The sequence below is a fragment of the Schistocerca nitens genome, chromosome 8 (genome assembly GCF_023898315.1).
Source record: "Schistocerca nitens isolate TAMUIC-IGC-003100 chromosome 8, iqSchNite1.1, whole genome shotgun sequence".
In the NCBI taxonomy this organism is placed as follows: domain Eukaryota; kingdom Metazoa; phylum Arthropoda; class Insecta; order Orthoptera; family Acrididae; genus Schistocerca; species Schistocerca nitens.
Window position 1 is genome coordinate 406,815,242 of NC_064621.1, and position 72,089 is coordinate 406,887,330.

Sequence of the window (72,089 nt, forward strand, 5' to 3'; positions counted from 1 at the left end):
AAAAGCGAATCTCAGTATAGCTTTTCGGTTTTGTTTCGGCTTGATCTCGTCGCGCTACGGCGTTACTACAGGCGGAAACGCACAGGACGTCTGCGTTGCTCAGCCCCTAAAGCGGTGCTGACCACTAAGCCATCCGCACACAGTTGCCCTTGCAGCCCCAAGGACTACACTAGCACGCTTCCTGTCAGACCCAAATTCACAGCTAGTTAGTCACGGCATTGCATTTCGCCAGTTCCCTTAAGAATTCGAGCCTGATGTGCATGTGCACTGAAGAGATCACTGACCTCCTCGCCTTAATTACATACACTGTCAGCACAGCACAGCACACACACACACACACACACACACACACACACACACACACACACACACAACCACACAGGGTGACTCACGAAGATATGCAAATATTTTAATACGTTAGGCTACAGGTAAAACTGAAGACAAATTTATTATACACATAGGCCCGCAAATTTTTAGCATACGGAGTTACGGCTAATAAAAAATTTTGCCTGAGATTTAGCAACTTCGCTAATATGAAGTCACCGCAAAAATCTACCGGGTTAAAGTATAGCATTATTTCCATTTATTTTGTTGTTATTGATGTGATGGATCTAATAAAACGTGTCCCAGACGTGTATCTGCAGTAGTTTTCCAGAAAATTCAGAGAAGCAAAGACTATTATACAAGTAAATTTGTTTACTTTACGTTAAGAATGTAGAGACGTTTGTGTTAATTTTGGCAACCGCTAGTAAGTTGTTTTAGTCGTTTCCTGAACTTGAAACTAGTTAGTGTTCTGTATTGTTCAGTGAAAGAATAGAATAACAACAGTGTATTTAAGTGAAACCACATAGTAACTGTCGTAATTTGTAGATTATTTACGAAATAGTGATGCCTTTTTAAATTTACGAAAGAGAAACACAGTTTAAGTAACGTTATTACCATTATTTTACCGAAATTACATCATCTACAACATCTATTGAAAACTTCGTGCAATTGTCTGGAATTTAAAAAAGAAATTGGGTTAAGTAGTTAATAAATTAAAAATTTTACGAAATTACGTCTGTGCTTCTCTGGATGTTCTGGAAAGTTACACCTGTGGCACATGTTTCATTAGATTCACCGTATCAATAACAACAAAATAAATGGAAATCGTACTTTATTTTAAGCTCGTACAGTTTTGCGACGGCTTCATATTAGCGAAATTGCTAAATTTCAGGCAAAATCTTTTATTAGCCGTAACTCCATAATTAAACAATTAGGGACCTATGTTTATACGAACTTGTTTATTTGGTTTTACTTGTAGAATAACATATTAAAATATTTGCATATCTCCGTGAATCCGTGTATATACATGCACATCGTCAGAAAATATTTACAGTGTACTAAAATTTAGTTCTAGAAAATTATCAAGCGAATAGCCAACGACGGAATGACGGAATGACTGCTGTCGACATTTCAGTGTTGGAAGTGACAGGTCCAAACAATAATGTGACAGGCTTCAATGATATCGACCTTTTTAAATTCCCCTGAGAAGAAATTAAACAGATCCGTAGACGAACTCCTGTAAGGCATCTTTCTGTAAGCGTGAATTACTTGTATCAACAGACAATATTCCCAATATTTTTGTGTATTTTGGTAGGAGTTACTAGGATATACCATAGTTTTATTTCTATTTTGTAGAAATAAACTCTTCGAACCTCATATATGAATATACGTTGCTGCGGCGTCCGATTTAGCCTGGAGCGGGAATACCATTCGATATTTATGGTCTGCTGGCGATGAAATACTTTACGAGTATGACGCAGGTCGTCCGTCATTCCTCTCGGCGATAGGTTACCGCTGGGTGGGAGAGGTACACGGAATAACGCCAAGTATTTTACATGCTATTTCGCGCGGGAACAGAATTTTGCGAACATTATTCGCTCTTATGGCTCTGTTATACAATGCGGGCGTGCGACGAGCACTGTTCCACGAATATAAAAGCGCTATTTTACATGTACCACCGCTTCAAATTTTATGTCCCACGCTCGTGTTACTGTGTTCTAGTTCGTACGGCCAGAAGCACACGTTTCCATCCGACAACCGACTATGATGACACACTCGTTGTAGCCAGCATATAATTTCCGGACAAGTGGTCTCATCAAAGCAAACTCTTTACTACATGGAGCATTTCTCTACATGGCTCTTTAGATAGACTAAAATTTAATGATAAACTTTGATATCTTTCATCGTTTTAATATAATTTTTGGTTTGTTGTATAAATTTTAGATGTTGTAGGGGACTTGGAAAACACATATCAACAGGGGAACATTCCTCTTACAGGTGTTACGGTGCTCGCCTATCATATTCTTTGCCAATAATAATCCCTCAACACAATGCGAGGTGACATATAGTAGTTCCTCGTTTCTCATACGGAGAGAAACGAAACGGAAATATAAAAAAGCGTACTTGAAACTAAGAAATCGTTTAAATTTAAATTTGACATGAGTTCCTGGCAAACATGGAAATGCGATGTAGTGGGCGATGGTATTCGAAAGTAATCGATTTATAACGGTACCGTTTAGAAATTGGTGTATAGCTTCTTTTCTATTTTTGTGAGTTCACACGAGTGTGGAAGTGGTATGTGCTTGTACATTGTACATTTTTAGTCTTACTATCTGATTTATTTGCTGTCTTAATCTACTCTTGGTTGACACAGAGAGTGAATCGGGTTATAGAAAAGTAATGTTGTAAGTTTTTTGCTCATATACTGTGGAAAATATTGGCCTCTTTTATATCTACATTATCAGACAAAAAAATCACCCCAAAACGAAATTTTGCAAAAAACTAAAGAAAACCGTGAAAGCGTGAAAACTTTATCCTGTCACTGCGTACCAAATTATTATTCCAGTTTTAATTCCCTGAATATATTCCTGTTAACATGCAAATTGACTCATAAATGAAGAAAAACGCAGTTTGATTACTAGAGTGATCCAAGTTTCGTAGCGCAACAGATCAGTAAAGGGGCCTTTAACGTAAGTTACAGCCAAGTAAACTGCAACTACGATTTTTGACTGTTCTAATAGAGTCCATCGGCGTTACCTTCTAGGAAAGATACTTCCAATGTAAGTCCTAACTAATGGAAAATGATTTCAAACCACTTTCTCGAATCATTCTTCGGTGCGGCACATCCCGGAAGATCACTGTGATAGCACTTACCTTAGCTGAAAATTGAAGCTAAAACAAGAAAGCAGTTTGGCAGGGGAATCAGTTTCTAGAAATGTTACTTCTGCTCAAAGAAAGCTGAGAAACAATTAATTTAATTAAGCTGTGTGCAGTATTATTAAGGATCAATTTGCCTGATAAAGTACTTCACGGTGCAAGGCAACTGCAAGTGGGTGTATGTAGGAAAAGAGCTGCATGTGAACACGTTGTGAGTGATCACGAAACGCACTGTTTCAGGGCCAGAATCTTTGTAGAAAAGAAGCAGCTTAAAGCCACCTAAAATACGGATGTCGAACTTGTATAAAGACAATGAAATCGATTTTTTTAAGTCGTGAATGATGAGATAGTCACACAGTCACCGCGCGGAGTGGCTGCGCGGTTTGAGACGCCAAGTCACGGATTGCGCGGCCCCTCCCGTCGGAGGTTCGAGTCCTCCCTCGGGCATGGGTGTGTGTGTTGTTCTCAGCATAAGTAGTGTGTAAGACTAGGGACGCATGACCTCAGCATGTTGGTCCCTTAGGAATTCACACACTCGTCCGCAGCTCGTGGTCGTGCGGTTGCGTTCTCGCTTCCCGCGCCCGGGTTCCCGGGTTCGATTCCCGGCGGGGTCAGGGATTTTCTCTGCCTCGTGATGACTGGGTGTTGTGTGCTGTCCTTAGGTTAGTTAGGTTTAAGTAGTTCTAAGTTCTAGGAGACTGATGACCATAGATGTTAAGTCCCATAGTGCTCAGAGCCATTTGAACCATTTGAATTCACACACATTTGGACACACATTTTCACACAGTCGCATCATACGTCTATGGTGGTGTCATCTATAAGCTCTATAAATGCAACAGCACATCAAGCATTAATGGTAGTAGCCGGTTTACCTCGGAAGATGTCTCCCGCAATTGGAGACGAAATATCAGGAAGCAGTTTAATACCCTTGATTACGGCCTCTAAGACCGGAAGACGTTTCTTAGGGTTTAGCCGTTGGGGGAAAGTGATGCGTTAGATAAAGCATGGTGTTTTGCATACAGAATTATTGTAAGCTTCCGGGCGATAGAGAATAGGTAGTGCCAATCACAGCTGTTAAATTTAAGAATGAATAGGAGGATTTATCTAGGAGATAGCTGGTGGCCAATTTAGATGCTCTAGATGAAGATGATCTGGAAAGGATGAATTCAAATCGTAACCACACTCAAGCCACCAGTATATCTCCATTAGTTTAGAATGAGAAACATTTAAAAGGAAAGGAAAGAGTACCAATGGAAGAATTACCAGAGGAATTGGAAGACTTGGTTAATCCTATGGCTCTTTACCAGTGACCCCAGTCACGCCAAATTGCATTGCATGACTATTTACACTATTTACGACACTTACGGTGCCACGTGCATGCAGCGTCACTAGGCAGCGTATAATGTTGCGATGGTCGGCGTTCAGAAAGCTTTGGCTCATCATTGTAGCTTGAAAATTGGTAGAAAATTTGTCAAAAGAGGTGATAGCAGATTCCAGCCATAACAATCTGTCCTTTTTCTATGTCAGTGGACTTCTGCATATGCGTCTTTGTCGTCCCAACAATGCTTCGCCATTCGTCTGTGCTCAACTTATTTGGTTGTCTTTCCGCATCGCGTGCCCGCAGCACCAGCAGGCAGCACTTATTGTTACGGTGGTCAATTGTCAGAATGATCTGGCTCATCATTGTAGCTTGAAAATTAGTTGAAAATATGTCAAAAGCATAAAAGTCATTGCTGAGGATGAAATTTTCACTCTACAGCGGAGTGTGGGCTGATATGAAACTTCCTGGCAGATTAAAATTGTGTGCCGGACCGAGACTCGAACTCGGGACCTTTGCATTTCGCGGGCAAGTGCTCTACCGAATTTTTGTGTAATCTCATTGTGTTCGTTATTGTTCGTTTCAAATGTTCGTGGCCTGACGCCCATTGAAGTTCATTTTTGATCCATTCACTCATTGTTTTTATTACAGAGGGCAGCTAACCCTCTGACTGAACACGCTGAGCTACCGTGCCGGCTTCTGAGGTACCCAAGCACGACTCACGCGCCGTCCTCGCAGCTTTAATTCCGCCAGTACCTCGTCTCCTACCTTCCAAACTTCACTGAAGCTCTCCTGCGCAGGTTAAGTGAGATCAGTTCTATTTGTTTTGGTGAAACTGGTCCACTATTACGTCTGGAACAAAGATACACTCCTGGAAATTGAAATAAGAACACCGTGAATTCATTGTCCCAGGAAGGGGAAACTTTATTGACACATTCCTGGGGTCAGATACATCACATGATCACACTGACAGAACCACAGGCACATAGACACAGGCAACAGACCATGCACAATGTCGGCACTAGTACAGTGTATATCCACCTTTCGCAGCAATGCAGGCTGCTATTCTCCCATGGAGACGATCGTAGAGATGCTGGATGTAGTCCTGTGGAACGGCTTGCCATGCCATTTCCACCTGGCGCCTCAGTTGGACCAGCGTTGGTGCTGGACGTGCAGACCGCGTGAGACGACGCTTCATCCAGTCCCAAACATGCTCAATGGGGGACAGATCCGGAGATCTTGCTGGCCAGGGTAGTTGACTTACACCTTGTAGAGCACGTTGGGTGGCACGGGATACATGCGGACGTGCATTGTCCTGTTGGAACAGCAAGTTCCCTTGCCGGTCTAGGAATGGTAGAACGATGGGTTCGATGACGGTTTGGATGTACCGTGCACTATTCAGTGTCCCCTCGACGATCACCAGTGGTGTACGGCCAGTGTAGGAGATCGCTCCCCACACCATGATGCTGGGTGTTGGCCCTGTGTGCCTCGGTCGTATGCAGTCCTGATTGTGGCGCTCACCTGCACGGCGCCAAACACGCATACGACCATCATTGGCACCAAGGCAGAAGCGACTCTCATCGCTGAAGACGACACGTCTCCATTCGTCCCTCCATTCACGCCTGTCGCGACACCACTGGAGGTGGGCTGCACGATGTTGGGGCGTGAGCGGAAGACGGCCTAACGGTGTGCGGGACCGTAGCCCAGCTTCATGGAGACGGTTGCGAATGGTCCTCGCCGATACCCCAGGAGCAACAGTGTCCCTAATTTGCTGGGAAGTGGCGGTGCGGTCCCCTACGGCACTGCGTAGGATCCTACGGTCTTGGCGTGCATCCGTGCGTCGCTGCGGTCCGGTCCCAGGTCGACGGGCACGTGCACCTTCCGCCGACCACTGGCGACAACATCGATGTAGTGTGGAGACCTCACGCCCCACGTGTTGAGCAATTCGGCGGTACGTCCACCCGGTCTCCCGCATGCCCACTATACGCCCTCGCTCAAAGTCCGTCAACTGCACATACGGTTCACGTCCACGCTGTCGCGGCATGCTACCAGTGTTAAAGACTGCGATGGAGCTCCGTATGCCACGGCAAACTGGCTGACACTGACGGCGGCGGTGCACAAATGCTGCGCAGCTAGCGCCTTTCGACGGCCAACACCGCGGTTCCTGGTGTGTCCGCTGTGCCGTGCGTGTGATCATTGCTTGTACAGCCCTCTCACAGTGTCCGGAGCAAGTATGGTGGGTCTGACACACCGGTGTCAATGTGTTCTTTTTTCCATTTCCAGGAGTGTAGTTTTGCAGAACTCTTATTCAAAGAATGACATTCACGCGGCAGACATTATAACAGAACGCTGAGGGCGTTCATTCCATATTGACTATGTCAGTCCACAGTCTAGGGCCCATCTTCCATCCAGGTGGGCTTAACCAGTAATGCAAAGAGAGATGAGTTAGGTTTAGGCAGACAGTTACGTTACACGAAGAGATCTATCAACTCGTCGCCAAAGTCGTGTTATCACTACAACAGGTCCTATCAAGTACACAAATACCATCGATTTGTCTGCGTGTTCCTTCACACATTTTCACAAGTGTTCGTGGAGCATCTGAGTTAAAAGTTGTTGGGGCACTACAACTTTTAAGTCTAGACACTAAAATCTCAGAAAGATCGCGAATGTTACGAGGGTCGGTCAAAAAGTAATGCCTCCCATTTTTTTTCTACTTAAAGAAATTAAGTTAAGTGAAAAATTTGAATTTGGCGCCATTCCTCAATCCTTCTTCTGCAATCCACTGCAGTAGTAACTTTCTGTGTCAACAGGTGGCAGCACAGCAGAAGTTTGTAAGATGGCCGACATCGATGTTCGTTTGAGACAGCGTTGTGTGATTGAATTCTTGAATGCAGAAGGTGAAACGCCCATACGCATTCATGAAAGACTGAAGAAGGTGTATGGTGTTGTGACAGTGGATGTCAGCACTGTTAGACGATGGGTTCGTCGTTGTAAGGAAGCTGAAGGGCAAACACCGTTGACTGACGAAAAGCGGAGCGGCAGGCCGGTGAGTGCAGTGACTCCACACAACATTCAGCAAGTTGATGACATCATTCGTGGTGACCGTCGGGTGACTGCAGATGAAGTGTGTCGCATTATTTCTCTTAGTAAAGGCAGTGTGATCACGATTATTAAACAATTGGGGTACTCAAAAGTTTGTGCACAGTGGGTTCCAAGAATGTTAACCGATCAGAATAAAGAGGCAAGGAAAACAATAGCCTCCCAACACTTGCAGCGCTTCCGTTTGGAGGGAGATGAGTTTCTGAAAAAAATTGTGACCGGGGACGAAACATGGGTGCATTTTTTTGAACCCGAATCAAAGAGGCAGTCAATGGAGTGGCGTCACACAAGCTCGCCGAGGAAGAAAAAATTCAAAACTGTGCGATCGGCAGGGAAAGTTATGGCAACAGTTTTCTGGGATACAGAGGGTGTGATTCTGGTTGATTTTTTGGAGCAGGGATGCACAATAAATTCTGTTCAATACGTCACAACCCTCAAAAAACTTAAAGCACGTCTTCAGCGAGTTCGCCCAACAAAATCAATGGCAGATGTTCTTCTTTTGCATGACAATGCAAGACCACACACCAGTCGTCACACCTCTGACGAGATTGTCAAAATTGGATGGGAAGTTTTGCCTCATCCCCCATACAGCCCTGACCTGGCACCATCAGACTTCCATCTGTTCGGGCCACTAAAAGAAGCTCATCGTGGGATTCATTTTGAAGATGAGGAGGCCGTCAAAACATCCGTGCCTCAATGGCTTAGGAAGCAGAGCTGTGATTTTTACCGTGCTGGGATACATGCCCTTGTTCAAAGATGGACCAAAACTGTAGAGATGGGCGGAGATTACATTGAAAAATGACAAAATGATCCTCAATGTTGTGGTTTTCAACCTATGTAATTGCATTTAAATTTCCTGACAATTAAACGTAGAAAAAAAAATAGGAGGCATTACTTTTTGACTGACCCTCGTATTATTGTTCCGTTTGATATGTTCATGAAAGAAATTTAAAAAGGTTTTAACATTATAATTTTTTATGACTGGTATTCTAAAGTTTTAGGAAGTCATTCTTTACGTGTAACAGTCGTGACGGTTAACGTACACTTGTGAGTCCTCTGTACTACTTGTCTATTCGCTTTTTTTCGGCTTTTTTTTAAATCGGCTTTTTTTTAAATCGTATGGTTAGGGCCCGCCGTTAGCCGGGTACCGGTATTTCAATTTGGCGCCACTTCGGCGACCTGCAGTCGATGAGGACGATAGGATGATGATTAGAACAGCACAACACACAGTCCCTGGGCGGAGAAAATTCCCCGACCCAGCCGGGAATAGAACCCGGGCCCAGAGGACTGACAATCCGTCACGCTGACCTTTCAGCTACCGGGGGCGGACTATTATTAAAAAAAATGGTTCAAATGGCTCTGGGCATTATGGGACTTAACTTCTGAGGTCATCAGTCCCCTAGAACTTAGAACTACTTAAACCTAACTAACCTAAGGACATCACACACACACACACATGACCGAGGCAGGATTCGAACCTGCGACCGTACCTGTCGCGCTGTTCCAGGCTGTAGCGCCTAGAACCGCTCGGCCACCACGTCCGGCCTACTATTATCAAAAATGGTTCAAATGGCTCTGAGCACTATGGGACTCAACTGCTGTGGTCATAAGTCCCCTAGAACTTAGAACTACTTAAACCTAACTAACCTAAGGACATCACACACGTCCATGCCCGAGGCAGGATTCGAACCTGCGACCGTAGCGGTCGTGCGGTTCCAGACTGTAGCGCCTTTAATCGCTCGGCCACTCCGGCCGGCCTACTATTATCCATTATTCCCGATTTATGATAGGACATGCTGATTTAATCTAATAGTACACTGTACACAGTACACAAAGCAGTACAGTATGTTCATATCCTTCCGCATTTAGCATGTTATTAAGCGCAATAGAGAGAATCACATCCCTAACTACGAAAAACACCCCATAGCGTGACATTAGTTCCAAAATACCTCACTGCTGTCACTACACTTGATGGCAGGTAACATTCCCCAAACCCTTCCATCGGATTGCCAGAGGGTATCACTCCGTACCACTTTCTTTTTCTTTGTATTTCATGATATATTATACAACCCAAGTTCCACAGACCTCAAAGATGGACGATTACAGTCCATCAATACATAGGGTCTGCCTGGTATTGCCTAAGCATTTGTCGCTACTTAGCGTTTCCACATCACAATCACATCACCACGTCGATCTGGCCACCGTTAGCAGGGTTGGAATGTACGAGACGGATAAGTTATTCAGACGATATACAGACTCTACTCGCTGAGCTCTCTTGACCGGCATATACTGCTGTAGATGCTTCTCTCCAAACAACAAAATACTCCTCGGGTCCCTATACATCGTTGAGTCAGCCTCTCGCGACATCCAGTGATCAATTCCGCATTACATAGGGGTGTATGGATACTTTTAACCAGTGTGTATAAGTCCCTTCCGGAATATCCCCGTCCGTCGCCACATTTGAATGTTCTAAGCACTATTCTGAATTGTTTAATAATATGAAGAGCCCTGTAGAATAAATATCAGTAAAGGAATTCTAGAAACGAGTAACTAATTATGTCTCTCTGTATCAATGTTTATAATTAAACTAATGAAAAAGTACACCAGATGGCGCCTTTTTTGGTGACTGATGTCGCTGGATATCCAATTGGCGTTTACTTGCTTATTGGTTTTCTGAGCTCTTGCCGGGGGAGTTTTGCTACGATATTTGGTTGCCAACAGCATTTCACTTTTGTTATTGTCGAAATATTGTGAAGCCCAGAGTCTTGGAAAATAGGACATTAGCCGACCACGTCACTGTGTGCTGCTGGTAGCCACATCTCGGTGTACTCCCGGCCCAACCGCCACCCCGGCCGCAGAGGCTCTGCGCCACAGGGGTGCTCTTACGGCATCCACGGCGGCCCGCAGGAGCGGCCACGGACGCCTAATTTACGCGGTGGCGTTAATTAGGGCTGATTAACGCAGGGCCACGCGTCCCGTATTGAAGAGGAGACCCGAGTCAAGCGCGCCCGCTCTCAAGGCGCGCAGCAGTCTCGTCAGCGGGGCACGTCGCCTTTAAGACGGCTAGCCGGCGCCGCGCTGCCTCTCTGCAGTGTCTCCCTCCTTCCCCGCCTTCGTCTCCAGACGAGACTAGAGAACTTAACCTCAAGCTGGCTATTCACCCAGAATATGCATACGTTTTTCAAATGTTGGTGGGAAATTACCCGATTTGAATAATAGCATCTAATTCAGATTGTGTCAAAAGTCTTGCAAACACCGTCAAAGGCACAACGTGACTTACAACTGGAAGCATATCAGGAAGGGTTCGCAGATATCTGAAACTCAATAACAATAATAAAAAAAAAGTTTAGCGTCATTGACCAGGAGGCCCCTTACGGGGCAAGTACGGTCGCCTTGGTGCAGCCCAGGTCTTATTACATTCTACGACACATTGGGTGACCTGCGGGCCTGATGGCGATGAACTGGTAATTAATAAAACCTAACACCCAGTGCCTTAGCGGAGAAAACCCCCGACCCAGCCGGGAATCGAACCCGGGCCCGTAGGACGGAAATCCGTCACGCTGACCACTCGGCTATCTGGCCGGACACTGAGTAACAAGAACTTGAGGATAAAACTATTGTCTAGAACAAATCATTCCAAATTCTAAAGGAAATGGGTTTAAAGATCAAAAGAAGAGAGATTATCCATCGCTCATTGACTAACCATTATTAAAGGCAATGTCTCTTCATAAATGTTTCTGGTATTCTGTATCTCACATTGCTAATGAGATTGAAATAAATCTGCATGATGTACCCTAGAGGAAGGCCATTTTGCACCTATCAAAATGCGCTGAAGCAAAAGTCATAGATACATCAATAGTAGTTACTTTACAATAAATAGCAAAAATATATCATTCCCCTCTGTTAACCACAGTCACTCGTAAAAATTCTATTCCTCGTTTATAACGTGTTTTCTTCATAAAAGAGTAACGTGTAATCTACACACCTCGACTAACAGCCTACTGCTATTGCATAAAAACTGTTCAAGACGATTAATAAAAATACACTCCTGGAAATTGAAATAAGAACACCATGAATTCATTGTCCCAGGAAGGGGAAACTTTATTGACACATTCCTGGGGTCAGATACATCACATGATCACACTGACAGAACCACAGGCACATAGACACAGGCAACAGAGCATGCACAATGTCGGCACTAGTACAGTGTATATCCACCTTTCGCAGCAATGCAGGCTGCTATTCTCCCATGGACACGATCGTAGAGATGCTGGATGTAGTTCTGTGGAACGGCTTGCCATGCCATTTCCACCTGGCGCCTCAGCTGGACCAGCGTTCGTGCTGGACGTGCAGACCGCGTGAGACGACGCTTCATCCAGTCCCAAACATGCTCAATGGGGGACAGATCCGGAGATCTTGCTGGCCAGGGTAGTTGACTTACACCTTCTAGAGCACGTTGGGTGGCACGGGATGCATGCGGACGTGCATTGTCCTGTTGGAACAGCAAGTTCCCTTGCCGGTCTAGGAATGGTAGAACGATGGGTTCGATGACGGTTTGGATGTACCGTGCACTATTCAGTGTCCCCTCGACGATCACCAGTGGTGTACGGCCAGTGTAGGAGATCGCTCCCCACACCATGATGCCGGGTGTTGGCCCTGTGTGCCTCGGTCGTATGCAGTCCTGATTGTGGCGCTCACCTGCACGGCGCCAAACACGCATACGACCATCATTGGCACCAAGGCAGAAGCGACTCTCATCGCTGAAGACGACATGTCTCCATTCGTCCCTCCATTCACGCCTGTCGCGACACCACTGGAGGCGGGCTGCGCGATGTTGGGGCGTGAGCGGAAGACGGCCTAACGGTGTGCGGGACCGTAGCCCAGCTTCATGGAGACGGTTGCGAATGGTCCTCGCCGATACCCCAGGAGCAACAGTGTCCCTAATTTGCTGGGAAGTGGCGGTGCGGTCCCCTACGGCACTGCGTAGGATCCTACAGTCTTGGCGTGCATCCGTGCGTCGCTGCGGTCCGGTCCCAGGTCGACGGGCACGTGCACCTTCCGCCGACCACTGGCGACAACATCGATGTACTGTGGAGACCTTACGCCCCACGTGTTGAGCAATTCGGCGGTACGTCCACCCGGCCTCCCGCATGCCCACTATACGCCCTCGCTCAAAGTCCGTCAACTGCACATACGGTTCACCTCCACGCTGTCGCGGCATGATACCAGTGTTAAAGACTGCGATGGAGCTCCGTATGCCACGGCAGACTGGCTGACACTGACGGCGGCGGTGCACAAATGCTGCGCAGCTAGCGCCATTCGACGGCCAACACCGCGGTTCCTGGTGTGTCCGCTGTGCCGTGCGTGTGATCATTGCTTGTACAGCCCTCCCGCAGTGTCCGGAGCAAGTATGGTGGGTCTGACACACCGGTGTCAATGTGTTCTTTTTTCCATTTCCAGGAGTGTATTTGCAAGCTTGGCTATACTGGACGAAGTGTATGGAATGTCACACACATTCAGAGCTAACACCGGATTTTCAAATTATTTCTACCCTATTTGGATCTCTCTGGTAAGTAATTAATTTGTATGACTGAAGAATACGTATTTTGTTACATCTTCGTACCTTTCTAAATACACTCCTGGAAATGGAAAAAAGAACACATTGACACCGGTGTGTCAGACCCACCATACTTGCTCCGGACACTGCGAGAGGGCTGTACAAGCAATGATCACACGCACGGCACAGCGGACACACCAGGAACCGCGGTGTTGGCCGTCGAATGGCGCTAGCTGCGCAGCATTTGTGCACCGCCGCCGTCAGTGTCAGCCAGTTTGCCGTGGCATACGGAGCTCCATCGCAGTCTTTAACACTGGTAGCATGCCGCGACAGCGTGGACGTGAACCGTATGTGCAGTTGACGGACTTTGAGCGAGGGCGTATAGTGGGCATGCGGGAGGCCGGGTGGACGTACCGCCGAATTGCTCAACACGTGGGGCGTGAGGTCTCCACAGTACATCGATGTTGTCGCCAGTGGTCGGCGGAAGGTGCACGTGCCCGTCGACCTGGGACAGGACCGCAGCGACGCCAAGACCGTAGCATCCTACGCAGTGCCGTAGGGGACCGCACCGCCACTGCCCAGCAAATTAGGGACACTGTTGCTCCTGGGGTATCGGCGAGGACCATTCGCAACCGTCTCCATGAAGCTGGGCTACGGTCCCGCACACCGTTAGGCCGTCTTCCGCTCACGCCCCAACATCGTGCAGCCCGCCTCCAGTGGCGTCGCGACAGGCGTGAATGGAGGGACGAATGGAGACGTGTCGTCTTCAGCGATGAGAGTCGCTTCTGCCTTGGTGCCAATGATGGTCGTATGCGTGTTTGGCGCCGTGCAGGTGAGCGCCACAATCAGGACTGCATACGACCGAGGCACACAGGGCCAACACCCGGCATCATGGTGTGGGGAGCGATCTCCTACACTGGCCGTACACCACTGGTGATCGTCGAGGGGACACTGAATAGTGCACGGTACATCCAAACCGTCATCGAACCCATCGTTCTACCATTCCTAGACCGGCAAGGGAACTTGCTGTTCCAACAGGACAATGCACGTCTGCATGTATCCCGTGCCACCCAACGTGCTCTAGAAGGTGTAAGTCAACTACCCTGGCCAGCAAGATCTCCGGATCTGTCCCCCATTGAGCATGTTTGGGACTGGATGAAGCGTCGTCTCACGCGGTCTGCACGTCCAGCACGAACGCTGGTCCAACTGAGGCGCCAGGTGGAAATGGCATGGCAAGCCGTTCCACAGGACTACATCCAGCATCTCTACGATCGTCTCCATGGGAGAATAGCAGCCTGCATTGCTGCGAAAGGTGGATATACACTGTACTAGTGCCGACATTGTGCATGCTCTGTTGCCTGTGTCTATGTGCCTGTGGTTCTGTCAGTGTGATCATGTGATGTATCTGACCCCAGGAATGTGTCAATAAAGTTTCCCCTTCCTGGGACAATGAATTCACGGTGTTCTTATTTCAATTTCCAGGAGTGTATTATCATCAGCAATAGCGGCCGAAGACTTCCTAATTTTCAGGGCACTAGCTTGCTCTTGCGGTGGGAAACTTTCTTTAAAGCTGGAAGAATCAGCAATGATCAATGTTATGGGGTGCAGAACGCAATCTAAACCACTGCATTAAAGAGACAACATGTGTCGACAATACATGTGGTCTGTAATTTAAAAACATGTCACAATGATCATTGGGAAACGACTGTGGACTAGTCCCCCTTCGTATCTCTGGGAGGGGATTGTGAAGGGAGTCGTGACCATGACGGAGAGATTGAATAACCAACGAAGGGATAACGTTCTACGAGTCGGGGAGAGGAATGTCAGAAGTTTGAATGTGGTAGGAAAGCCAGAAAATCTGAAAAGGGGAATTATAAGTCAATGAAGTAGAAGGAGACGAATTTCTCGTCACACGAGTATAGGCTAATATCAGCTGCAGCATGAAATAGAATGACGGGACTGAAATTAGTTATGAACAGAAGGTAGGACAGAGGATGAGTTATAGTGCACAGTTCATTGGTAGGGTTATTCTCATCAGAATCGACAGAAAACCAACAGCGACAGCGACAGTTCAAGTATACATGCCGAGGTCGTAAGCAGAAGTTGAAGAGATAGAGCACGTATATGAAGATATTGAACGGGCAACGGGCAATGGGTAATGGGACGGGTAATTGCTACAACTTGTTACCATGTATGGAGGCAGTGAAGCCTTTTTCGGTCGCTCTGTCCCAGTAAGACGCTTGTCTTCATTTGCTATCATCCTCACGCCTTGCAATTACGGCATATAACTTCGAGACTTAGCCTAACATTGATGGTGAATCGTTGTAACCAATTTCCCATGTCAATTATCTGAGAACCGTGCCAAAAACTAGTTCCTATCATCGATAAGACCATCTATGCACTACTTGATTGAAACTGTTAGCAATGAATGTTTAATTCTTTCCAGAATTATTATGTCAAACGAAGAATAAATTACATATATGTCTCACTGAAAGATTTTCCTTTCATTATCCATGAGTCATATGTCCACTGGCAGGGCTAATAAAAGTTCAGTGACACCAACTCAGGACAAAGCTCTCAGGGCCACATAACGGACCGCTTTTAATTAAATTCCGTTGCGAAACTTAATTAATCAGCACTGGTTCGAGAGCAGTGATCTGTCTGCGTAATTGTATCATTTAGATCAATCAGGTGTAAAAGCTGATGACTCGCGGGATCTCACAGTGTCGGTGTTACAATGGAGCAGTGTCTGTGGTTATGTTTCTTGTATGGGTTTTGGCTTTCCCTATTGACATAAGCAGACCTAATATCATTTGGTTCTGTACAATATTAGCTAACGCAAGTGCGTTTCCTAGTAGTTACTACCGATAATTTGATGTTGTACTGTTTAGATAGTTGATGTTTATTTTTATTGGCTGTATGTAGGAGCCTGATGACGACCAGTCGCAATTAAAAGAAATACTTAATACTGACACACAGCTGAAGATGTCATTCACTGGTTCACGGAACTATTTTCTGTTTCAGGAATAATGTTCTCCATTGTTCCAGACAAAAAATATTATGTATGTGTTCCTAAGCGTCTGTGTGTTTCTGTGAGTGAGTGAGTGAGTTATTCAAATATTGAGCAGTCTGTGTGTCTGGTTTGGCTTGTTGAGTTCTCGCCTTCACTTTCAAGAGTGCGCTGGAATTTATAATTAGTACCAGGCTAGATGTATGTCAGGGAAAACAAGGTGGGCAGAAAAGTTCAAGTACCTAGTAGAGTTGATGGAAATATATATCACGGTAAAAGAAGCGTTCAGATTTAGCATCAACTTTAAGGCAGCATCATTCATGGTGAATGGAAATGGTCATTTAACGCTAGTCTCAACTCATACCGAGCGGTCATTCAACCAGAGGCACTCGACGCAGCATGAGACAAATAGGTCAACTCTTCCAAATGGAAGCCCAATTCAGTTTTATGCAATCTTGGGTACTTGTCCTTTTCTTAGCTTGTATTCATCACCTCTTGCCCGTCTGAGTCCCAAAGGTCTGGAAAAAAGGAAATGCAAGTGACCCCCATATATATAGGAAAGATAAATGAACGGTCTAGCAAAAATACAGACCCAATCTATAATGTCAATTTTCTGCAGCATTCTTGGACATATTCTAACTTGAAATATAACAAATACGACTTTAATAAATTTTCTTCAGAAAGCATCGCTCATGCAAAACCCAACTTTTCGCCGATATCTTGCCAACCATGGATGAAGGGAAACAGGCAGATTCCATATTCTTAGATTTCTGAAAGTGGCCCACTGTAGACTGTTGAGAAAGTCCGAGCACCCGGAAGAAGTTCTCGGATTTGGAAGTGACTCGAAGACTTTCCAAGTAATGGTTATGACCGCGACTATTAATCAGGTAATGTGTGGAGTACCCCATGCAAATACATATACAATGTATACGTGACCCGGAAGAAGTTCTCGGATTTGGAAGTGACTCGAAGACTTTCCAAGTAATGGTTATGACCGCGACTATTAATCAGGTAATGTCAGGAGTACCCCATGAAAATACATATACAATGTATACGTGAACAAAGTACCGGAGGGTGAGTAGCAATATGCAATTGTTTGCTGATGATGTACGGTAAAGTTTCGTCGCTGAGTGACAGTAAGAAGTTACGATATAAGCTGGACACAATTTCCGTTTTGTGTGATGAATGACAACTCGCACTAAATGTGGGAAAATGTAAGTTAATGCAGTCGAGCAGCAAAACAATCCTGTAACGTTCGAATACACTATTAGTGACGTGTCGTTTGGCACAGTCACTTCAATTGAATACCTAGACGTAACGATGCAAAGCAACATGAAATGTAACGAGCGTGTAATGTCAACTGTAGGAAAGATGAATCGTGGACTTCGGTTTATTGGGAGAATTCTAGAAAAGTGTAGCGCATCTATAAACGAAACCATATACAGAATAATTGTGCGTCTCTTCCTACAACACTGTTCCAGTGTTCTGAATCCCCACCAGATCGGATTAAAGGAAGAGATTGAAGAAATTCAAGAGCGAGCTGCTAGATTTGTTTGCGGGAGGTTCGTTCTATTCTCAACTTTTACGTGTTCCCTAATCTAAAATACGAATACCTGGAGGGAAGAAGACATTCGTTCTGCGAAACACTAGTGAAACTGTTTAGAGAACCGAAATTTTTAGCAGATTTATGAAGGATCCTACTGCCAGCAAAACACGTCTCACGCAAGTATGAAGAGGAGAAGATAAGGTCTCGTAGTGAACCGTGTAGATAGCTGTCCTTCGTTTAATTTTCTACCAGAACAAAGTGGGTGAAACTACCATTCATACAAGGTACCATCGGCCATGCAGCGTATTGTACATTGTGCAGTATGTATGTAGATGTAGATGTACACTCCTGGAAATTTAATTAAGAACACCGTGAATTCATTGTCCCAGGAAGGGGAAACTTTATTGACACATTCCTGGGGTCAGATACATCACATGATCACACTGACAGAACCACAGGCACATAGACACAGGCAACAGAGCATGCACAATGTCTGCACTAGTACACTGTATATCCACCTTTCGCAGCAATGCAGGCTGCTATTCTCCCATGGAGACGATCGTAGAGATGCTGGATGTGGTCCTGTGGAACGGCTTGCCATGCCATTTCCACCTGGCGTTCAGTTGGACCAGCGTTCGTGCTGGACGTGCAGACCGCGTGAGACGACGCTTCATCGAGTCCCAAACATGCTCAATGGGTGACAGATCCGGAGATCTTGCTGGCCAGGGTAGTTGACTTACACCTTCTAGAGCACGTTGGGTGGCGCGGGATACATGCGGACGTGCATTGTCCTGTTGGAACAGCAAGTTCCCTTGCCGGTCTAGGAATGGTAGAACGATGGGTTCGATGACGGTTTGGATGTACCGTGCACTATTCAGTGTCCCCTCGACGATCACCAGTGGTGTACGGCCAGTGTAGGAGATCGCTCCCCACACCATGATGCCGGGTGTTGGCCCTGTGTGCCTCGGCCGTATGCAGTCCTGATTGTGGCGCTCACCTGCACGGCGCCAAACACGCATACGACCATCATTGGCACCAAGGCAGAAGCGACTCTCATCGCTGAAGACGACACGTCTCCATTCGTCCCTCCATTCACGCCTGTCGCGACACCACAGGAGGCGGGCTTCACGATGTTGGGGCGTGAGCGGAAGACGGCCTAACGGTGTGCGGGACCGTAGCCCAGCTTCATGGAGACGGTTGCGAATGGTCCTCGCCGATACCCCAGGAGCAACAGTGTCCCTAATTTGCTGGGAAGTGGCGGTGCGGTCCCCTACGGCACTGCGTAGGATCCTACGGTCTTGGCGTGCATCCGTGCGTCGCTGCGGTCCGGTCCCAGGTCGACGGGCACGTGCACCTTCCGCCGACCACTGGCGACAACATCGATGTACTGTGGAGACCTCACGCCCCACGTGTTGAGCAATTCGGCGGTACGTCCACCCGGCCTCCCGCATGCCCACTATACGCCCTCGCTCAAAGTCCGTCAACTGCACATACGGTTCACGTCCACGCTGTCGCGGCATGCTACCAGTGTTAAAGACTGCGATGGAGCTCCGTATGCCACGGCAAACTGGCTGACACTGACGGCGGCGGTGCACAAATGCTGCGCAGCTAGCGCCATTCGACGGCCAACACCGCGGTTCCTGGTGTGTCCGCTGTGCCGTGCGTGTGATCATTGCTTGTACAGCCCTCTCGCAGTGTCCGGAGCAAGTATATATATATTGTCTGTGAAAGTAATATATATGTAGAAATTACTTAACAGACAAAATGTACACATAGATAACATTTGTCATTAGTTATACATTCTTACTTTCACTGTGACATTCTACCAGATTCAGTCAGGGTAGCTGCCTGTTCTTGGGATTTATGTTTTTCAAAAACAACAGTGAATGATTATAATTTTAGCAAAGATACCTTACATAAAAGAATGAATACCTCACTATATAGAGAATAAAAATAAAGAAAGAACCACGCACCACGAAGGAATTATCCGAATGTGACGGAAATAGGTCGGTGTGATGTATGACCTACACGTACAGACAAACAAATGATTGCAGTTGGGTGATTTAGTCACAGTAAAGAGCTTCACAAATTGAGCAAGGCAATAAGGCATTGAACCAGCTTTGGCGCTAATGCAATCCGTCTTTCTGCTTGGCATTTATTGATAGAGTTTTTGGACGTTCTCCTGAGGGATACCGTGCCAAATTCTGTAAAACTGGGTTTTAGATCGTCAAAATACCGATCTGGTTAAAGAGCCTTGCCCATAACGTTCCAAACAATGTCAATTCGGAGAGGATCCAGCGACCTTGCTAGCAAAAGTAGGGTTTGGCAAGGATGAAGAAAATCGATAGAAACTCTCGCCGTGTGCGAGCGAGCATTATCTTGCTGCAGTGTAAGCCAGAATGACATGCCATGAATGGCTACCAAAAGGGGAACAGAATTTCGTCTACGTACCGCTGTTGTGTACGGGTGCAGCGGATGATAATCAAAAGGGTCCTACTACGAAATGAAACTGCACTCCACACCATCACTCCGTCCATGGCCTGTGACAGTCAGGTTGTTAACGAACCATTGCGAAGGCGTCTCCAGACAGCAAATCACTGGTCGTCGAGACCTGGAATCTTACTGACTGGAGTAGACTTGTCTTCAGTGATGCGCCCCGCTATGAAGTGAGTCCCGAGTTTAGTACAATATCGAATGTGTTGTGTTTTTGTGGACTAGCGAGTCCATGCATTCCATCCAAGTTTTACACTACTGGCCATTAAAATTGCTACACCAAGAACAAATGCAGATGATAAACGGGTATTCATTGGACCAATATATTATACTAGAACTGACATGTGATTACATTTTCACGCAATTTGGGTGCATAGATCCTGAGAAATCAGTACCCACCTCTGGTCGTAATAACGGCCTTAATACGCCAGACATTGAGTCAAACGAAGCTTGGATGGCGTGTACAGGTACAGCTGCCCATGCAGCTTCAACACGATACCACAGTTCGTCAAGAGTAGTGACTGGCGTATTGTGACGAGCCAGTTGCTCGGCCACCATTGACCAGACGTTTTCAGTTGGTGAGAGATCTGGAAAATGCGCTGGCCAGGGCAGCAGTCGAACATTTTCTGTATCCAGAAAGGCCCGTACAGGAAATGCAACATGCGGTCGTGCATTATCCTGCTGAAATGTAGGATTTCGCAGGGACAGAATAAAGGATGAAGCCACTGGTCGTAACGCATCTGAAATGTAACATCCACTGTTCAAAGTGCCGTCAGTGCGAACAAGATGCGACAGAGACGTGTCATCAATGTCACCCAATACCATCACGCCGGGTATTACGCCAGTATGGCGATGAGGAATACACGCTTCCAATGTGGGTTCACGGCGATGTCGCCAAACACGGATGCGAACATCATGATGCTGTAAACAGAACCTGGATTCATCCGACAAAATGACGTTTTGCCATTCGTGCACCTAGTTTTGTCGTTGAGTACGCCATCGCAGGCGCTCCTGTCTGTGATGCAGTGTCAAGGGTAACAGCAGCCATGTTCTTCGTGCTGATAGTCCATGCTGCTGCAAACGTCGTGGAACTGTTCGTGCAGATGGTTGTTGTCTTGCAAACTTCCCTATCTGTTGACTCAGGGATCGAGACGTGGCTGCACGATCCGTTACAGCCATGCGGGTAAGATGCCTGTCATCTCGACTGCTAGTGATGCAAGGCTGTTGGGATCCAGCACGGCGTTCCGTATTACCCTCCTGAACCCACCGATTACATATTCTGCTAACACTCATTGAGTATCTACCACCGCGAGCAGCAATGTCGCGATACGATAAACCACAATCGCGATAGGCTACAAGCCGACCATTATCAAAGTCGGAAACGTGATGGTACGCATTTCTCCTCCTTACATGAGGCATCATAACAACGTTTCACCATGCAACGCCGGTCAACTGCTGTTTGTGTATGAGAAACTTGCCTCATGTTAGCGCGTTGTAGGTGTCGCCACCGGCGCCAATCTTGTGTGAATGCTCTGAAAAGCTAACCATTTGCATATCACAGCATCTTCTTCCTGTCGGTTAAATTTCGCGTCTGTAGCACTTCATCTTCATGCTGTAGCAATTTTCATTGCCAGTAGTGTATTGTACGAACAGCAAGCCACGATATCTCCCCTATGATCATGCAGTGTTTCGTTATTCCAAGAACATTTTGCACGTTGAGGGTAATATAAGTTCTCAAGTGAATCAGCTGGCTCTTTAAGCCGTACGTGTATCCTGAACAGCGGTCGACTACTACGTTTATTGCTATAAATTATTATAGACAGTTCTAATACCCCTATTACTGTGAACCTTTGTAAGGTTCCTTGAAAGTTGACAGCTGAGAACTACTTTAGTTTCATCTTTTTATGTTAAAAAACTTTTGGTACACAAAAATAAGTTACACACACACTATTTATTACTTTCCTCGCAAACTAATTTTCTAATATAATAGTATGTTTTAGGTGAAGAAAGTTCAGTAAATAGCTGATCATTAAGTAACGAGGTAAACAAAATTTTGGTCAGAGGACTTAACATATACGTAAAAGTTCCAATTCTGGTTTCCTATTACTTCATTTACTAGACAATATTACTTTCATCCCCTTTGTCTAAGTGAATGAGGGGATAAATATGTGATGTTTTGTGGAGTATGCCTCATTGAAACTTAATATATGACAGTGACTGATAATAGGAATCACATTGTACAGCCTTGATATCTGCTAAATACTAGGCGGAAAATATAGTTGTGAAGCAGTCCGATTTCGGCAGTATATGAGGAAAGCCTTACTTACATCAGTTCACCAGTAGATTAAAAATAGTGTTAATAAGTTTTTATTTGCATTTTGGGAATATCTTATTTTGTAGTTTCATGAAAATTGGTTTCGGAATGGGAACTAATCTAAAGAGGGAGAGTACTGGATTCTGTAAATCGATATTTGAAGCTGACTAGATGCTTTGTTAGTCAGACCATCAGAGAAGGGTTCTTTCGTGTGATTTCGTACTGGGATAGATTTTGCACTTGAGTTGAGAGGAGTACGTGCTCAGCCCCTATGACGAAAGGTCGGGTAGCCTGGAACTCTCGGTCTTTTCCTTGAGATTATTGTAGGGGTTTTCTTCTGAGTTTGAGTTACCGGTAACAGTTTATAATCATTCGTGGGTGACGTTATGAAAAATTAGAACTTTTTTTATGAGAAGTAAGACTTTCTTTCGGAATGTATAAATTCCACATGCCGTGTTGTACAGTCATAACCGCGAACTCTGATTGTCCGAAAGTGAGGACCTGCATAGTAATTGAGCCAACATTCTAAACTATTAAGGACCATGTGAATTTTGAAAATTGTTTATTTATTGATGAAACCATTAGAAGAAGAGAAGTGCGCTGTGAGTGTGAAAGTATTAGCAGACGATGTTTATTTCTGGGACTGTATGCTGGGATGGACTGGCTATCAAATGTGTGTACCAAAGCACACATATTTATAGAGGTGCTAATGGACGACAAAATTTTGTAAATTGTGAAACACATACCTATCATAAAAATAAGTTCGTGTACCAGGACTAAATTAAGGATACATTCATTGAAATATATGTAATACTTCCTTGGAGAAACATGGTAGTAATTTCAATAACACCATAAACTGGTGGTTTTCAGTCTTGTAGTGGCGGATTCCGATCCATTGTTACATCACAGTGAATGGATGGAGAATCATAACGAGTTGGTGACATCTCAGATATTTACCACATTTTTGCTAATAGTCTTCCGGCTGCTTGCATGCGATCCGTCACGAATTCGTGTCATGCACGAGTTTCATCGCCTTTAATACCTGAAGCTATATTTTAATTTATATTTGGTTTAGCAGTAAAGAAATGGAATGTTGCATTCTAGAGACTGTATCATGGTTGTATCGTGCAAGTGTTTATGTCTCCTCCGCCAGTTCGCTCACATCCTGGGATTCACCGCTGCTCAGAAGAATGAGATCGAACTGTGTACGCACAGAAGGACGGCAGCGTCTTTCAAGTGGTATCTGAAAGATTCAATATTAGCTTAGATTACAGTGATGTACTTTACGGAACTACGTTTACACACTAGCACATTGAAATTTGTCCCCTTGTACAGCAATGCAGCGCTTTCAAAGTTTGTGCCACTTCTGGAGTGTGTCCAGGAAATTTTTTCTTCGACACAAGCAAACCACCTGGATCTCCCCAATGGTGTGGAAACGGCAACCTTTGACCTGAAATTTCAGCTTCTGGGAAATGGCGTAGAATTCGAGATGCCCAATGCCGTGGACGTCCTAAAAGGCGATAAGCAGGAAATTGACCGCGCTACCGACGTACCTCGCCTTTTCGGTGCTGGAGATGACGGGCTTTCCTCTGTGAAGGCTGTTTGTCTCAGAGTAGCACCGATAAACCAACGTTTCGTCAACCTCAGTTATCCTCGACGAGAAAGACGGGTCATCAACGACACGCTGATGCTACTGGCAGACTTCGTGGAGGTGTTGCTTCCGCTTCTGTGTCACCTGCCTGTGGAGGAGCTTGGCAGCAATGGGCCATATGTTGAAGTCAGATACGACACTTGTTTGCACTATGCAGTACGACCTACCGTCAATGGCAGATATGATGTCGATTGTTCTACGATGTCATGCTTAATTGTATCTGTTCTCATTTTACATAGATAGCCCGACCCTTATTGATACCACCTTGTACACGTGGAAAAGCATCATCTGATTGGGCACCGGAGTCCCCGAGCGCTACTCCACTCAGGAACTCAGAGCACCTTATTAAAACTCTGGTAGCTGGTAGTCATAATGTTTACTGACGCTTCCATGTTTTTGAAACGCCTGAATAACACAATTTGTATTTATTATGAAGTAGTATCCTGCACAAGACCAGAGAAAGAGAGTAAAAAATTTTCAAGGTCTAAACTTACGTCCTGCAAGAATGAAATATTCTTTGGCTGATAGCTAGTCATATGTACAGTAACAGGCACACAGAGTCTGAAAAATGTTATGAAACAGCGCATAAAGAATTAACCATCTGTCAGCTCAAGAAACATATTCATCCAAAATTCTGCATTGCAGTAAATGTGCTATAACAGCTCCGTTTACTAGGACGTAGGCATTCCTCTCTGCCTGAGTGGCAGAAATCCTGAAGTTCGTGTACTTCGTGATCACCAAGCCTTATGTTAAGTTTTTCGCTGTTCTCATTTCTGCTGCTTCCCATTATTTCCTTCTTTCTTCAGTTTACTCCCAATCCATGACGTGTACTCATTAGACTGTTCTTCCATTCAACAGATCATGTAATTCTTCTTCAGTTCCACTAAGGACAGAAATGTCATCTTATCTTGTAATCTTATCATTTCTATCCTTTAACCATGAATTTTAATTCCAATCTAGAAACTTTCTTCTTTATCTGTAATTGTTTCTTCAATGTATATATCTAACATTATCGTTGAAAAACTACACCCCTTCTTAGAACCTTTGTAATTCGAGCACTTCTTTCTTGGTCCTCGACTCTTATTGTTCCGTCTTGGTTCTTGTACATGTTGTATATTACTCGTCTTTCTCTAGAAGTTATCCCTACTTTTCCCAGAATTTTTAGCATCTTGCACCACTTCATATTGTGGAATGCTTTTTACATGTCGACAAACCCTATGAAGGTGTCTTAATTTTTCTTTAATCTTGCATCCAATATCAACCGAAACATCAGAATTGCCTCTGTGATTCTTCAACATTTCATAAGGCCAAACTGAACGTCATAAAGATATTCTCAGTTTTCTTTTGCATTCTTCTGTACATTTTTCATTGTCAGCAACTTGGAGATGCATGAGTTGTTAACCTGAGTATGCGATGATACACCGACTTGTCGACTCTTGCTATCTTCGGATTTGTATCGATGGTATCTTTCCGAAACTCAGAAGGTATATCGACAGTCTCATAAATCTACACACGAGCGTCAGTAGCCGTTTTGTTACCACTACCCCCCAGTGATTTTAGAAAATATGATAGAGTGTTTCTCATTCCTTCTGCCTTATTCAATGTTAAGTCTTTCAGATCTTTTTTACATTCTGACTCTAGTACTGGATCTTGATCAACTCCTGTTTGCTCTTCTTTTACAAGCCTCCTCCCTCATAGAAACCTTCAGTGTACTCTTTCCATCTATCCGCTCTCTCCTCAGCACTTAACAGTAGAATTTACATTCCACTCCTAATGTCACCACCCTTGCTTTCAATTTCATCGAAGGTTGTTTTGACTTTTTCATGTGCTGAAAAATGGCGCTGAGCACTATGGGACTTCACATCTCAGGTCATCAGTCCCCTAGAACTTAGAACTACTTAAACCTCACTAACCTAAGGACATCACACACATCCATGCCCGAGGCAGGATTCGAAACTGCGACCGTAGCGGTCACGCGGTTCCAGACTGACGCGCCTAGAACCGCTCGGCCACACTGGTCGGCCTTTCCCTGGTGATCGCACCTGGATCAAACTTAACGGTTTTTCGTGTACAGCATCGGGAAATTGTTAAGTTTGGCCGTCAATACAAGCGTGTTTTAATGTTCACCTCTCGACAGGTGGACCACCACTTTGTCTGTATAGTATCTAGAAATCTAGATTTTTGGACAACATGGTTGTGGAGAGAAGCAGCGATTAATATGATTAATCAATAATTCAAGAACAGTCTTAATCGCATTTATTATTGTTATAACACCGCCAACCGGTTTCAACCCGACGTAGGGGTCATATTCTGGGCGTTTACACCATTGGTCGACTGCTGGTGGTGTCACTCCTGTCTACATAACGGCAGGAAACTAGTATGTTATGTAAAAAGGAGTGACATCACCAGCAGTCGACCAATGGTGTAAACGCCCAGAATATGACCCCTACGTCCGGTTGAAACCGGTTGGCGGTGTTATAACAATAATAAAGGCGATTAAGACTGTTCTTGAATTATTGTTCTAGAAAACTGCCCTTCCGACTAGATAAATAAGACAATCCTGATGGTTGCTGAATTTTCACAGCTGCGAACACTTAGCCGCCAGAATTTTGGTCATCTATAAATGTTTGTACTGTATCACGGGCTGCCCGCTACAATTCTGAGTTGCAGATGCATAGCATTGCAGAATATCTGCTGAATTATATTCATGACGAGAGTCAGAGCACAATGGCATACTTTAAAATATAGGAGAACCTTTAATGTGGCTGCTAACAGGGAATAACTAATGTAAGTTTAGAGTAATACGCCTCAGCAGTTAGTATGGAAAGTTTTCGCGGCTACGTAGTGGTTGACGTTCGTTGTTAGGCCGGATACATCACTTCTGTTGACGTCAATGGGCAGAGAGTATACACATTCTCCACCTACTCACTTCATCTGTAATTAATAACACAGCTGTCAAGCGTGTACGTCAGTTTGCCATCTACACACATTCTATTGATTGATATGCAGCAAAAGTGACGGAAGTATTTGCCTCTGAGCTTAAACAACCGGATGCCGAAGTCAACAGCCGCAGCGTGGCAGCGGTTTACCGGCTGACGCGCCCGGACCCAGGGGGAAAGGTTTTGCTCGGGGGAAGCCGGCAGGACTGAAACCGCAACGCGCGTTCCCGCGTGCTGCCCGTTTCGTGCCGAGGCCGCGTAAATCACGCACAAACCCCTCCCCCACACCCACGTGCACCCCCTCTAAGCCACTACCTCTCCTTTCCAGCTCGCCTGCCAGCGCAGCACGCCGAGACGACGTGGCGGACGGACCGGCTTTCGTGCAGCACCGACGCTCCCAAACAGAACTTCTCTAAAAGTCAGCGCCAGAGTTGCCGAGGCGAGGTCTCCGCTGCCGATGGTGTTTCCAGTTTGACTGGAGAAGTTTCCATTAAACCAAACACAGCTTCGTGCAGAAATACGACGAGAGCCAAGAGTATTTCTTTCAGGCGTGCTATTATCCCTTAAGTAATGCTACGCACTTACCGCAGAAAGGAAAACAGTATTGCGTTGTTTTGATTTTGGGACCATTTTAAAAGCCACTACGCTCTGAATAAGCACAGTATTTTAAGGTAAAAGTCTGTATAATGCAACAAGAAACAATGTGCAAAGAATTGTACGCACGCATTCCAAAAAGAAACTCAATACAACGACAAGTTAATTAGCACTAACGAAAACCAAGAGTGTTTGTCGATATTTTATTGGGTACCGTAACTCAGCACAATGTCCTCTGCCTCAACGAAGATAGTGGCTGGCCACTTTCTAATTATAACTATTGCCAGAGAGATTGTTTAACAGGTACAACACCTGTGAAGCACATGATTCATGTTGGCGGATTTATGACACTCAGTACCTTTATTTATTGTGAAACGTTATCAATATACGGCCAAAAGGAAACTAAAACGGACCCTGGCCTGGGAATACTAGAAACAGCACCGCCCATAATACTGCAAGCCAATGGAGAAAAAGATCTAAAAATTGTTAACCTTTTCCATGGGGATTTAAAATTTATTGGATGACTTGTGACGTCCTGTTACTTCATACGGATTCGAACGAGTAGAAATTCGATATCTCTGAAGTTACAACGTGTGCCTAAGAATCCCTGGATTCAACACTAAATTTCGCAACTGCCTGTTTATGAGTTCGTGGTAGTGCAGCAGTCGTTAAAGACTCGTACACAGGTGCAGTCGGGTCATAAAACGTTAGTCGGAGGAGAGATGTAGGCAGAAACCGAGTAGTGTACTGATTTTCACGGCGAGATGTCTGAAGAAATATAATAATAACGCTGAACAGTACGGCCCAAGTAGAGGACGTTGTCCAAAATGAAAGCACTCCTGACAATTTATTTTTTATTCTACTTTCTTGCAATAATTTTATTACTGTATCAAATAATATGTTCCGACAAAGTATATAATAAACAAATATTGACGGTCTAGCCATCGGCTCCTATTGCTAATGAACAACACCCAACCAACCTTCATTTGTCGGTAATTAACAGCGAACGATCGGGAAGTACACAGTTACGTCGGAAATGAGGAAGTAGTGCACTCACAGGCTTCATGTATCTAACGGCTTTTCTAAATCGAAAAATCGTATGACACACGTCGTGGTCTCCATACGAAGGCTGTTTAGATGCGGCCTTCCATGTTACTCAATCAAGTGCAAGTCTGTCCGTCTCTGTGTTGCTGGAACCTACATTAACTTGTACCTGCTTACTATAGAGAGCTTTTGGTCTATCTCCAAAATCCACACACTGATACCTCCCCCACTTTCCTCGAGAACCAAATTACATTTCCCTTCATGTTGCAGCATCAGGAAATATCTTATCGACCACTCTCTTCTTCTAGTCAAGTTGTGCCAGTCGTCCCTTTTCTCTCAGACTTGATTCAGTATTTCTTCATTATCCACCGAAACTTCTACTTTCTTCTGTAACACGACATTCCAGATTCTTTTATTCTGTTCTCTGCTTATCGTCCAAGTTTCCATTTAGTACATGTGTGAACTGAGAAAGTGACATCTAGGATAGTCTTCATTTTCTTTTTTGTTTTTCTTTTTTTTTGTCATCCATCTACTGACTGGTTTGATGTGGCCCGTCATGAATTCCCCTCATGTGCCAACCATTTCATCTCAGAGGAGTGCTTGCAACCTGCACCCTCAAATATTTGCTGAATGTATTCCAATCTTTGTTTTCAACTACAGTTTTTTACCATCTACAGATCCTCTCTAGTACCATGGAATTTATTCCATGATGCCTCAACAGAGTTCGTACCTTCCTGTGCCATCTTCTTCTCAGCTTTCACGTATGCTGGTTCCCCCGGCGATTCTCTGGAGACTCTCCTCATTCCTTACCGTATCAGTCTATATAATTTTCAGTATTCTTCTTTAGCATCACATCTAAAATGTTTCAATTCTTTTCTTTTCCGTTTTTCCCACAGTCTTTGTTTCAGTACCGTACAATGCTGTGCTCCAAATATACAATTTCAGAAATTTCTTCAACCAATTAAGTCCTATGTTTTAAACTAGTAGACTTCTCTTGGCCAGGAATGCCCTTTCTCCCAGTGCTGTTCTGCTCTCGATGTCCTCCTTGATCCATCCGTATGCGTTATTTTGCTGCCTAGACAGAAGAACTGCTTGATCACGTCTACCCCAGGATCTCCAGTTCTGATGTTAATTTTTTCGCTTTTATCTTTTCTGTTGCTTCTTATTACTTCCGTCTTTCTCCAGTTCACTCTCAATCCATATCATGTACTCATTAGACGGTTAACTCCATCCAGCAGATCCTGTAATTGTTCCTCACTTTCACTGAGAACAGCTATGTTGTCAACGAATCTTATCGATATTCTTTCACACTAAATTTTTAAATTCAACTGTTGAACCTTTCTTTTATTCCGCCATTCCTTCTTAAATGTTTAAATTGCCATTGTTCCCTCCTCACTACTGTGCTTATTGTATATTACCCTGCTTTACCTGTAGTTTACAACTTTCTTGTCAGAGTTGCAATCTTGCAGCGTTGGACATTCCAGGTCTACAAATCCTATGACCAGGTCTTGCTTCCATTATAAAACTCCACGTTGGAATTCCTTTTCTGGTTCCCTTAACTTTCCTAAAGCCACGCTAATAGTCACGGAATTTAACAGATGTCCTCTTTTAGAAATAGTATCAATAATATGAAAATTATTGAATTCCCGTGTATTGGACTTTTACTTAAGGCTGTGAAAGGATACGGAGGAAACGCTGAACAGAAGCTTCTTGTTGTAGTGCGATTTGTTGGTGGTGCTAATAGAACGCACAGTTATGACGGAGGAGTGTAACTACTGCTTATTGCTGGCGCCCCGAAGAAGCAGCAGCGCCTGCTTGCTATGCAACCCGCCAAGCAAGCGAGCTGAGCCGGTGTCAGCGGCGCTGGCAGCAACCCGCGGAACAAGGCGACGTCATTAGCGGGCGTCTCCGCCTGCGCCTGCAGAGGGATGCCGGCCGGGAGGCGGCGGCATTAAGTGCGACTGTCTCCGACAAGTGTCTCGGGCTCTCCAGGGAGCGGCAGAGCAGCGAGAAGAAACGGAGGCGGGGGGCGAGGGGGAGGCCGCCAGGGGTGGGGGTGGATGACGAGCGGGAGCACTGTGAAGCCAACCCTGGAGGCAAAATTCCATTTAATCAACCTGCTGCTCCCGGCCGCGCGGCGTTCCTCTCATTATACGCCAGAGTAAACGCATTTGCGGGAGCCGCTTCGTTTAAGACGTGATCCGATTTTCGCACTCGCCCTTACAATGGTTCCGTCACCCACTAGACGGTATTATCGCTATTCGATCCTGCTGTAGAATGATATAGCGGACGCCTGGAGGTCCACGGCAAGAGAGTATCATTACACCCGTAACTCGGATGAGTTTTGTAAATGAGAAAGTAGCTGCCTCTTAAAATATAGGAACTATTACACAGACGCCAACATAATGTTCATGCATGTATCCGAACATTCCTTTTTCTTTATTTGACAGCTGAGTAGGCAGTTACATTGCTACTGACAAACCTTTAAACGAACCAACATTAGCAATGTAAATGTAGAGATTTACAGAAGCCAACAAACTTGTGCCACCACTTCCACACTCATGCATACACACACACACACACACACACACACACACACACACACACACACACGCACACACTTAGATTCACACGTGAGCATTTAGGCGTCAGACTTGAAAGCAAGGTTGTAGAAATTGACAAGACACTGACAACGTTAAGCAGATAGATGTTGTAATCATCGGCTGTAAGTAATGTGTAGTTATCTTTTCAGAGACCCAAAGAGGTAGTGGTCATCCACTGCTTAACCAAATTCATGTAATGGGGACGTGATGATGTCAACAGCATGAATATTGATTAATATTTAGCAATTTTTAAGTCATATTCGAACGACAGTAATCTCTTTAATCAGTATAATAAAAAAGAATCAGTCGGCATAACAACTAATATGAATTTATTCTGGCGACTGCTTTCAGTCAAGCATAACCATCTTCAGACAAGTAACTCCTCACTGATGTATGACGTCAGTACTTACAGGTGCTACACATACCAAAAAGCCCCAGTCAACAACCTGAAACCTGTTACCCGGATGAATAAACATTAGTTTTGATCTGGAATGATGGTTTTCGTTATATTGATTTATGTGTGGTTTTAGCTGTCCAATGGTAGCTACATGTGACGGGAACATATTGTAAAACCAGCTGGTAACTATCAGAAACAAATTCATTTACAGGTTCACTGGGTAAGCATCCTTATTCTAAATGAATACATGTTAACCACTGAAGAGCAATTTCAAAAATTAGTAAGCTATACAGGTGACTGAAGACTCAAAAGCTATTGTAGAAGTTGTCTCACACCATTTCAAAAGGCCCTTGCAATATGAAACCACGTAGTCAGCACAAATATAGTTCATTCCACGATCATCTGTTGCAAAAAGTACCTCGCTATCACCTTTATTCCACATTCCTTCTCTGCAGTGAAACTATTCCACGAATAAGATTACAGGTGGGAAGGTGGCGAATTTTTGTAGGTGGAGAATTGTTGTAGGTTGCGAATTGTTCCTTAACTCCGCAGGATGTTTCAGTTGTGGTCAAGTACAGGACAACAGAACGCTGGTATAGGTCGTCTTTGTCCAGACAGATTCCATGTCTCTTTCGTGTTTGGGTTAAATAAAGTAATTCCTTTATTTGATCTTCTGTGCGTCTTTAGTGGGTCTCACTGATTAATCTTTTAGTGGTTAAAGTTTCTCAATTTCACACCAACAAAAAAACCTTGGGCAAATGTGTTTTTCAGTTTTAATCAGATGCAATATAGACAGTATCATTCAAATGTGTGTTTATGTACTACAGAAGTGAGAGCAGTATCCAATATAAGATACACAACACTAAACGTGACAACTTCCAGTGCGACTGGGAGTAAGAGGTAATATCCAGTTCAAGACATTCGAACATGGGTTGTCTCACTACGAAAGTAAATTCTGAAAATTATTATGTTTTCAAATTTACCTGTTAAAACTAGACTAAACAATTTTCTTTTTTTAATGACCAACGAAAATTGTCTTAAGGATACAGACTTTTTAATTAGTGGCATGAGCTTTCGCTACGATAACGACGAGTGACGCGGTATTGCATGGACTCCACAGGGATACGGAAACATTTCGGAGGCACACTGATCTGCGACAAATCGCCTAACGTCCACAAAGTATCCTGCAATAGGTTTCAGGTCGGTCAGAGACCAATAACTTTGCTTCATCTATCTTTGTCAGATAGTACCTATATCCGCATAAAACACATACTCACTACCAATGTTACCCGTGTCTTATGCAGTTCGGTGATTCAGCAAAGTCCATGGCGGTAGGCACATCATACCACTATTATACACTCCTGGAAATGGAAAAAAGAACACATTGACACCGGAGTGTCAGACCCACCATACTTGCTCCGGACACTGCGAGAGGGCTGTACAAGCAATGATCACACGCACGGCACAGCGGACACACCAGGAACCGCGGTGTTGGCCGTCGAATGGCGCTAGCTGCGCAGCATTTGTGCACCGCCGCCGTCAGTGTCAGCCAGTTTGCCGTGGCATACGGAGCTCCATCGCAGTCTTTAACACTGGTAGCATGCCGCGACAGCGTGGAGGTGAACCGTATGTGCAGTTGACGGACTTTGAGCGAGGGCGTATAGTGGGCACGCGGGAGGCCGGGTGGACGTACCGCCGAATTGCTCAACACGTGGGGCGTGAGGTCTCCACAGTACATCGATGTTGTCGCCAGTGGTCGGCGGAAGGTGCACGTGCCCGTCGACCTGGGACAGGACCGCAGCGACGCCAAGACCGTAGCATCCTACGCAGTGCCGTTGGGGACCGCACCGCCACTTCCCAGCAAATTAGGGACACTGTTGCTCCTGGGGTATCGGCGAGGACCATTCGCAACCGTCTCCATGAAGCTGGGCTACGGTCCCGCACACCGTTAGGCCGTCTTCCGCTCACGCCCCAACATCGTGCAGCCCGCCTCCAGTGGTGTCGCGACAGGCGTGAATGGAGGGACGAATGGAGACGTGTCGTCTTCAGCGATGAGAGTCGCTTCTGCCTTGGTGCCAATGATGGTCGTATGCGTGTTTGGCGCCGTGCAGGTGAGCGCCACAATCAGGACTGCATACGACCGAGGCACACAGGGCCAACACCCGGCATCATGGTGTGGGGAGCGATCTCCTACACTGGCCGTACACCACTGGTGATCGTCGAGGGGACACTGAATAGTGCACGGTACATCCAAACCGTCATCGAACCCATCGTTCTACCATTCCTAGACCGGCAAGGGAACTTGCTGTTCCAACAGGACAATGCACGTCCGCATGTATCCCGTGCCACCCAACGTGCTCTAGAAGGTGTAAGTCAACTACCCTGGCCAGCAAGATCTCCGGATCTGTCCCCCATTGAGCATGTTTGGGACTGGATGAAGCGTCGTCTCACGCGGTCTGCACGTCCAGCACGAACGCTGGTCCAACTGAGGCGCCAGGTGGAAATGGCATGGCAAGCCGTTCCACAGGACTACATCCAGCATCTCTACGATCGTCTCCATGGGAGAATAGCAGCCTGCATTGCTGCGAAAGGTGGATATACACTGTACTAGTGCCGACATTGTGCATGCTCTGTTGCCTGTGTCTATGTGCCTGTGGTTCTGTCAGTGTGATCATGTGATGTATCTGACCCCAGGAATGTGTCAATAAAGTTTCCCCTTCCTGGGACAATGAATTCACGGTGTTCTTATTTCAATTTCCAGGAGTGTAGATTTTCTTTACCAGTCCATTCCAGCTCTCAGGGAGATAAAATGATTCAAATGGCTCTAAGTACTATGGGACTTAACATCTGAGGTCATCAGTCCCCTAGACTTAGAACTACTTAAACCTAACTAACCTAAGGACATCACACACATTCATGCCCGAGGCAGGATTTGAACCTGCGACCGTAGCAGCAGCGCGGTTCCGGACTACCTACGTCCTTTCGAGCTTGATAATTTACCCGACGGCGAAGCATATTGGGTCCTTGCACAGTAGCACGATAGTGAACTAACATTGAGATCTTGGTCATAAAATTCGTCTGAATTGGAACGGCTACAACCCATCAGCTCGTAGATTACGGGAACTGCGGTACAGTGAGTAGACATCAATTGACGTATACCTCATGCTATCAACCACTTGTCGGATCCTTGCCGCGTAGAATCGTTGCTTAATTGCGTTCCAAATGTGACTCATGCCGATATTAAGGAGATTGTCATTTAGCTCAGCAGAGTAGGTAAGCATTGGACAAAATGGAACGTTTGCAATAGTGTTGATGCACATTTTTCAATTGGAATATGCTATTCTATGAACAATGGAACTGTGTCAGACCAGGTGGCACCATGGTCCAAATTAAGAAAAGTATCGTACGAGCTATGGAAATACTGATAAGTTTCTAGCTTATGTTAGTGATGTGTGTCAGTTAAACAAGCATATTTTCATTATGAGACAGTTGTATCGGGATACCAAAAAAAAAGAATATATCACAACGAACCTACAACCCGAGTAATGGTCGTTAGCCCCTCAGCATGTCCTTACAAAAGATAGAGAATTTACACATAATTCCAAAATATGTCGACCTTCGCGTATTAGACTGTCACAGAATTGATTTTCAAATATGGTCAGGCAGACCTTTAGCGACGCTTATTGCAGAGAACCTGCGTCGTTGGAATACATTTCCCTCATTCCTCTAACAGTTCATAGCTCAGATAAGTAAAACAGTTTCACTAGTCCTAAGTATCACAAGCAGCGAATTCTTTTTCGTAGGTCTATGTACTAACTCACTTTTTCCTTTCAGTCAGCTACCATCACTCAACCTAATATAAGGAGAGATGAAAAAGTTTCCATTTGAAGAGGGCTTCCAGCTGGATAAAATCGCCGTGAGCATTGGGCAATGTTTCCATTGACGCAATAGCTTGCAGATACCCGTTTGGTAAAACATCATGTCATGCTGCGTGAAGAAGTGCATAACTGCCTGCTGCACATCCTCGTCCGACAGGAACCGTCGACAGATCATGACATTTTTAAAGGGACCGAAAGCGTGATAATCGCTTTGGAAGGTGGGTGCTCTGGTGTCTACCACTCGAGTTGGCATAACTGCTTCGTTACGACCCCTTCAATATGGGAACGCGCGTTTTCATGAAGCAGAAGCACTCTACAACGGTATTTTCGACAAATATACTGCTCCAAATACACTCTTCACTCTGCAATAGACGTCTACCGGCGTTTGTCCTTCGGCAACCATGGAAAGAATAACGGCACTTTGGTCGTACTTGGACGCATTTGCTGATAATGCCGTCATAGTTCACGTTTCTGCATTTACCGCACTCGCGTCGGAAAGACACGAATACCACACTAATCCCTTGCTACATTTCGATGCTGATACACACGCATCGGTGTCTTGCTACGTTGCGTATACGGTGCAGCAATCCCCCTCAAACGGAAACTTTCTAATCACCCCTTATTTCCGTCGGGAAAAATCGACCAACGTCTGGAACATGTAAAAAAGTCTACTGATTGTAGGCTGATAAATAAAGAGGTTTACCCCTGCCCATGATACATCCACTTTGTAACATAAGAGCGTTTTGCAGAAATAAACGTTCATTTTCTCAGATACTTTACGTCCTATAGTGCTTCCTCCAGACTGTGATCACTGAACTACTGCCACACAGTAAAGAACAAAATACATGGTCTGGCACGAAACGTGTGTGCATCATAGGGTTTGCTCCAATAACGGGTAAAAATATAATTGAAACCGAAAATTATTGGCATATCACGTGTAACCAGTAAGTAAGGAACAGCCACCGCATGGAAACACATTCCGTTACAGAAACTAAAATTCTAAAATTAACGACGTAATAACGTAGGTTGTAAACTTTCCCAGGGAAATTAATGCTCACGTTGGCAAAGCCAAGACTATCATTACATCTAGCCCCTACAAAGGAATAGCCATTCATATCTCTATACAATTAAATTCTGTTCACAGATCCTGGCAACTGGTGAATTTAGAAAAGGAATGGTCGCAATCATAAATCTGTAACATGTATACTTAGCAAGTATATAACCTTAATGCGTATTTCTCTCCCAGAAAGCCCGCATCTCGTGGTCGTGCGGTAGCGTTCTCGCTTCCCACGCCCGGGTTCCCGGGTTCGATTCCCGGCGGGGTCAGGGATTTTCTCTGCCTCGTGATGGCTGGGTGTTGTGTGCTGTCCTTAGGTTAGTTAGGTTTAAGTAGTTCTAAGTTCTAGGGGACTGATGACCATAGCTGTTAAGTCCCATAGTGCTCAGAGCCATTTGAACCATTTTCTCCCAGAAATCACTGCTCCATGATCTACTGGAGAAATCAATGTTTTCAGGAGGGTGTGGGCTATCAGATAGTGCTATCAGCATCATTATTTTATTAACTTCATTAAAATCCCATGATAGCGGTGACTATTAGGAAAATCTGTTGATGTTCAAACTCTGAGTGTGGCTCACACGGTCAATGAGGAATACATTTATCTAAATGTCTTTTTCGTTGGCGCTCCATGCAGGGGTAACCCTGTGCCTAAATAAGTCTTTGCCCTCAACCGTAAAGACATAACAGGTTCAGGGGAGAGCAGGTTTCATTCAGGACTGGTCATACGAAATACGTTTTTAGTAGTGGAGGCACGCTGCTCAGGTTACAAAAGTGGTGGGGTACCGCGTTCTGTCTAGCTCACACACTTACATCACTGACGCAGTTCACACATTCGTTTCGGCTCTACGTTTACACTGGCGCAGTAGTATGCCGTCTAACTAGAAACCAGCGTGCTGTGACTTGCATTACCTAGATGTCAGATTCACATAACACTGGCTTGCTACAAATTGCGTCACAAAGAGAGATATGGCATCGACCGACTCTTGAGTACAGACGGAAAACGTGTAAGTTGACTGTCTGCTACTTCAAGAGCAATCTCCGTAACTGTTAACACACGTTATCCCACTCTGAGACATAATAGGCAGTGTTTTTATTGAAAAAGTTTTGGCTGTTTTCTATAGGACCATGATCGTACTCATCCGTGCACCTCTTTGTCCGTACCAAATCGCACGTGTTGAAAAGATTACTTCGACTACACTGCAGAAATTTCTAAAGGGGTAGCCTTTACACACCTTCCATAGAGTTCCGACCTCTCCCCATGTGACTTCCATACTTTTGGAGCCTTAATGAAAGACGTTCGAGGTCGTCGACTTTCTTCTGACGAAGAGATGAACGCCTGGGTACAATCATGGATCCATTGGAAACTGCAAACATTTTTCAACCAAGGCATTGATATACGGGTCTCACAGTGGGATACAAATTAATTTACTTGGCCTTGTTTCATCTGCCTGAGTGTCATTTCGGCTGCCCCTTATATCTGCATTCTCGAAATCTTCCACGGTATTGAAATGTGGATCGATCTCAAAGCTGCATCAGTTGCACTTTTGGGCACTTTTACAAGTGTGCAAAGACAAGCTGTTTCTCGAAATCTGGCAGAAAATCTTAAGAGATCCTGGTCGTACGTGAAGTTCTCCAGTGGCAAGACAAAATCAGTATCTTGAATGCTCGATAGCCATGACAATGTTACCGATGATAGTGCCACGAAAACAGAGTTACAGACCAAGGATTTCCAAAATTCGATAATCAAAGAACAAGAAGTAAATGTTCCAGAATTCATATCAAAAACTGCTGTTAATATTACGTAGAATTAGGTATCCTCAGGTTAGCGAATCTACTCAGATCAGTTAATAAAGGCAAGTTTCATGGTCCCCATTGTATACCCATTAGATTAATTTCAGTGTACGCTGGTATAACAGCTCCATATTTAGCAGTATATACACCTGCTAGCTCGACAAAAGATCTGTACCAAAAGACTGGAGAAATGCACAGGTCCGAACAAGACTCAAAAGAGGAATTATCAGTTGAAGTAATGATCCGTATCTCTGACCTCGATTTGCAGTAGTATTTTGGAATAAGTACTGTGTTCTAACATTATGAATTACCTTGAATAAAACTATATGTTGACACGTTTTCAGGAAATATCGTTCTTCTGCAAAACAACTACCTCTTTATTCTGATCAAGTAACCTGTGCTATCGGCAAGGGATCTCAAATAAATGCTACTTTTCAAGGTTCCAGAAAGTTTTTGATACCGTTCCTAGTCAACCTCTCTTATCAAATTCCGTTCCTATAGAATACGGTTTCAGTTGTTCTGACGGATTCTTCATTTCCCATCACGTCGTAGGAACTGGCAGAAAGTCATATAGTGACGTACAAGTGGTGCCTATCGTATTCCAAATAACTACTGTAGGCTTTCTGCTGTTTCTAACCGATGTTAATGATTTAGAAGACAGTTGGAGTAGCCATATTAGATTGTTTGCACATGTTATCATTCCCCGTCAAGTAAAGTCACAAGAAGATCTCAATCTATTGGAAAATGATTTGGACAAGGTATCAGTATGGTATGGAAAGTGGGAGTTGACCTAAATAATGAAAAGTGTTACGTCATCCACATGAGCATTAGAAGCAATTAGTTAAATTTCGGTTACACGATAATCACACGAGCCTAAAGGCTGTCAGTTCAACTATATACCCAGCGATGGCAGTAACGAACGACTTAATCTGTGGCGATCACGTAGACAATATTGTGGGGAAGGCGAACGAAAGCCGGCTTCTTGTTGGCACAATATTTAGAAGATGCGAATATACGATAAATACACTGGTTACACTAAGATTTCCTCCTCTTAGATCAATGAATTGCGTTATGATTTATTTACTAGAAAGTATTGGCAGATTTCATCTTAAAAGTTCAAAGGCGGATACCTCGTTTTGTATTGTAGTGAAATAGTGGAGAGTGTGTCGCGAATCTGATGCTCGAATTGGGTTGACGCCCACCTACATAGGGAGAAATGATTATCGTAACAAAATAAGAGATATCAGAGCGCACACGGAAAGCTTTAAGTGTTCTTTTCTTCCCGCGCTCTGTTCGAGAGTGAAACGGCAGAGACCTAGGGTGGAAGTGGTGCAGTTAACTCTCTGCCCGGAACTTAATTGTGAACTGTTGAATAGTCATGTAGATATACGAAATGTCCCAGGAGGAAGCGACAGTATTCAGAGATGTGACAGGAACAATCATTCGAAGAAAAAAAAGGTTACCAAATATGCGCTGTAAAATACATACCTTAAGAGCTTTGAGCACTTTTCCTTGTTCACTACTGTGAAACACATCTCTTAACTGAACAGAAATTGACTCTCCTTAAGATATACACTTCAGTCTACATGTTTACACAACAATTTTTCTTGTTTTGATCCATGTTACCTCCTCTCAAAATACCTACTGCAAGCAAAGAGCTTGCAGTAAAAGAAACTTGTTCCACAGTATATAAGATGATGAATTACTCATAGTTCTTAAGGTGAGCTATACGTTTCCTACATTTATTGCTTCGAATGATCATTCCTAACATATCCCTGAATATTGACCATCTCTCCTGGAACACTCTGTAGATGTCATCGTGATTGATGAGGTCGGTGTTGATATACAACAATAGGCGACTGTCTACTCGTATCAGAGATTTCAGATTGGCTAGTTGCGGTTGTAGTGTTGTGGCGTTCGCTGTGTTATTCAGTGGTTTGGTATTTAACTAATTTGTAAATGGAAATGATACTCTTATCTTATTACATTGAGCAATTACTAAATAATTTTTCTCCCGGCTAAACATCTGATCAAGTTGCTAAAGAACTCCAAGTTAACGTCGTGTTAAAGTGTTGTCTGTAAGTTGTGTAAGTGTTACTAAATCACAGTTCATACAACAGATTCCTTACAACTATTGATTAAGATGGAAGCAGTTATCTTCAGCAAAATGATCGTTAAAACCACCGAATATCAGCCGCGCACAACACTGACGTATGTTACCTGAAACAATATTCTTCGCAACTCGTGCGTAATTAATTTCGGCTCCATACATCAGCTAGAAAAGTTTTGTTATAACGATCGTGCTATGAGCACAGTTTTTAAAGAACCAATCTGATTCGAATTATTTTCATTAAAACGAGTTCGTGACCACCAGTGCACATTTATTTTTACACATTTGTGTCACCTTCGGCATTTATGTCTGCAGAATTGTGTAATTTGAATTTGCCGCTGAGACAATTATTAAGATGGCGGCAGACAATTGATAGAGACTTTCTAGTGTTAGACCAAATAAGTATTTTAACTGCTTATTAAACTTTACAGAAACTTTACTTTCGTATTGTGCACTATTTAGACTTCATCAAGCAAACATTTGATTTGTTTCTAAGGAAAACACAGACAAAAACGAGATACAAATCGCTATCATCAATGGCTGCGCTTCTTGCAGCGGAAAGAAACAATTAACACAGATAATGCTTACTGCGAGAGGAATTACAGTTACAAATAATTATTCACTCATGTTTATAATAATAATGAACTCTGTTTTCAAGTAATAATTAACAAATAATTACAATTTCTTAACAGACCTCAGTTTGATATGCGTCTTGCGTGCTGAACCTACAAAAGCCATCCAACAAAAGGTAAAAACAAAAGAAGACAAACGCAGATAATAAAAGGAATTTACAATTATCATTGTCTTTGTATGATACGCATCGATATGTCTAATTACATCATAGAAAATTATATAAATAATTAATATTTATAAGTTTTCACTGTACGTCGAATACATAATGTTTATAACTGTTAGAGGCATAATTTCTTCTCGTCGCACTGTAGCCAAAAATTTATCTCGTGGATGTTACAATGCCCCTTTGGGGTGAGAAAAAAAAGTAGTTTATCTATTGTGTATTTATTTTATCAGTCCACGTAATCCACGTAGATTTGCTACTCTCAAGATGCAAATGTTTAGTTTCAATGTGGTTTTAGACATGACAAAATTATAGTTGAATCGAGTAGTTTAAATGACTTCAGTGACTGTATTATCTCGGAAATTGCTGCGGATACTTCCCGGATTAACTTATCCCCCCCCCCACCATTTGGGTTCACTGGACTCGGAAAACCGGGAATAAAACCGTCCAAGGGTCTTCAAGAAAATACAGACACCTACTTTTAACAGTCAGGTTTGACATGAATGTTAAAAGAAATATACTGGAAAATCCAAATTTATGACTCTGTTGTAAGCATCTGAGATAATGAATGTTTTTTCATGGTGGTATATCATAGTTTCCAAAGTCACTAATTTATCGAATGTCATCCGAATTTGCTGCTGACGTCGTAAGACCGCCCTCGTGTCGAGCCGTTGGGCCGCAGACAGGTAGTGGCTGCTGCTGGACCGCCCCCGGCCGAGTCGGTGGGGCGTCGGCTGCCGTCGGCTGCATCGTGGTTTGGCTCTGCTACTAGCTAGAAGTCGCGCTGCAGCAGGTCTTATTTCTCCTTTCCCACGCCCCTCAGTTTAAGGCGGGCACATGAAATGTCAAAATATAAGCATCAGTGACAAGTTAATTACTATTCTCATCCCGTGGAAAAGTTTATTAGTGTCCATTTCACTTGAATTCACACGGATGGAATTAGACTGTTTTTGGAGTATGTTCTGTATTTTGACACTGCTCAACACAATGTAGTGATTCATATGTAAGTTCATCACAATATGCACATTTTGAACACTGCAGCGTTAATCATACAAGTGTCCGTAGTGTGCTTCGTTTACTTAAGCGGAATGTAAATATTTTCGCGACGCGCGGCGTAGCCAAAGTTGCATTATTGTTTTGCCGCGCGGCTGGCTGTACAGTCTGTCACATTGTAACCTCCCCACAGAAATTATTAATGTATTTTGAACCATATGTAACCTCCCAACAAAATTATTATAATTCAATGAAAATGAACCAAGCGTAAACTCCCCACAAAAATAATAATTAAATGAATTTTGTAATATTGTAACCTCTGTACAAAATTGGCTCCCATTTATAATCTGTGTGCAGAAATGCATTCACATTTAATGTTCCCACAAAATCTTTTCTCATTTAATGTTAAGTTCGAAACAGAAAAATTTCTAAACACCAAGATAATAAAAAAAATTTAGTAACCTGGTAAATTTTATGACGACAGCCACGCTGCGCCTCGGCCCTTTATTCTGAATAAAAAAGGCAGAAATTCTTACCTCAATAAAAACTACAAATATACCTGCTCTTACATAAAAATTTTCGGCACAGCTCCGTGCATTGCTGGCCTTTGCTTTGTGACTCGTGAAAGGAATAATTATTCATTGGAAAAAATCTTTAAAATTGAAATGAATGCTTTTTTTTAAAAAAAGTACTTTATATTATAAAAATTATTATTGGGGCATTTTTTTAAAGAAATTAAATGACAATTAATATACATTACTAGATACGCGTAAGGCTGCTTCTTTACCTTCTACAACAATACTCATCCTCCAGAGTCCAGACCAGAGTCCCGAGCAGAGCAGTCAGCCGACGCGCGCCGACTACTGCCGACTCACGCAGACTACTCAAGACTACTGTCGACACGCGCAGACAAGCGCAGACTAGCGACAAGCAACAACTAACGACATACTGCTCTCTGGTCAGAGACTCTCCTATGCCTTGCCTATTGCAGGCAGCGCATATAGCGCATACCTCACCTCTTACATAACCCTCCACCGCGGGGGCAAAAATTTGGCAGCGATGGTGAGTCAATTGGACTTGCCATGAGCAACAAATTTTTCCTAATTAACTAAGTTTACAACCACAGAATATATACATATATATATATAAGTGCAGAACATAAAATATAGTGCACATGCACTGAGTACAGAACATATCAAGCAAAGACAAAACAATGAGTACAAAACGTATTAACAAATGACAAAAAGTGCACACGCACTGTAGTACAGAACATATCAGGAAATCACTAAATGTATAGGCAATGAATAAAAATCATATTAACAAATGACATAAAGTGCACACGCACTGTATAAGTCTTTAGCATATTTAGGACAACTGATCATGTTAACAAATGAAAATGAAGTGCACACGCACTGTATATCTCATTGTCATTTTACAAGAACTAGGAAAGGAATGGGAAGGATTGCATCATGGTTGTAGCACATTGGGTTGCATGCAGCTGCACTGAAAGTCTATATCTTTCTACAGAAGCACAACACCAAGTGAGACAATCTGAAATTCATTTCCCTGAAGTATTAATCAGTGTAGTCAAGACACTGAAATGTCGTATTAATATTCCATGTTATCATTTTGGTAGTACATTAGGTACACCAAACAATGGGACCATAATAATATCTCCATCGCTCAAGGTGGTGGACAGCATGTCGTGTCAACACCAAGTTCTTGTAAGGTACACCAACATAGAATTAGTGCAAAAACCAAATATAGTCCTCCATGAGAATGAGGATTGACAGGACAAACGGATATTACAGTAATTTCTGGTAATTAGGTCAGAAGGTGAAGGACATTAAATCTTATGCCAGTCATCATTGATAATTACACTAGTCTATTAACTAATTTTAAGTAATTCGTGGCACTAATCGCCCAGTTACTGAACATTTCTGTACCATGTATGAAGTATTACAGAATAATGTTCATAAGTTATCTGTTTACAGAGAACAGTGGCACTCATTGGCCAGTTACAAATCATCAGAAGTCATCATTCAAACAGGAGCTAATTCATATATATGGCATGAAAGTGACATAATATAAATTTAAAGTATAAGAAACAGTGGCATTCGTTGTTCACCAAGTATTGATTATTACAAAACATTTTTCATCATTCAAGTGAAATATGACATATTTAAAAATAATTATTGGCACTCATTGGCCAGTTACTAAACATGTAGCAAGTATTGAATATTACAAAACACTATTCATAACTCATCTTATTGCAGTAATTATTGGCACTCATTGGCCAGTTACAAGGTATTCATATAGTTTTACAAAACATTATTCAGTATTATGCAGAAGTCATCATTCAGCAAGTATTGATTACTACAAAACATTTTTCATCATTCAGTTGACATATGATATATTTAAAATAATTATTGGCACTCATTGGCCAGTTACTAAATATGTAGCAGGTATTTAATATTACAAAACACTATTCATAACTCATCTGATTGCAGTAATTATTGGCACTCATTGGCCAGTTACAAAGTATTCATATAGTTTCACAAAACATTATTCAGTATTATTCAGAAGTCATCATTCAGAACAAGAGTTAATTATTGGAATAGCATTAATGCATAAGTCATCATTCAGTATTACTCAGAACTCATCATTCAAGTGACATAGGACATATTTAAAATGTAACACACTGTAACTATTACTCAAGTCTGTAGTCGACTAATACATAGACATAATGGATTCAATACAACAGAGAAATTTGTATTATATTTAGAACTAGAAATCTATCTTAAACTGATAGCATTATTTGGTTATATTCTGGTAATAGTTGGGACTGATAATATTTTTTTTTTTTTTTTTTGCTAGCAATGCATTGTGTTGGGATCGATAATTAATTGCAGGGGCATGAAAATATTTTTCCTTTTGACTTATTGCTGGAAATAAGGATTAATAACGTCATGCATCATGAGTCAGCTGTAGCAAGGTTATGAAACAAAGGCAGTATATGTGATCACATTTATAAATGATAGACACAACTGGGTAAAAAAAATGCAAGTACTAGAACAGGTTTAATAAGTAACAGGTTTAGTAAGTATCATGAAAAGCTTCTACTGGAAAAAATACAAAATGGATTATTGAGCTGAAAGAAGAAATGCATGTTATGCTGAAAAGCAGTGAACTTCGAATTAACAGGTAATGAAACGTGTACTCAATATCTGTGTATTGTAGCTGTCTTTCCCAAAACATTCAGTCATTATCCTATGTGAAATAAGACATACTGTCAAAAGGAACTGCAACAAATACTTAAATAACAACATAGCATCTCTTAACTAATAGTAAATATATAAACTTCATCATTATTTTCATCTGCAAAGAAAAACTTCATTATCCATATCACCATAGCTCCATTATTATCATCACCTGTAAAGAAAAACTTCATTATCCATATTAGAATATTCTGCATCACTATTCATCATCATTCATTATCATTTGCAAAAAAGTCACTTCATTATTCATTATGCAACTATTCATAGTATAGAATTTCCTATTTCTAGCATATTTCATCACTAAAACTAAGATGTGTAGTTCTGTCTGACAGTCTGCATCAATCGCCTCGTATTCTGAAAGAAAAAAATTAGTTACAACTGCTGTCATATGATGTGTATAATATATTCTTGTTAATGCTTGTTAATTCTGATCCATTTACTCTTCGTCACGAGGTATTGCATCTTCTTTCGGTCATTCCGAAGGTGAAATTCCCATTTCTGTTTAATGTATTTCTTTTACGCGTTATTTCTTTCTGAAAATAATGAACAATGATTAATGTCTTGCATGTAAATCATATACTCATCAAATAAAAGCTGGTTTCTAGTGATATAATTGAGAATACAGCGTAGCATGACAGAAAACGTAATATGTCAAAAAAATAGTCAGTGTTCAGATGCAAAACTGTACACAGAATATCACAATGTAGCAGCAAAAAACAAAAAAAAAATATAAAAATAGTCACGATGTTGAGATATCATAAGGCAAAATGTCAAAGTCAACTGGTGTTTGTTATATCTTAAAGATTACGTAGTGCATACAAACAAAACAGTAAAACAATCATACATACATACAAAATGGAAAATGTGCACGGTCTGATGTGTAACAACAACAAATGCCTCTCTATTTTCAGCTTGTATGTTGTGTAGTTGATAGAGGCGAGAGTTGAAGACTTTAATGGAGAAAGAATTTGATTTAATTAATATGTCACTAGATAGAATCGCTTGATTGGTCATAAAATGTGTAAGGTCATCTGGAAAAATGTGCACAGTCTAATGTGTAACGACAAGAAAAGCGACCTGCTAAACTTATCTTGCCGGGCACTTGCCAAGAAAAAATACGATAATCATCAGTAAGTGTTCATGTGAATATAATTGCATATGTGGTCATAAAAAGAAATCAGGAAACGGCATTACAGTGTGATAAATCATAAAGTATGTTCATTCAATAAAAGGTGTGACGTTGGAGACGTGGTGGTTCCCTTTGGTTTTTATGGTTCTCAAAGTTTCGACGTGTACTACATTGGGGTGAGGAATGCTGCCCCGGGCACTTGCCAAGAAAAAATACGATAATCATCAGTAAGTGTTCATGTGAATATAATTGCATATGTGGTCATAAAAAGAAATCAGGAAACGGCATTACAGTGTGATAAATCATAAAGTATGTTCATTCAATAAAAGGTGTGACGTTGGAGACGTGGTGGTTCCCTTTGGTTTTTATGGTTCTCAAAGTTTCGACGTGTACTACATTGGGGTGAGGAATGCTGCCCCGGGCACTTGCCAAGAAAAAATACGATAATCATCAGTAAGTGTTCATGTGAATATAATTGCATATGTGGTCATAAAAAGAAATCAGGAAACGGCATTACAGTGTGATAAATCATAAAGTATGTTCATTCAATAAAAGGTGTGACGTTGGAGACGTGGTGGTTCCCTTTGGTTTTTATGGTTCTCAAAGTTTCGACGTGTACTACATTGGGGTGAGGAATGCTGCGAATTCGATATTGACCTGCATATAGAAGCTCAAATTTACTACATCTAGCTTTTCCTCTATTAGATAAATAATGTATGCGTACTAATATTTTCTGTCCAAAGTGAAAGTCATGGCGTGTACAAACCTGTTTTTGCTGTCTCCTCCGGCGCTCTGCGGCACGTTTGATGTTGTTCAGCGCAATGTCAATTATTTCATGGTGTCGTAGTCGACGAGATGTAGGAAAGGTTACTAATTCTTCAATTTTGTTAGGTGGTTCAACATTTTTCAGTATAACAGACGGAGATAGCGTAGTAGATTCATTTGGTATGGAATTAATTACATCCTGGAATGAGAGTATGTGTGCGTCCCAATCAATATGTTTTTTATGGCAGTATATTCTACACAGCTTACCAATTTCTTTCATTAATCGTTCACAAGGGTTCGAAGAAGCATGGTACCTGGATATATAGATCGGAGAAATGTTTCTAGCTCGTAACATACGTGTCAATATAGCAGATCGAAACTGCGATCCATTGTCGGAAATTACTTTCAATACATGCCCTACATGAAATAGAAAATGTTTTACAAATGCTTTCGAACCAGTTTTACCACTAGCTTTGCGTAACGACGGAGTGAGGGTAACAAATTTTGAAGTGAGTTCAACAGCGACAAAGATGTAGCAAAAACCTTTATTAGTTCTAGTTAAAAAAATTACTTTATATTATAAAAATTATTATTGGGGCATTTTTTTGAAAGAAATTAAATGACAGTTTATATACATTACTAGATATGCGCAAGGCTGCTTCTTTACCTTCTGCAACAATACTCATCCTCCAGAGTCCTGACCAGAGTCCCGAGCAGAGCAGACAGCCGATACGCGCAGACTACCGCCGACTCACGCAGACTACTCAAGACTACTGTCGACACGCGCAGACAAGCGCAGACTAGCGACAAGCAACAACTAACGACATACTGATCTCTGGTCAGGGAGTCTCCTATGCCTTGCCTATTTCAGGCAGCGCATATAGCGCATACCTCACCTCTTACAACATTAAATTTGGCACTCGGAGACGCTTCATATCAAACTACTAAAGGTCATCAGTTCAAATTAATTATAAATACAGTCAACAGAACTCAACGTTCATAGCGTTGCTGTTAACTTTGACACTCCAAGAGCGTTCATAAGGTTACGTGATCACAGTTTTTATCAAATGGTTCAAATGGCTCTGAGCAGTATGGGACTTAACATCTGTGGTCATCAGTCCCCTAGAACTTAGAACTACTTAAACCTAACTAACCTAAGGACATCACACACATCCATGCCCGAGGCAGGATTCGAACCTGCGACCGTAGCAGTCCCGCGGTTCCGGACTGAACGCCTAGAAGCGCTAGACCACCGCGGCCGGCGCACAGTTTTTATCACTGTTCATCATTATTCACAATGTAAATCACAGTTCTTCACGCGTCCACTAGTTTCTGTGAAACATGGTTCACTGCTCTGATTGCTGTCAGTAGTTTTCCACAGTACTTAACAGACAATTTATATGCGAATGACACTTTTCAAGTAATGAGGTCTGGTACACTTGCACATAAGTTCATATTACCATGACTGAATAACTAAATTTAAAATTTTACACTGTCACATAAACATGAGACAATATAAAACTTTCAGAATCTGATACATTTTCTTGACCATGAGATCATTACTGAACTGTCCAGTTAACAGTACATTTCCATTTTTATTACAGGTACATATATTTATATTTTTTATTTTGTTATTGGGATTGTTATTTACCATGCTTTTAGGACAGATGTCCATGTTTGGTTTATCTAACCGGAATGTTGCTCATAAGAGCATTTTAAATGACTTTGTAATGAAACCGTGTACATAAATCAGTACACATTCAGATTTCACTTCACTAGTGGTGAAAGCAATTTATTTATTTTTTTTTATCAGTCACACAGGTCATACACCACCAACACTCGCTACGCGTGTGGGACTACATGACTTAATCTTATGAAAATATTTTTTTATGTCCATTCTTACACACGAACAAATATATCCCCCAGACTTCAAGAAGAATATAATAATTCCAATCCCAAAGAAAGCAGGTGTTGACAGATGTGAAAATTACCGAACTATCAGTTTAATAAGTCACAGTTGCAAAATACTAACGCGAATTCTTTACAGACGAATGGAAAATCTGGTAGAAGCGGACCTCGGGGAAGATCAGTTTGGATTCCGTAGAAATGTTGGAACACGTGAGGCATTACTAACCTTACGACTTATCTTAGAAGCTACATTAAGAAAAGGCAAACCTACGTTTCTAGCATTTGTAGACTTAGAGAAAGCTTTTGACAATGTTAACTGGAATACTCTCTTTCAAATTCTGAAGGTGGCAGGGGTAAAATACAGGGAGCGGAAGGCTATTTACAATTTGTACAGAAACCAGTTGGCAGTTATAAGAGTCGAGGGGCATGAAAGGGAAGCAGTGGTTGGGAAAGGAGTGAGACAGGGTTGTAGCCTCTCCCCGATGTTATTCAATCTGTATATTGAGCAAGCAGTAAAGGAAACAAAAGAAAAATTCGGAGTAGGTATTAAAATTCATGTAGAATAAGTAAAAACTTTGAGGTTTGCCGATGACATTGTAATTCTATCAGAGACAGCAATGGACTTGGAAGAGCAGATGAACGGAATGGACAGTGTCTTGAGAGGAGGATATAAGATGAACATCAACAAAAGCAAAACGAGGATAATGGAATGTAGTCAAATTAAATCGGGTGATGCTGAGGGAATTAGATTAGGAAATGAGACACTTAAAGTAGTAAAGGAGTTTTGCTATTTAGGGAGTAAAATAACTGATGATGGTCGAAGTAGAGAGGATATAAAATGTAGACTGGCAATGGCAAGGAAATCGTTTCTGAAGAAGAGAAATTTGTTAACATCGAGTATAGATTTAAGTGTCAGGAAGTCGTTTCTGAAAGTATTTGTATGGAGTGTAGCCATGTATAGAAGTGAAACATGGAAGATAACTAGTTTGGACAAGAAGAGAATAGAAGCTTTCGAAATGTGGTGCTACAGAAGAATGCTGTAGATAAGGTGGGTAGATCACGTAACTAATGGAGAGGTACTGAATAGGATTGGGGAGAAGAGAAGTTTGTGGCACAACTTGACTAGAAGAAGGGATCGGTTGGTAGGACATGTCCTGAGGCATCAAGGGATCACAAATTTAGCATTGTAGGGCAGCGTGGAGGGTAAAAATCGTAGAGGGAGACCAAGAGATGAATACACTAAGCAGATTCAGAAGGATGTAGGTTGCAGTAGGTACTGGGAGATGAAGAAGCTTGCACAGGATACAGTAGCATGGAGAGCTGCATCAAACAAGTCTCAGGACTGAAGACCACAACAACAACAACAAGCATTTTAATCATTTCTATCCTACGTATGGAAAGGTAAAATTCCTCACATCTAATGCGTCAACACTCAAGTGTTTATCAAGTTATTTATCCCTTTTAAAGTGAAAATACATTTATTATGGTGATTCCCAACTCCTTGTTCAAATAATTCAAGAACATTACAGTGTAATACTTGACATAAAAGCTTATAAACTAATACATACATAACATTATCACATTATTACTGCTAATTATTTTACCATAAACATTATACTTACAGTTATGGGGTAGTGCACTTGCACTTCTGATTGGTTCTTTGTATATTCACTTCGTTTTTCTTAGTTCAGGGGACCGAGTAAGATGGTCTGCAATAGGTCTTGTGCGGATATACTTTCATATTGTAGTCTTTTATGATTCCAGGGCCTTCAGGGAATACTTCTAGGTATCCGGATAATAATTCTGTTAATTGTCTAGCCTCTGAAGCATTAATGCAAGTTGCGTCCTGTACTTTCTCTTCTATTGTTGTGACGATTTCACTCACGTTGCTGGGTGCATCGTTATTTCGATTTTTGTGACACATCTGTGGGTGCTTATGATCCAACACCTGTGTCAAGCAGAATAGTAGTTGTTACACCATTTACAGCTCCGGTGACACTTGCTTGGATATTTTCCCTTTGTGGCTTATCAGAGACAGCAGGTTCCTGAAATAGCTCTTCTTCGATCCTGTTGCCATCCTGATACCGTACCATGTTTATTTTTTGTTCCGTCGACCTATTGCCTACATTGTTGGCCTCGGTCACCTGGCGAAGGCCTACAGGGACTGAAATTAGTTTGTTGGCTTCTGAGTGTTTTGTTTTGTTTCCGAAGGTACCTCCACTATCCTAACATTTCGTGAATTTTCAGTCGGAGGAGGCCTGCTTGGATCCCACCACGGTGGATATTGATTGCTTGGTATAGGTATAGCCTGTACATAGTTTATTGGCTGACCGGAATTGATAGAACTTTCATGCGGCTGCCAGTGACTTGGCCCTGGCTGTCGCCAATATTCACTGTCACCCCGCATATTTTTAGGCTTGTCTTTATATGGACTGTCTGACCTGTTGTCATTTCGTCTCTTTCGGTTGCTATTGTTATTGTATGGGTTTTCATTGTGGTACGGCCTCTCATTACCATTCGGTTGTTGGTGTTCTTCGGCCTTTTGATAATTACTGTTATTATTATTAGGATAACCAAAATTTTGGTTATAGGGATTCCTACTACTATTATTACTATTGTATTTTCCGTTACTATAAGCTTTACCTTTATTTTTCTTTGGACTACCTTCGCCCTTATCTCCAATATTTCCATTCCATGAATTTTTTCTATTAGGACTATTATTATTGCTGATCACGTCAGAATTTTTTCTGGCGTCTTCTTGCACTAGATCCAGAGAATCAATTACTGACAGAAATTCTTTCAGATCGGTGTCTGTAACATTAAATAATTTTTCTCTAATATGTATGGGTAATCTAGCTCTTAACACTCGCAATAAGTCTCTGGTGGTTACTGGCTCATCCCAGTACCGGGTCATGTTAATATATTTTTCAAAGTACTTTCTTAAGGAACCTGACTTCGGATTGTACATTTCTGCATTGTAAACATTTTTACGGAGACGCTCTTGAGTAGACGCTGACCAGAATTGATCAAGGAACGCCTTCTCAAAGTCGTGGAAAGTGTTGCAAGTTTCTGCTGCATTTAATGCCCAGAGCGACGCCTCACCAGAAATATGTGAAACCACAAACTGCATTTTCTGTTCTTCCGGCCATGATTTTGAAAGAACACTGTTGAAGTTTCGAATGAAAATTACTGGATGTATGTTTTTCTTGCTTTCTTCGTTAAATATTTGAAACTGTCTATGCTAAATTAGGCTTTCTTCATTCATCAAAGTAGTTAAGTGCATGGAATTGCTATCATTCGCAGGTGGTGTAGTTACTTTATTACAAGTACATTTTATTCCACTATTATTGTTCCTTAGTGTCACATATTGCTCTGGTAATATCGGTTGATTACCAAAATTTGGTCTTCCTTGTGATGCAGTAATATTCGCCGTCAGATTATCTGCGATCTTTTGCCTGTCAGTACCAGTGTTGTCATTACTGCATACTGTCAGATTTTCAAAGTTTTGATTTTCAGAGCTCAGCACCCTGGCTACTTCCGTTTGGACTTGCTTTCGGATCTCCGAGGATATGTCCTCCTGCATTTTTTCCACAGCGGTAGCCAAGGCTTTGAATTGGTTCTCTAATCTATCTACTTCAGTTTGAAGACTATTGACCTGAACTGCAATGTTTGTTAACGGTTCAAATGGTTCAAATGGCTCTGAGCACTATGGGACTCAACTGCTGAGGTCATAAGTCCCCTAGAACTTAGAACTACTTAAACCTAACTAACCTAAGGACAACACACACATCCATGCCCGAGGCAGGATTCGAACCTGCGACCGTAGCAGTCGCGCGGTTCCAGACTGTAGCGCCAGAACCGCTCGGCCACCAGCGGCCGGCTGTTAACGGTTCAACAGTTGTTTTTACTGCATCGATCTCCTGCTTAAAATGGGTAGTAATAGCATTATCACGATTGACCAACACTTGATTTATCCTACGGACAATTACTTTATCTCTTTCCAGAATAATATTGTTTATATTTTCCATTAATTTCTTTTCCTTTTCTTGGTCCCTGAGCTCCTGTTGCTGTTTTCTTTAAGCTTTTCCTGTCTACGTTTTTCCTTTTCTTGCTGATGTTGTCTTTCACGCTCCTACTCTTTAAGCTCGCGTTGTTTATCACGCTCCTGTTCTTTAATAGTAAACTTTTCAAATAATGCTGTTAGCATATCCTGTATGGACTTAGCTTGAGCATTGCTAACTTCTGCCCCTTGCCCAGAAGAAATATTGTCATTAATTCCTAAGTGGTTGAATGCAGGAGTGTCAGTTTGTTTTGGCAACTCCTCGGTTTTACTATCACTCGGGACATCAGTTTCTAAATTATCGTTGATAGTTAAATTTTCTAATAATTCAACAGAAATATAGGTAGATTGTTCTACCTGAGACTCTGATGTCATCTCTGCATCAGTATGCTCATTCGGTTTATTTTTCTTTTGTGTAACTATTCTATCACCAATATAGCACAACAAATATATAAATCACTGACAAGCACCAGTTGACCCAAAATGATCTTATAACTAACACATATACACAAATAACACAAAAAAAATATTCTCGCAGCCAGAATATTCAATTATTAATACTTATGGCTGCAGGTACTGATTTTTATTTAGTGTGCGTCAGGTTGGTTTGACAGTGTTGGTATGGTTTAACAGTGTTGGTATATCTGCTATTTCGGCGTTGGTGCCATAGTAGTTATTACCCCAGGATAGCTGAGAAGTTTTTGGTGTGCGTATTCCTCTCGTGTCGGGCCTCTGCCCATGCCATGCGGAGCAGCCTTCGCGACCCTCCGACTCTTGCATCGCCGCCCTTCGGGGAGAACCGCGTCGGAATCGCCGCTCGTCCCGGCCTCGCGTCGCGCACAATGTTCCGCCCACCTCGCAACGGGCGAAGTATCGCTTGAATCGCGCCAACCGCCACACAAATCGCCGGTGGACACCACCGGCACTGAAACCGATCATAATGAAGACTGTCCACCGTCGTGTGTCAGTTTCCGTTCATCCGCGTCATCGTCGTCGTCCGACGATTCTCCTGACCGCCTAGTAATTGATCTTTCTCGTAGTGAGGCGGCGAACATATCGGCTCTCTCTGACCACCACCTGCCTGTACCTGCACCTCTCTCTACGCCGTCCCGCCACCGTGGCGAGTCTTCTGGACACCCTGACCCAGTCGGAAATTCCTCTGGCCGTCGCTCCAGACGCCCCTCCGCCCACGCGGGCTGTGGTGGCAGCGGATCGTGTTCCGATACACCCTGCCGGGGGACGCTGCACCAGATGGTCCTGTGGATGAGGAAATGGCTCATGCTCCCGACCCTCCTTCTCAAGAGATCCCGTCAAGCCCTCTGAAGAAAGAGAAGATACCCCCCATTGTGGTATATAATGTCACTAATTACACGAAACTGAACACTGAGCTCCAGCGGCTCATTGTCGGCCAATTGAGAGCTGTTTACCAAAAACATCATGTGAAATACCTGCTTGACAGTAGGGACGACTATCTTACCATTCTCGATTTCGTAAAATCAAAGGCGATGCCTTACTTTACCCACGAGACGTCGGGTAAATGCCGCACCAAAATCGTCATCAAGGACTTGCCACCAGAGGTTACGGCAGAGGAGGTCAAAGAGGAACTGCTTCGACTCGATTTCGAAGATCGTTTGGTCCACCAGTATAGCAAGAGGAATCCTGAGACCAGGGCACTGATGCCCTACCCACGTCGTCTCCCTTTCCCGGAGGGAGGACATAGAGCGGATTTACCAAATCCGGTATCTTCTGTACACGAAAGTCCGGATTGAATCGTACGAGGGTCGCAACGGGCCAGCTATCTGTCGCAAATGCCAACGTTTACGACATACTGGGAATTACTGCTCCCTGCCGTTGCGGTGTGTTAAGTGTGCTGGCCCACATTTAGTGGAGAACTGCACACTCCCTGCTTTGGAGAAACCTACCTGTGCCAGATGTTTGGGAACGACGCACGATCCCCACCATATGGCATCCTGGAGGGGGTGCCCTGTTTACCAGAAGGCACTGAAGTCTTCTCGACCGCCCAAAAAGAAACCAAGAACAAATCGACCTCCCCCACCGCTACGGGACATTACCAACTATCCTGTTTTGCGGGGTCAGCCTGGTGCACTGTCCTCAGCACTCTGGTACCAGCCACTCAGGCACCAGATGGTTCGGTGGCTCCTGTGCCCCTTCCTGCCCAAACTCACGACATCCTTTGCTGCTGCAGCCTGGTCTCCTCCTCACTGTCTGTCTTTCCGTGACGGCTCCCACTGCTCACCAACTACAGGAGCCAGCTTCAGCTCCCTCCAGTCCATCTGTGGCTCTATCTCAGCCCTCTGCCCCTACCCCCACTCTGCCTACTACTACACCTGCACCTGCGCGCCGTAGGGGCAAGCAGACGACCCGGGACCCTGCCCCAGTGGTGGAGACTGATGCGTCCTTTCGGTCGGAGATGCGCGAAATCCTCCAGGTCATGTCCTTTTTGACGAAACCCCACATTTGGCCTGTTATTCGTAACACTGCACTAAAAATCCGTCAGTCAGAGGACGGGCTCTCCAAGGGCATCGCCCTAGTGGAAGGGCTTAGTCAAATATTGTAATGGCGAATGGACCTCCACACCACCACCACCAGCCCCCTCGGGATCTTGTCACTTGCATTTTTCATGCCAATGGCATAAAACGTATGAGGACGGAATTGAACACCTTCTTCCATTATCGTGTGGATGTTTTACTGGTCACAGAAACACACCTCAAACCGGCAGACGATTTCCGCCTTCGCAACATGGTGTGCTACCTCTCTGACCGCCTCGACCGTCGTTGTGGAGGCACAGCTGTATTCCTCAACAAAGCTCTTGTCCATACCCAAGAGACTCTCCAGCCAATGGAACACATAGAGGCCACAGCGGTTACCATCTCCACACGCCTTGGTGCCATTACCTTTGCAGCAGCGTATCTGAGCCCAAACAAGCCACTGCTGGAAGCAGACCTCCGCACATTGTCATCCTTCGACAGGCTCATCATTGGGGCAGATCGCAATGCCAAGCACCCAGCTTGGCATTCTCGCGTGTCTAACCCCAAAGGCCGGCTCCTCCTTGACCTGGGTGATACTTTAGCACTATCAGTCTACGGCCCCCACGAACTTACCCATATCCCAGTCTGTACTAACTGCCAGCCAGACGTTCTGGAAGTGGCCATCTTCAAAAACATCACCGCTCAGTTTTCGCTGGAAGTTCTCGACGAACTGGGCTCTGACCATGAGCCAGTACTCTTGCACCTCACCAATGCTGCCCTTTCATTTGATGCTCGTTCCACTGCGACCCTCACCAATTGAGACAAGTTTGCCAGGGTACTTAATAACACCACTCGACACGACCTCGATTTGACAACACCGGCCAATATAATCCGTGCTGTGGATTACCTTACCGCCAAAATACAGAAAGCAGTGAAACTCTCCACCTCCACTGCACCTCGAAATTTAACACCCCTGGACGATTTGCCCCCTCTGTTACGAGAGCTGAAGGTGCAAAAGAACCGCTACCGCCGGAGGTGGAAGCAGTTTCGTGACCTTCAGGACAAACGCCAAATGAGACGCCTCCAACGCGAATTCAGCCACCGGCTCGCCGAATGGAGGTCTGAACGGTGGGAGGACAGGATGTCCACTTTCCTACTCCACCAAAAATCTGACTGGGCTGTCATTCGCACCCTGCGGCGTTCTAAACCAGCGACTGCCCATCCTATTCGCACAGCAGCGGGCTTGTCATATGATACCCTGCAAATTGTGGAAACGCTGGCAGATGCGTTCGAGGCCCAAAACCGCCCTCTGGTTCAGGACCTTTCTCCGAACGAACTACAGTAAGAACATGAAGTCCTGACTGCTGTTGCTGCTTTCCGCAACCGCCCACCCTAGTCTGTTCCCCTTCTTACGTCCATGGCAGAAATTCAGCGCATCCTTCGACGGAAACGTAGCCGGTCGGCCCCTGGATTGGACGGAATTTTAAATGAACATCTTTGCCACCTTCCCCGCACACAACTCATCTTGTTCACCAAGATTTTAAACTGTTGTCTCACATCTTGCCTTTTCCCCCCTCAGTGGAAACAAGCCAAGCTGATTGCGATCCCCAAGAGGTTCAAAGACCCTACAGTCCCCACCAACAACAGGCCCATCAGCCTCCTAAACACTATGGCGAAGGTCCTTGAATCTGTGAACATTCACCGACTTTCCCAACCTCTTGCAGCGGCTGGGGCGATCCGTCCTGAACAGTTTGGATTCACTTCGCACCTCTCTGCTGAACTTCAGGTCCTACGGATCACTGAACACATCAGCAAAGGCTTCAACACTGCCAAGTCGACAGCTGCCGTTTTTCTGGACTTGCAAAACGCCTACGACAAGATCTGGCAAGACAACCTCGTACACAAGATGTTGACACAGACCCCTATACCGGATATTTATGTCAAGATCTTGGATGACTTCCTCCGTGGTAGGGCTTTCCTAGTGGCTCAAAGGGGAATGCGTTCTGGCATTCGCCAATTGTCGGCAGGCACTCCGCAAGGATCAGTGCTATCTCCCATTTTTTAATATCTATGTCAATGATATGCCGGTCATCCCCGAGTGCCACCTTGCACAATACGCTGACGACACAGCACTATACACCACTGGCCGCATTACTGACGCCGTCGTCGCCCGCCTCCAGCGACAGGTGGAAGCCACTATCACCTGGTGCCGGACAAACAAAATAGCTCTCAATGCCGCCAAAACTACGACAGTTTACTTCACGAAAAGGCGCCCAGTCCTCCGCCGCAATATCTCGATTGCAGGTGTGCAGGTGCCCTGGTCCCCGACAACCACCTATCTCGTGGTCCAGATGGACCACAAGTTGCTCTTCCACTGTCATGCGGAGTATGTCACCAACAAGGGGCAAAAGCTAACCAGGGCTTTGTACCCGCTCTTTCGCAGTAGGGAACTTAACCTGCATACCAAGCTCCGCATTTACCGAACAGTTATCCTGCCTGCCCTCACGTATGGATCTGCTGCATGGGCCACGATTAGTGTCACCAGGATGCGGACATTGCAGCGCCTGCAGAACAAGGTACTCAGATGGAGCCTGCACGCCCCGCCACACGAGAATTGTCACTCTACACGAGGAAGCGGATATCGTCCCCCTAAAGACGACCATACGCAACAACGCGCGGCGGTTCTATGAGATAGTGGATGCCTTGCGGCACACTGTCCATGGGTTACGCAACGTTGGGACCACACTTCCACGCCGATGGCATCGACATCCGGTTCCCCTAACCATCCTAGAGAAATCGGATTCCGACCATGGCTAACGATAGGTCTGGCACGCCCACCACGGACGCATCCTTTGGCGGCACTAGCCCCCATTCTACGTCCAATACTTTCCAATCATACCTGCCCATGTTAGGCTAAACTCTTCTGTCTGACTCATGTAGTACTGTCACCGTCAGAGGGTGGTACGGGACTACAAGTCCCACTGCCACACCTCCAAAGTGAATTGCTGTGACGCAGTCACTGCCCTGTGGAAATTTACTGCCTCACCAACACAGTTAGACCGCAATAGACCGGTTGTGGTGTCACCGCTAGACACCACACTTGCTAGGTGGTAGATTAAATCGGCCGCGGTCCTGTAGTACATGTCGGACCCGCGTGTCGCCACTGTGTAATCGCAAACCTAGCGCCACCACATGGCAGGTCACAAGATACGGAATAGACCTCGCCCCAGTTGTACGGACGACATTGCTTGCGACTAGACCTACCAAGTCTTCCTCTCATTTGCCGAGAGACAGATTGAATAGCCTTCAGCTTAGTCCATAGCTACTACCTAGCAAGGCGCCATTTGTATCAGTGCTTATAGCTTACTAATATTCAAGAGAGATGTATTCCAACAAGAGAATAAAGTTAAGTATTATAAAACTACGTACTTTTCTTTAGTGCATTAATAAGTCTCCTGTTCCAGTACTTCAAGCCCGTCTGCGTTAGTTTAGCGTGCACCTAGCTACCTCATTGTGTCTATGCTGTATGAACTAGACACAACACCGGTGATGCTGTATTGTAACATATCACACAAAAAAAAATCACAGTTCATACAACAGATTCCTTACAACTATTGATTAAGATGGAAGCAGTTATCTTCAGCAAAATGATCGTTAAAACCACCGAATATCAGCCGCGCAAAAAACTGACGTATGTTGCCTGAAACAATATTCTTCGCAACTCGTTCCTAATTAATTTCGGCTCCATACATCAGCTAGAAAAGTTTTGTTATAACGATCGTGCTATGAGCACTGTTTTTAAAGAACCAATCTGATTCGAATTATTTTCATTAAAATGAGTTCGGAACCACCGGTGCACATTTATTTTTACACATTTGTATCACCTTCGGCATTTATGTCTGCAGAGTTGTGTAATTTGAACTTGCCGCTGAGACAATTATTAAGATGGCGGCAGACAATTGATAGAGACTTTCTATTGTTAGACCAAATAAGTATTTTAACTGCTTATTAAACGTTACAGAAACTTTACTTTCGTATTGTGCACTATTTAGACTTCATCAAGCAAACATTTGATTTGTTTCTAAAGAAAACACAGACAAAAACGAGATACAAATCGCTATCATCAATGGCTGCTCTCCTTGCAGCGGAAAGAAACAATTAACACAGATAATGCTTATTGAGAGAGGAATTACAGTTACAAATAATTATTCACTCATGTTTATAATAATAATGAACTCTGTTTTCAAGTAATAATTAACAAATAATTACAATTTCTTAACAGACCTCAGTTTGATATGCGTCTTGCGTGCTGAACCTACAAAAGCCATCCAACAAAAGGTAAAAATAAAGGAAGACAAACGCAGATGATAAAAGGAATTTACAATTATCATTGTCTTTGTATGATACACATCGATAAGTGTAATTACATCATAGAAAATTATATAAATAATTAATATTTATAAGTTTTCACTGTACGTCGAATACATAATGTTTATAACTGTTAGAGGCATAATTTCCTCTCGTCGCACTGTAGCCAAAAATTTATCTCGTGGATGTTACAATGTCCTGAGATTCGGCTACGTCAAGTGCTGAAAAAGTGTTTGTCGTTGTTAAGTAGTAGGCTGGTTGATACTGATTACTCTTTATTGCCACAGGGACAGGTGTCACATCCCTAGCATATTGTCTGTCGTGTGTTTTCCTCGTTACTTCGGTAAAAAGGACTTCTTCCTTTCCTGTAGGAGGAAGGGTTTGTCCTGGGTTTTCTCATTGTAATGGAATGGTGTCAAAATCTGTCTCATTTTCGGAAAAATCTTGTAGCTCCATGATATCTTCCAGAGTCTCTGACTGTTTGAGTTGTCTGGGGCGGTTTCATGACTCCTGGCCGGCTTCCGTTACCAGCAGAGTTCCCCAAAGTAGGTCTCTTGAGAATATCGCGTATCAATCGCTCTTTTTCTGCAGTCACTTTGCTGATTTCGAGTTAGTAATGTTGTGGCTGGCGTCTCAGTGTTAGTTGGCGAGGCGGAGTGTGGAGATAGTCCACTCACATTGCCTCCCCTTACACTTCTATCTAGCCTTAGGCTGCAAGACGCGGGCTTTACTTGCCACAGCAGAGGTCCTGACCTTGAAATAACACGTTTAAACAGCCCACTTCAATAGGAATGATATTCAGACCGTACACCGCAAGATTTGCCTTGTTAGTAGTGCTACTGTCATGACTTTCCAGTAGGCGTCGGTACTGGTATGACGATGTAGGAAGAACGTGGACCATAAGGACAAGGAGATGCAGCGTGAATGGCAAGCGTTACTGTGATCTGCTTCTCCAAAATGTGATCCTTGCTCTACAGGAGAGAGCTACTTTGTACTGGACTATTTTAATTCATTGCTCGGAAGATTACTCAGTTACTCCGTATCACATCTGAAGAAAACCGAATAACCGGTCGATCATTCCAAACTACGTGCCACCAATATCACTAGATTTCAACAAGTCTTGCTGTGGGGTTACCTGGAGGACAGGATTTATCAACGGGACCCTGATACACTTTGGAGATTAAGGACGAGCAGACAAGAGACGGATCCAACATCCCATCTGAGATGTTGCAGCAGTAGATTTATCTCCAGTGCGGTTCCAGACTGTCGTGGATGCTGACGGTCGTCACTCGGAGAAACATTTGTAAGCTGGAACGTCAACATGGTACGCAATTAACAAATATTACTTTCTCAAGTGGAAATTAACATGCGCCTCTTTCAATGTTTTACTTGTTACTTCTCTTCCGCGTGTACAAAGTTTCATTGTCCCATCAGCGATCGTTTTTCATAGGGGCCCTCTAAAAAGCGAGGAGTTTAATTATAACAGGCCTGTACTTACCTTACCACGTCACGTGCCCACAGCACCACAAGACGGCGTATAATCTCGCTGATAGCTGATCAGTGTAATAGGCTCGGGCGTTGTGTCCTTATCTTTCCTGACGACCACCTGATCGGCATGTAACAGATGCTCACTGGTCTTTTCCCTGGATCTGTATATTATTCTCGTTTGCAGCAACTCTCCTAATGAAATAATACTAATGAAAAATGACTATAATTTTTGTTTTCCGTATTGAATGTGAGGTAGCAGCGAGAAGATACAGACACTATAAGTGTTCGGAAAAAACAGAGACAGTCTCGTTGCGTTAAATATCACATTATAAGATGCACGACCATTTAACTCTGAGAGAAAGTAAATACAATGCATGTGTTCTTTTAGAAAAAAAAGAGAGAAAACGCTGTGTGCATAGTGGCCTCGCGGTGCACGGAACGGTGAACTTAATGTGGACGGCAAGCCAGCAGCGTTACGACTACCTATTCCCAGGAGCAGCGCCCGCTCCATAAGTAATGGAAGTAACCCCTCACAGCGGGCGGCATTTATTCTTTCCCTTCGCTGTTTGTTTCCAGGATCGCGCAGCAGGAGGGCAGCTTGACTGGAGAGTCCGGGCAGTAAATGTGGTTTTAGTGGCTGCACATTTGAATTCAACTTGGTCCGTTTTCTAATTACCTCAGCTTGTGGACCAGCTCTACCTGCGGTTCTCCAGGTCCGGAGCGTTTCCTTTCTCCGATTTAAATGCGAAAAAGGAAAGTCCCTCTTGGTGTTTGCTTAAGTAGTGAGAGATCCGGCAGCACTGACGATCCAACCGTTCGTGGATATTCTGTTCTGATCGTCGTTCTTACAGTCAGCATGCCTGATAACTGCGGTTTATCTTAATGTTAATTACTTACTGATCGAAATTAATTTTTTACTGTCTACACTTCGTAACGAATATGTATTACAGGGACATCTGTACAGTAATAGATTAGGATACATTTTCTTACTAGCGACATCTAAGGTTCGTCTCATTTTTCAGTTACATGTTTCCAAAAATTTCAAATCTGAGATTCAAGAAGGGGGAGCCTTGGGGATGAATATATTGTGCAGGATCATTTATTTGAAATTTCAAATTTATTTGAAATTCGACATTTTTGGTATTTTTTTGTATTTTAGAAATCTACTTTTAGTTTCTATTTTAAAAGCATTAATTATCCAATAACTTTAATTAATTTCAATCGACTTTGGCAGATAATACTGAATTTCATTTTTTCTATTTATTGGTCATGAAATTTCCACTATAAGATTCTGTCAAAAAATATGTAATTATTTTCCATCTACAAATTTCATTTATATGCTAAACATTTTATTGGTAAACTTAAATTCACGTTTTCAGTAAAAATGTGTCGTTGGTGCGTATGTTCAGTGTCGAGATAGCTTTGTTTAGTTTTAGCGGAGTAGTCATGCGATAGTAATGGGGAGAGGGCAGTCGTTAAGAGTTTATGGTTGGACTAATGGTCATGTGAGATGAAGTGAAGTTTTATTTTGTCATCTAATAACTCCGAATATTGCAACCAAGAAGAAGGTCAGTTATGTTAATTCTGCGTCGTTCAAGACGAGTAAAATATTATGAGTTACAAAACCAGTGATTATCCGCAGCTGACTCGAAATAATTGTTAGATAATTGAACTCGGGAACAAACCTCGTTGATTTACTAACTACAAATTAATGTCTCGCCTAAATCTTTTAAAATCTCGACCTCTCAAAGAAGCTTACCACAAAACATAGTGAACTACGAACCGATTCGCGACTATCATCCAATAATCCAGAGTAGCATCGTTATTGTCTTCTAGTTTATGCAACTACCAATAGTGGAACTTTTATTATACAGTACCGTTTCCCAGTATTTACTGATATACATTTACAAGTCTGGTAGTTCAGACGACGAAATGTTACTGTTAAAATTAAACCATTTTGTTAATTTTTAGTTGATGTGATTGTGGGGGTGGGACTTGGTACTCGTATTAACACCCTGCAAGGCGCCTTAGAGTTTGTAGTGCGCAGTACTTTGAGTGACAACTAACCTTCCCACTTCCCCCTGGTCCCCTCTCACTCCCTCCGCCCTTCACTCTCATTTCCCATTTGCGAATTATGTGAATGATAATTTCTGCCTGGCCATTTCACAAAATGTATTTAAGATGAATTAACGGGTTGCTTGCCTGTTACACGCGGTGCCCATAACTTCCCTCTATTATTTCAAGAATTCGTAACTTGGAAACAATTAGAGAGAGAGAATCGTTATTTTCAATAAATAAAACGTTTACCAGCTCTAAAAATTGCTACATCTATGCTTTTTTTGTAGATTTGCCTTGGAGTGCATCCAAATGGCACCAAACAAGGAGAAGGGGCGGTGTGTCATCCAAACCGCACAATACAAGTCAGTGACAATGGTACTGCGGAATTATCTAACCCAATACGAGAGACATGACCGGCAACGTTAAGCATACTGAGGTAGTTAGAAAACATTATAAAGAGAGGCAGTGTCAAACACCTTTCTGGAACGAGACGTTCCCCCTGCTTAAACACGTGTGGACAGTGGAAGCTGCATTTCAATACAGCCAGCAGATGTCAACCCCTCATGCATCACGCACACTGCTGCAAGCACGATCACCTGTCCTCAGAGTGTTACATGAGTATATTTCCAATTTGAAGTCAGGGTAGTACCATGAACATCGACAGCGAATTCTTCATTGTAATTCCGTCACAGTTGAGTTTTATTAATCTAGCGACTAGTCTCGATCTACGAACATCATTTTTATGCAATGTACAATGCCTAATACAGCGGCACTAACAGTGCATAATATTCGACTGAGATTACATTACTTAAGTATCTACATATATGTAATATAGTTATTATAATCGCTGTTCTGGGGAACACGTCACCTGACAAAACGTCAACTGTAATTTTGTAGTTGTAGCTTCCACCAGATTCCATCAAGACAGAGAAATTCGGAACAATCAGGCATAGAGTTTGAGAGTCTTCAAAATAATTCTCAGCGCACCTACTGAAAGTTTTCAGATCTAGAAACTGGAAGAAGTAAGGAACAGTAGGTACTGGAGTACGTGAACAACCTTTGATTCGCCGGTGACGTATTATTTACTCATGGCTTAGAAAAGATACAGCAACGAACAGAACAACGTAATACATACTTTGTAATAAGGTCTGTAAATAAATTACAGTAAGCAATATATATATATATATATATATATATATATATATATATATATATATATATATAAAAATCAGCACATCGAGAAGACAGTAGTGTAAATCAATATGCAGTTATGGAAATACTTTGGCTGGAGTGCAAACGCGAAAAATGTGGAAATAAAAATAACAATTTACTGTCGTGATTTTAGTAAACAAAATTAGTTTTAATAACCACAACTAAAATCGCTTCTGGCTGCAAATATAGTTTTGGATTTTATTCAGTGATCGATTTCGAGACTTAACGCCTCATATTCATATGTACCTGTGGACAGTTTCCAATTCTTCGGTTGGACTATATACATGTCGAAAGCCCATCTTAATGGATTGGTGGGAACGCAACCGTTTATTACATAATAATAATAATAATAATAATAATAACCAAACAAAGGTCACTACACTACGCATACATTGATTACCAAAAAGCTTTTGATAGTGTACTCCACTCATGGTTACTACAAATATTGGAAATATACAAAGTAGATCCTAAATTGATACACTTCCTAAACATAGTAATGAAAAATTGGAAAACCACTCTTAATATCCAAACAAATTCAAATAATATCACATCACAGCCAATACAGATTAAGCGTGGAATATACCAAGGAGACTCATTAAGTCCTCTCTGCTTCTGCCTTGCTCTGAACCCACTATCCAACATGCTAAATAATACAAATAATGGATACAATATTACTGGAACATACCAATACCAAATCACACATTTGCTATACATTGATGATCTAGAACTACTGGCAGCAACAAATCAGCAACTCAATCAATTACTAAAGATAACAGAAGTATTCAGCAATGATATAAATATGGCTTTTGGGACAGACAAATGTAAGAAAAATAGCATAGTCAAGGGAAAACACACTAAACAAGAAGACTACATATTGGATAACCACAGCGACTGCATAGAAGCGATGGAAAAAACAGATGCCTATAAATATCTAGGATACACACAAAAAATAGGAATAGATAATACAAATATTAAAGAAGAACTAAAAGAAAAATATAGACAAAGACTAACAAAAATACTGAAAACAGAATTGACAGCAAGAAACAAGACAAAAGCTATAAATACTTATGCTATACCAACATTGACCTACTCATTTGCAGTAGTGAAATGGAGTAACACAGAACTAGAAGCACTCAATACACTTACACGATCACAATGAAACAAATATAGAATACATCACATACATTCAGCAACACAATGACTCACATTAAGCAGAAAGGAAGGAGGACGGGGATTTATCGACATAAAAAACCTACATTATGGACTGGTAGACAATTTAGGAAAATTCTTTCTAGAACGAGCAGAAACTAGCAAAATACACAAATCAATCACTCATATAAATACATCGGCTACACCACTGCAATTTCATAACCACTTCTAGAACCCTTTAGATCACATACTATCAACAGGTACGAAGAAAGTAAATTTGAAAAAGAAAACACAACATGGCAAGCACCCGTATCATCTAACACAGCCACACATCGATCAAAACGCATCCAACACATGGCTAAGAAAAGGCAATATATACAGTGAGACGGAAGGATTCATGATTGCAATACAGGATCAAACAATAAAAACCAGATATTACTGCAAGCATATTATTAAAGATCCCAATACCACAACAGATAAATGCAGACTTTGCAAACAACAAATAGAAACAGTAGATCACATCACAAGCGGATATACAATACTAGCAAATACAGAATACCCCAGAAGACATGACAATGTAACAAAAATAAAACATCAGCAACTTGCCATACAACATAAACTAATAAAACAACACGTTCCCACATACAAGTATGCACCACAAAATGTACTGGAGAATGATGAATACAAATTATACTGGAAGAGAAACATTAAAACAGATAAAACACCACCACATAACAAACCTGACATCATACTCACCAATAAAAATAAGAAATTAACACAACTAATCGAAATATCCATACCCAATACAACTAATATACAGAAGAAATCAGGAGAAAATATTGAAAAATACACCCAACTGTCTGAGGAAGTCAAGGGCATGTGGTATCAGGATAAAGTTCACATTATACCAATTATGCTGTCAACTACAGGAGTCATACCACACAATATCCACCAGTACATCAACGCAATACAGCTACATCCAAACGTCTATATACAACTACAGAAATCTGTAATTATTGATACATGTTCAACTACCCGAAAGTTCTTAAATGCAATGTAACATATTCCGTACAGCTGAAAGGAAGTCACGCTTGATGAAGGTGAGCAGGTACATCTGAAAATGGAACGTGAATTCTCGAAATCTATCGTCGAACAAGTAGTTATAGAACCACGTTCGTAGCAGGACGCTATTTTAGCTATTGTTATGAAAATGAGATTTTGCGTTCACACCAATCGATTACAATAGAGTTAAACATACACTCCTGGAAATGGAAAAAAGAACACATTGACACCGGTGTGTCAGACCCACCATACTTGCTCCGGACACTGCGAGAGGGCTGTACAAGCAATGATCACACGCACGGCACAGCGGATACACCAGGAACCGCGGTGTTGGCCGTCGAATGGCGCTAGCTGCGCAGCATTTGTGCACCGCCGCCGTCAGTGTCAGCCAGTTTGCCGTGGCATACGGAGCTCCATCGCAGTCTTTAACACTGGTAGCATGCCGCGACAGCGTGGACGTGAACCGTATGTGCAGTTGACGGACTTTGAGCGAGGGCGTATAGTGGGCATGCGGGAGGCCGGGTGGACGTACCGCCGAATTGTTCAACACGTGGGGCGTGAGGTCTCCACAGTACATCGATGTTGTCGCCAGTGGTCGGCGGAAGGTGCACGTGCCCGTCGACCTGGGACCGGACCGCAGCGACGCACGGATGCACGCCAGGACCGTAGGATCCTACGCAGTGCCGTAGGGGACCGCACCGCCACTTCCCAGCAAATTAGGGACACTGTTGCTCCTGGGGTATCGGCGAGGACCATTCGCAACAGTCTCCATGAAGCTGGGCTACGGTCCCGCACACCGTTAGGCCGTCTTCCGCTCACGCCTCATCATGGTGCAGCGCGCCTCCAGTGGTGTCGTGACAGGCGTGAATGGAGGGACGAATGGAGACGTGTCGTCTTCAGCGATGAGAGTCGCTTCTGCCTTGGTGCCAATGATGGTCGTATGCGTGTTTGGCGCCGTGCAGGTGAGCGTCACAATCAGGACTGCATACGACCGAGGCACACAGGGTCAACACCCGGCATCATGGTGTGGGGAGCGATCTCCTACACTGGCCGTACACCACTGGCGATCGTAGAGGGGACACTGAATAGTGCACGGTACATCCAAACCGTCATCGAACCCATCGTTCTACCATTCCTAGACCGGCAAGGGAACTTGCTGTTCCAACAGGACAATGCACGTCCGCATGTATCCCGTGCCACCCAACGTGCTCTAGAAGGTGTAAGTCAACTACCCTGGCCAGCAAGATCACCTGATCTGTCCCCCATTGAGCATGTTTGGGACTGGATGAAGCGTCGTCTCACGCGGTCTGCACGTCCAGCACGAACGCTGGTCCAACTGAGGCGCCAGGTGGAAATGGCATGGCAAGCCGTTCCACAGGACTACATCCAGCATCTCTACGATCGTCTCCTTGGGAGAATAGCAGCCTGCATTGCTGCGAAAGGTGGATATACACTGTACTAGTGCCGACATTGTGCATGCTCTGTTGCCTGTGTCTATGTGCCTGTGGTTCTGTCAGTGTGATCATGTGATGTATCTGACCCCAGGAATGTGTCAATAAAGTTTCCCCTTCCTGGGACAATGAATTCACGGTGTTCTCATTTCAATTTCCAGGAGTGTATAAGTAGCCGCTCTTCAAATAATAATTTTATCTTAGTCTGAAAAGGAAACGTTACCGTCGAACGTTACCAGACTGGCCTTATATCTGTGAGAGACTTGCTATTAAAATAAGAACCATTCAGACGCTTATTACTAGTCAGCGAGAAAAGAAGATATGAATGTTGTGAATCACTAGATGAGAAAGGAAATCATACTAATGGCTCGGGGTACAGACTGGAGTGGACTACATAATAATGACTGCGAGTGAAATGTAATTGTTTTGTGGGGTATGTAGCCGTTGAACAGACAGTGCACGGATCTTGGGCATTCTTTTACACATTACAGATGACAAGAAAAGGCCGATGCGACGATGTGATGGAAGCTGTGTAGATGACACAAGAACACTTAGATGTAGATAGATAAAAAGTGTAATGGAATAGAAAGCAAAGGAGGAAGTCTTTCTCCAGCACTGGTTTTCAAGTGATACACTAAATGGTTTACCATTAATTTCCTACTGTAATTCAAGTATACTTGAAAATTATATACATATGTGATAAGGGCGGATAATTTTAAAGTTTTATTTGAATATATGCATGTCGCTTTATTCCTCTTGTTAGTCATATAGTAATACTGCTTTACTACTTTTTGGATTAGATTTTTACTCATTAGAGGCTTATGTAGAACATTTTCATCAATTAATTTTATTCCTGCATAAATCACATTTAGTGTCAATATCTCACCCAAGAGGGAAAGGGACGTAAGTATAGAATCCGTGATTTCAACTTGAGACTGTAATATGTTGACATGGTTTCGTTTTCTGAAGAAATGCGGCAGTACACCTTCAGCACATGGATGGTGTAGGCATAGCCATTTCGCTTTTACCGGAAATTTGACTATCGCAGCTGGATACCACTCGTTTTTCTCTTCCACAGGCTATGAATGTACGTCTACATTGGCATCTAGAACACGTACGCTTCACAATCCACCTTGTAGAGTATGGTGGATGGAACTTTGTGAATCTCTATCACCTCCAACACTTTCCAGTTCTAAGCGGTCTTCTCTGTGAAGTCGAATTTCTCTAATTTTACCTTCACGGTCTTTACACGGGATATGCGTTGGACGTGGCACTGTGTTGGTGTACTCCTCTAGAAACCTACGCTCTCACCATTTTAACGGTAACCATACCGAGATGCAGAATTCCTCTCTTTGCAGCGTCTGTCACAGGAGTTGGCTGAGCTTCTAAGTGACGCTTCCGCGCTCAGTAAATGTATCTGGGCCGAAACACGCAACTCTTATATGAATCTTCTGTGCTTCCTCTAACAATACTGTATGCTACGGTTCAAAGGCTGAAGATCAGAATCTAATGACTGGTCGAACGAGGGTTTTGTAAGCTTCTGCACCTCTTTCGTGGTTGGGCTACACTTTCATAGAATTGTTCCGACGAGTCTCAGTGAGATATCTGCCTTACCTGCGATTAGTTTTATGCGGTCGTTCCACTTTGTATCTCTTTGTACGGACCATGTTGCCACGAAATATCAGGACTCTGTGCTCAGTCATGCTCATTACTTTACATTTATGTAGAGAATCAGCTACCACCACTACTAGTAGTTCAGATTCCTCTGTCTTGTGACTCATACCTGTCTACGACGTATTTGTAATACTTTTGAATACTTAACACATTTAGAGATAAATATTCCATAATGAAACTGATCTTTGTACACACTCGCACTTTCTATGCGGGATACATCTTCCTCCGTCGCTTTACAGTTCTAACTACGCAGGCATCCAGTGACACTACAGCGGCATTAAGACAAATAATGCTTTGTTCTACGATGCACCGAAAAAAATTGGGCACGGTTGTAAGCAGAAGTTCTTAGCCGTTATTATCCTGAGTTAATTCTCTGATTAACTGCTTGAGTTAATTGTCGGATAAGGCAGTTAGAATAATACGAATTGTTCTCATATTTACTGGTCACTCTAATCACTTGAGTCTGCCAGTTTATAGTTGGTAAATTCAAATTTTCCACTTTTACCCCGATACGGAAAGTACACAAAATCTTCTACAAGTCCTCCCTCAAATGTTCATCGGCAACTATTCCTGAGGGAAATGCTCATAAAAAAACCCGATAGCTATATAAGATCAAATGTCAGCACTTACCTTAACTCAAATTTGAGTATATTCGAGATATGTGCTAATCTTCCTAGATGTCGTCGTACTGGTTACAGTTATCAACATTCCTTCACCACTGGAGTTCAGCTTTTTCCGGTAAACGTTTCAATCAGAATTTAGAATTTCATTGCTCTAAACATCCTGGATTAGTCAGATTTCTGTCCCAAGACTAGTTCTTCTCTTTCTACTGTCAGAACCTGCTTTATAGGAACTATGGACGTATTTTATGTTGTAAAAACCCAAGTATCAATGCCGCACGTAACAGGCGCTTCCTCCACCCGACTTCAGAAGTTGAGAAAACCGCACTCAAAATTGTCGCACGATCTTCTGACCTTCTGGTTTAAGCCTCCCACTCAGCTCCAAACTGAAGGAACCCGAAGCCGTGCGAAGCTTTATCTCTGCTTCCACTCCGCTCGCGGTGCTGACTTCACCAAAGCGACCAGCCGTCTGTAGGAATCGAGGATTACCTCTGAACTCGTGGAACAGGCGTCATTTTCATTGGCATGAATCACTATTTTCAGCCTGTGAACACACAGTATTGTGCTCATTTGTCACCAGAAATGACGGCGGATATGTGGCGCCCTTGAGGCGACTTACCTTTACAATGATCGGCAGTTGGCACAGCGGCGGTTGATTGTAAACAGTGGCAAAATTGCGAAGCAGAGTAACACTGAATCCTGCTCGTTGAGTAGAGTTGAAAGCTAAACATGACCGCGACTCCATAATTCGGATATGACCAATGGCGATCAATCACAATAGCAGGAGGTTATTAAAGACAATCACAAAAACCTGTGAAATAAATCTTTTGCGGTCACCAGCCGATTGGTAGCATCATACTGTACTAAAGTTGTGTCTAATTTCCAACCCATCATTTCAGGCCTGAGGGTAACGGTTAGGGACAGCTGAAACATTTCTTCAAGACGTCGTCTCTCGGCAGACAAACCTCGATCAGTAGCGAAATTCGG